General features: G+C 42.0%; 4 protein-coding genes across 10 annotated transcripts in view; all 4 read left to right on the forward strand.

Moving 5' to 3' along the window:
• Positions 1-13940: 13940 nt before the first annotated feature.
• sumo2a (small ubiquitin like modifier 2a) lies at positions 13941-17054 on the forward strand. The gene is made up of 4 exons (XM_060918059.1): positions 13941-14019; positions 14918-15049; positions 16103-16174; positions 16325-17054. The coding sequence occupies exons 1-4, from the start codon at positions 13999-14001 to the stop codon at positions 16385-16387; spliced, it is 288 nt and encodes a 95-aa protein (XP_060774042.1). The 5' UTR covers positions 13941-13998; the 3' UTR covers positions 16388-17054.
• A 3446-nt stretch (positions 17055-20500) lies between these two features.
• jpt1a (Jupiter microtubule associated homolog 1a) lies at positions 20501-28500 on the forward strand. 4 transcript variants are annotated; one of them, XR_009654478.1, is made up of 6 exons: positions 20501-20783; positions 23533-23675; positions 24999-25111; positions 25227-25251; positions 27994-28208; positions 28375-28500. XR_009654478.1 is itself a non-coding variant. In XM_060918568.1 (6 exons), exons 2-6 carry the CDS (start codon positions 20728-20730, stop codon positions 28128-28130), a joined length of 474 nt encoding a protein of 157 aa, XP_060774551.1. In that variant the 5' UTR covers positions 20501-20617; positions 20694-20727; the 3' UTR covers positions 28131-28500. The 4 variants fall into 4 exon arrangements, 2 of the variants coding, with proteins under 2 accessions (XP_060774551.1, XP_060774550.1); XR_009654477.1 differs by having other exon boundaries at positions 28378-28500; XM_060918568.1 differs by having other exon boundaries at positions 20501-20617; positions 20694-20783; positions 27994-28500.
• Positions 28501-31211: 2711 nt separating this feature from the next.
• zgc:174863 (uncharacterized protein LOC100136852 homolog) lies at positions 31212-57905 on the forward strand. 3 transcript variants are annotated; one of them, XM_060918569.1, is made up of 8 exons: positions 31212-31304; positions 36468-36588; positions 38004-38312; positions 38435-38740; positions 38903-39025; positions 47904-47936; positions 48359-48400; positions 50167-57905. In XM_060918569.1, the coding sequence occupies exons 2-8, from the start codon at positions 36486-36488 to the stop codon at positions 50223-50225; spliced, it is 975 nt and encodes a 324-aa protein (XP_060774552.1). In that variant the 5' UTR covers positions 31212-31304; positions 36468-36485; the 3' UTR covers positions 50226-57905. The 3 variants fall into 3 exon arrangements, with proteins under 3 accessions (XP_060774552.1, XP_060774553.1, XP_060774554.1); XM_060918570.1 differs by having other exon boundaries at positions 36509-36588; XM_060918571.1 differs by lacking the exon at positions 47904-47936.
• A 2522-nt stretch (positions 57906-60427) lies between these two features.
• The window catches only part of LOC132884701 (uncharacterized), a 15353-nt gene continuing 4530 nt past the window's right edge, over positions 60428-71250 (forward strand). For both annotated transcript variants that reach the window (XM_060918572.1, XM_060918573.1), the window contains exons 1-4: positions 60428-60696; positions 70146-70251; positions 70796-70913; positions 71030-71232. In XM_060918572.1, the coding sequence (XP_060774555.1) occupies positions 70146-70251; positions 70796-70913; positions 71030-71232 (427 nt within the window). In that variant the 5' untranslated portion in view covers positions 60428-60696. The remainder of the gene's footprint in view (positions 60697-70145; positions 70252-70795; positions 70914-71029; positions 71233-71250) is intronic.

Genomic DNA, 71250 nt, shown 5'->3' on the forward strand with positions numbered 1-71250 from the left:
TGGTTTCCAGCAGAAAATGACGGTTTGTAGCGATTTCCATCGCGTGCACAACATTCCAGACGAGAAAAAAAAAAAAAAACATTCCGGACGAGATAGCGAGACCAGCGGGGTCTCCGTGGATTGTTATCGGAAGCAAAAGCGAGGCTGTAGAGCCGGCCTGTTGACCTAAGCTCAGAAAACAGCCACTCAAATCTCCACTGCTAAGCCTCTACCTCTCCAACGCCAGATCCATGTAAACAAGACGGACGATTTGGAATTACAGCTGGAATTACCTTATTCTATTCTATAATCGGCTGGTCAGTGCTATACTCAATACTTAAGTGACTTACCCATCCAATGAGGATTCTTGTTTACAAGATGCCACATCTGAGTCGCTGACAAATCCTGAATTTCTGTAAAGATAACTGTCCAGAGATTTATAAGCACGCAGTGCTTCACCACTGAACAGCGAGGGAAAGTTAATGAGGTAATTATACACGTCTGGGTATTCTCCTGGCAGTTCAAAATCCGGTCGTGAAAACTCCGTCCGGAAAGCCATGAGGGTCACTAATCTGTAGATCGTTTATTTTAGACATATATCTAGTTATCTGTTCATTAGAAAAATGAGCCGTGTAGTCCGTCGGTTGAAATTGATCCATTCTGTACACGAGTGCAGCAGTATTCAGCGGTGTTTTTGACCGACAAGATGGCGGTTGTGTACTTTCCGGTCACGTGACTGCAAGATCTCTATAGTAGCACAGATCGCAATTATATTCGCCAATCGGCATTCAGGAGGCGGGATTTTCAGAAACGTAGTAATCGTATTGGGGTTTTTTTTAAGGATGTGATGACTAAGTTCGAGGATTTATAGTTGTTTTGGTATAGTAATAACTAAATATTTATTTAAAGCTTTATTTAATTTTTAATATTTGTATAAAGCTACTAAGTGGTGTTATTTCTTTTGTTGTCTCTCAAGCAGTTTTTTGTATGTAATTCCAGACACTGTGTGTGTGTGAGAGAGAGAGAAATTTATTAACAGTTAATCACAGTCAGCTGATGTGATCAGGTGATGTGTTCTGTAAAACATGTTCCTGTTTTTCTTGAACTTTATCTCAAACATAGTTACTGTGAAATGAAAGTAACCGTATCAGTACATGTCCATGAAGTTATTAAAATATGATATGGGGCATATTTTTTATAGAAATATATATATATACACTATTTTTAATAGAAATGTGTATAAATTTTATTTTATATATATATATACACACATACACACACACTATTTTTAATAGAAATGTGTATAAATTTTATTTTATATATATATATATATATATATATATATATATATATATACACACACTATTTTTAATAGAAATGTGTATAAATTTTATTTTATATATATATATATATATACACATACACACACACTATTTTTAATAGAAATGTGTATAAATTTTATTTTATATATATATATATATATATATATATATATATATATACATATACACACACTATTTTTAATAGAAATGTGTATAAATTTTATTTTATATATATATATATACACTATTTTTAATAGAAATGTGTATAAATTTTATATACACACACACACACACACACTATTTTTAATAGAAATGTGTATAAATTTTATTATATATATATATATATATATATATATATACACACACTATTTTTAATAGAAATGTGTATAAATTTTATATATATATATATATATATATATATATATATATATATATACACACACTAATATATTTATACATATGTATAAATGTGTGTATATATTATATATTTTAATAGATATACTGTGTGTATATATGTGTGTATAAATTTTATTTTTTATATAAATGTGTATAAATGATATATTTTACACACACGTGTGTAATATTATATAATTAATTTCTATAAAAAATGTATAGAAATATAATTTTTATAGAAATACATTTCTATAAATATATTTCTATAAAAACATTTTATAGGGAAAATATATATATTTCTCTAAAAAATTAATTATATATACACACACACACACACACACACACACAGTGCCTTGCAAAAGTATTCATACCCCTTGAACTTTTTCACATTTTTCCACCTTACAACCACGAACTTAAAAGTTTTTATTGAGATTTTATGTGATAGACCAACACAGAGTAGCACATAATTGTGAAGTGAAACGAAAATGATAAATGGTCTTCAAAATTTTAAACAAATAAAAATCTGAAAAATGTGGTGTGCATTAGTATTCAGCCCCCCTGCGTCAACACTTTGTAGAGTCACCTTTTGCTGCAATTACAGCTGCAAGTCTTTTGTGGTATGTCTCTACCAGCTTTGCACGTCTAGACACTGAAATTTTTGCCCATTCTTCTTTGCAAAATAGCTCAAGCTCAGCCAGATCGGATGGAGAGCGTCCATGAACAGCAATTTTCAAGTCTTGCCACAGATGCTCAATGGGATTTAGGTCTGGACTTTGACTGGGCCATTCTAACACATGAATATTCTTTGATCTAAACCATTCCATTGTAGCTCTGGCTGTATGTTTAGGGTCATTGTCTTGCTGGAAGGTGAATCTCCTTCCCAGTCTCAAGTCTTTTGCAGCCTCCAACAGGTTTTCTTCCAGGATTGCCCTGTATTTAGCTCCATCCATCTTCCCATCAACTCTGACCAGCTTCCCTGTCCCTGCTGAAGAAAAGCATCCCCATAGCATGATGCTGCCACCACCATGTTTCACAGTGGGGATGGTGTGTGCAGGGTGATGAGCAGTGTTAGTTTTCCGCCACACATAGCGCTTTGCATTTAGGCCAAAAAGTTCAACTTTGGTCTCATCTGACCAAAGCACCTTCTTCCACATGTTTGCTGTGTCCCCTACATGGCTTCTTATGCCTGTCTTTCAACAATGGCTTTCTTCTTGCCACTCTTCCAAAAAGGCCAGATTTGTGGAGTGTACGACTTATAGTTGTCCTGTGCACAGATTCTCCCACCTGAGCTGTGGATTTCTGCAGCTCCTCCAGAGTGATCATGGGCCTCTTGGCTGCTTCTCTGACCAGTGCTCTCCTTGCTCGCTCTGTCAGTTTAGGTGGACGGCCATGTCTCGGTAGGTTTGCAGTTGTGCCGTACTTTTTCCATTTTTGAATGATGGATTGAACAGAGCTTCTTGAGATGTTCAGAGCTTGGGATATTTTTTTATAACCTAACCCTGCTTTAAACTTCTCCAGAACTTTATCCCTGACCAGTCTGGTGAGTTCTTTGGTCTTCATGATGCTGTTTGTTCTTCAGTGTTCTCTAACAAACCACTGAGGCCTTCACAGAACAAGTGTATTTATGCTGAGAGTAAATTACACACAGTAGGACTCTATTAACTAATTAGACGACTTCTGAAGGCAATTGATTGCACTGGATTCATTGGAGGTATCAGAGTACAGGGGGCTGAATACTAATGCACACCACATTTTTCAGATTTTTATTTGTTTAAAATTTTGAAGACCATTTATCATTTTCGTTTCACTTCACAATTCTGTGCTACTCTGTGTTGGTCTATCACATAAAATCTCAATAAAAACTTAAGTTCGTGGTTGTAAGGTGGAAAAATGTGAAAAAGTTCAAGGGGTATGAATACTTTTGCAAGGCACTGTGTGTTTTTTATTTATATATATATATATATATATATATATATATATATATATAATCTCCCAAGTATGTCTGTAAATGTACAGGTTCATTATTAATGAATCAGTGCTATTATGAATATAATAGCACTGATTCATTAATAATGAACCTGTACATTTACAGACATACTTGGGATTTAGATGTAAATTTAATGTCACATCCCACACAAATATATATAAAAATGTTTGTGGACGACACCACAGTCATTGTACTGATCACTGGTGGAGAAGAGACAGCATATGAGAGAGGTGGCAGGACTGGTGGCCTGGTGCCAGGAAAATAATCTCTGTATTTAAGGAGAGAAGACGAAGGTATTGATCCTAGGAGGAGGAGGAGAGAGCAGCATGCCCCAAAATACATTGAGGAGACCGAGGTGGAGAGGGTAAGAACTTTGAAGTTCCTCGGCACTCACTTCAGTGAGGACCTCACCTGGTCTCACAACACTCAGCAGCTTCTGAAGAAGTCACAGTAGAGACTGTATTTCTTGAGAAGGCTGAGGAAGTTTGGCGTGCCAACCAAAATCCTCAGCAACTTCTACAGATGCACAGTCGAGAGAGTCCTCACCAGCTCCATCACAGTGTGGTATGGAAACTGCACTGCGCAGGACAGGAAGGCTCTCCAGCGGGTGATAAAGACTGCCCAGGCCATCTCTGTGTTAGGACTAGGACTGTTTTGGCCTCTAGAGGCCGCTGTTATTTCCTTTTCATGTCGTGTTTATTTTGGCCTCTAGAGGCCGCCACTGTTCCTGTGTTTTGTGTTTGTGTTAATTGCCTAATTATCTTCACCTGTGTCCTTAATTAGTTTGTCTATTTATACCCCTGAGTTCAGTCCTCTTGTCACGGAGTCTTTGTGCTGTTATGTTTATCTCCAGTTTCCTTTGTACTGTGTTTTTTGATCTTCTTAGCTTTTGTATTTTTGCACTTTGCTTTTCTTTTGGATTATACTCTTTGGTTTTTTTTTGTCTTTTGTTTTGCCCTGTATATAGTGTATATAGTTTAAATAAACCTTTTGATTCTTTTTCTACTTCCGCCTCACGCCTCTGCATTTGAGTCATCCCCCTGGTGGCCTAGTGGGGGTTTGCTGGATTATCACACCAACGAACCAGGTTCGAATCCCAGCAAAACCCTAACAGAAAGACTCCGTCATGACCGACTCAGCAGAGGCTGCTTCAACTGTCTACCCGGCCAACCTTCAGGGAATTATGGCAGCTTTGACACGCTTCGGAGCGACCATGGACGCTCATGGACGTACGCTTACCAGCCAACGTGAGGCCCTCGCTCGCCACGAGGAACTGCTTCAGCAAATTGGGAAAACCCTGGCACAGCTGACATCTCTGCCTGCATCTCCTGCTCCTGATCCTGCTCCTGATCCAGCTCCCACTCCTGCTCCAGTGCCTCCTGCAATGCTGCCTTCTTCACCTCGCGAACCCAGCCTTCCTGCACCACAGAGGTATGACGGCAAGCACAGTGAGTGCCGAGAGTTCCTTACCCAGTGTCAACTCACCTTTGAGCTTCAGCCTACCACCTACACTACGGATCGCCGCAAGATTGCCTTTGTGATCACCTTATTAGCTGGTAAGGCGCGAGCCTGGGCTACTGCTATCTGGCAAAGACAGGGACCTGAGTGCTTTGATTTCCAGCTGTTTTCTGAAGAGATGCTTCGGGTCTTCGATCAGGCAGACATCAGTACTGACGCAGCCCGAAAGCTCATGTCCATCCGGCAAGGAGGAAGCGTCGCAGATTACGCCATCTCGTTCCGAACACTCGCAGCAGTAAGTGGATGGAACGAGACTGCCCTGGTGTCAGCCTTCCACCATGGTCTGTCTGACCCCATCAAGGACGGTCTGGCCTCTATTGGATGCCCAAGTGACCTCGAAACCCTCATCTCACATGCTATTCGTCTGGACAACAGGATGAGAGAACGCCACCAAGCCTTGAGCCCCCCCAGCCTCCCTACCTCTACCTGGAGACCGTCTACCTCCTTCAGTGACTGTCCAGAACCCATGCAAGTGGGTCGTACTCGCCTCTCCGCATCTGAGAGGGAGCGCAGAAGGAGGGACAAGTGCTGCATCTACTGTGGCAAGCCTGGTCACTTCCGAGCATCATGTCCCGAACTCTTGGGAAAAGGACCGCCCCGTCCAGCCGAGGGAGGGTTGTGACGGGGCCTACCCTCTCTCCCGGACTCCCTGGCCAAGGAATCTACATCCCGGTCTCCATCTCCTGGGGTGAGTCTGTCCACTCTTGTCAAGCTTTGATAGACTCAGGGGCGGCTGGGAACTTTATGGATATTCACTTCGCCCAAAGCATCAATATTCCGACTGCACCTCTTGAAGTCCCACTGTCTGTGTCTGCCCTCGATGGCCAAGCGTTAGGTGATGGAAGAGTCACCCAAGTTACTTCTCCTGTTTTCCTCCAGTCTCAAGGTCACAAGGAAGAAATATCCCTGCACCTGATTCCTTCACCTGAGTTCCCAGTTATTCTAGGCCTTCCTTGGCTTACTCGCCACAACCCTCGCATAGACTGGGTAACAAGCCAGGTTGTGGAATGGGGCCCTGCATGCCATGCCTCTTGTCTGCTCTCTAGCTCTCCTGTGTCTCCTGCCGAGCCCCCTGATCTCACCGAGTTATCTCAAGTTCCCACAGAGTACTGGGATCTCAAGGAGGTATTCAGCAAGAGCAGGGCCGCCGTTCTTCCTCCGCACCGGGCCTACGACTGTGCCATCGACTTGCTCCCTGGGACTACCCCTCCTCGTGGCAGACTGTTTTCACTCTCTCAGCCAGAACGCAAGGCCATGGAGGAATACCTCAAAGATGCCCTGGTCTCTGGGTTTATTCGACCCTCCACTTCACCTGCTGGAGCCGGCTTCTTCTTTGTCGGCAAGAAGGATGGGGGGCTCCGACCATGTATTGATTACAGGGGCCTGAATAAGATCACTGTGCGCAACCGATATCCCCTTCCGCTGATGTCCACAGCTTTCGACCTGCTCCAAGGCGCCACCGTCTTCACCAAGTTGGACCTACGGAACGCATACCACCTCATCCGTATCCGACAGGGAGACGAGTGGAAGACTGCCTTTAACACCCCGTCTGGGCACTACGAATACCAGGTGATGCCCTTCGGACTCACCAACGCACCAGCTGTTTTTCAGGCCCTAATCAACGACGTCTTAAGGGACATGATTAACCTATACGTTTTTGTCTACCTCGACGACATCCTTATCTTTTCCAAGACCGTGCAGGAGCACCGCCACCATGTCCGCCAGGTTCTCCAGAGGCTGCTACAGAACAATCTGTTCGCCAAGGCCCAGAAATGCGAATTTCATGTTCCCGAGGTCTCCTTTCTGGGATTTATTGTACGGACAGGCCAACTCCAAATGGACCCTGCCAAGACCCTGGCCGTCCGGGATTGGCCTACTCCCAAGTCCGTTAAGGAGGTTCAGCGGTTCTTAGGATTCGCTAACTTCTACCGCAAGTTCATCAGGAACTTCAGTTCTGTGGCAGCACCCATGTCTGACCTCACCAAAGGGACAGGTGGATCTTATGGCTGGTCTCCTCAGGCAGAAAAGGCGTTCAAAGACCTCAAGGACCGCTTCTGCACGGCACCCATTCTGGTTCTCCCGGACACCTCCCAACCATTCATCGTGGAGGTGGACGCCTCGGACAGTGGTGTCGGCGCGGTGCTCTCTCAACGTTCGGAAGGAAAGCTGCACCCCTGCGCTTACTTCTCCCACCGCCTGAGTCCTGCTGAGTTCCGGTACGATGTGGGGGATCGAGAACTGCTAGCGGTCAAACTGGCCCTTGAGGAGTGGAGGCACTGGCTGGAGGGAGCACAACATCCATTCCTGGTTTGGACTGACCACAAGAACCTGGAGTACCTCCAGCAAGCCAAGAGACTGAACCCTCGACAGGCTAGGTGGGCCCTGTTTTTCAGTCGGTTTGACTTCACCCTCTCATACCGCCCCGGCTCCAAGAACACCAAACCTGACGCACTGTCCAGACTGTTCTCTGCCACTAACAGGGAGAATGAAGTCGGGCCTATTATCCCTGTGTCCCGGATTGTGGCCCCTGTCCGCTGGGGTATTGAGGAGGCTGTCCGACGAGCCCAACGCCAGGACCCCGGTCCTGGGACGGGGCCACCAGGCCTCTTGTACGTCCCACATCAAGCCCGGGCCAAGGTTCTCCAGTGGGGTCACTCTTCCCCTCTCACCGCCCACCCGGGAGCTCGGAGGACCCTGGACTTCCTGAAAAGACGCTTCTGGTGGCCTAACATGGAGAAGGAAGTAAGGTCATTTGTCCTGTCCTGTGAGGTTTGCACCAGAACCAAGAACCCACGACAGCGTCCCCAGGGTCTCCTGCATCCTCTGACCATTCCCCGGCGTCCCTGGTCCCACGTGGCAGTCGACTTTATCACGGGTCTCCCTGAGTCACAAGGTAACACGGTCATTTTGGTCTTAGTTGACAGATTCTCCAAGGCCTGCCGCTTCATACCACTGTGCAAACTCCCCTCTGCTCTTGAAACTGCGAAACTTTTGTTTAATCATGTCTTCCGAGTCTTTGGTCTTCCACAGGACATCGTCTCAGACCGAGGGCCCCAGTTCTCCTCCCGAGTGTGGCACGGGTTCTGCAAGGTCATCGGAGCCACTGCCAGCCTCTCCTCTGGGTTTCACCCACAGTCCAATGGTCAGACGGAGAGGCTCAACCAGGACCTGGAAACCACCCTGCGAGGCCTGGCTATGGATAACCCGACATCGTGGAGCACCTGGCTGCCATGGGCGGAGTACGCCCACAACACCCTGCAGTCATCGGCCACCAAGCTGTCGCCATTCCAGTGCCAATTCGGGTTCCAGCCACCTCTGTTCCCGGACCAGGAGGAGGACGCGGGGGTGCCCTCGGTCAACCAATATGTGAGACGGTGTCGCAAGACCTGGAGCAAGGTCAGGAAGACCCTCATACAGACCTCCAGAACCAACCAGACTCAGGCCAACCGCCATAGAAGACCTGCACACGCTTTCCGCCCTGGGCAGCGTGTTTGGCTGTCCACTAAGGACCTTCCACTGCGGGTGGAGAACCGCAAGCTTGCTCCTCGCTACATTGGCCCCTTCAAGGTGGTGCGCAGGGTGAACCCTGTCTCCTACCGGCTCCAGTTGCCCCGGACTCTGAGGATCAACCCCACTTTCCATGTTTCCCTGTTACGGCCCGTACTGACATCTACGTATGCCCCTGCCCCTAGGAACCCCCCACCCCCCCGCATCTTCCAGGGGCAGACTGTGTTCACTGTGAATCGCCTGCTTGACTCCCGCCGGGTCCGCGGCGGGTTGCAATATCTGGTGGACTGGGAGGGCTATGGTCCTGAGGAGCGCTGCTGGGTTCCTGCTCGGGATGTCCTTGATAAAGAACTATGTCGGGACTTCCATTCGGCCCATCCGGATCGCCCTGGGAACGTCAGGAGACGCTCCTAGAGGGGGGGGTCCTGTTAGGACTAGGACTGTTTTGGCCTCTAGAGGCCGCTGTTATTTCCTTTTCATGTCGTGTTTATTTTGGCCTCTAGAGGCCGCCACTGTTCCTGTGTTTTGTGTTTGTGTTAATTGCCTAATTATCTTCACCTGTGTCCTTAATTAGTTTGTCTATTTATACCCCTGAGTTCAGTCCTCTTGTCACGGAGTCTTTGTGCTGTTATGTTTATCTCCAGTTTCCTTTGTACTGTGTTTTTTGATCTTCTTAGCTTTTGTATTTTTGCACTTTGCTTTTCTTTTGGATTATACTCTTTGGTTTTTTTTTGTCTTTTGTTTTGCCCTGTATATAGTGTATATAGTTTAAATAAACCTTTTGATTCTTTTTCTACTTCCGCCTCACGCCTCTGCATTTGAGTCATCCCCCTGGTGGCCTAGTGGGGGTTTGCTGGATTATCACACCAACGAACCAGGTTCGAATCCCAGCAAAACCCTAACACTCTGGAACAGCCTTCCCATCACTACAGGGCATTTACAACGCCAGGGTCATCAGGAGGGCCCATAACATTATTAAGGACAACACCCACCCACAACACAGTCTCTTTACACGCCTGTCATCAGGGAGACGCTACCGGAGTGTCAAATCAAGGACTATAAGACTCACAAACAGTTTCTATCCACAGGCTATCAGGCTCCTGAACAATACAACACACTAAATCCTGCACTCCCCATTATCCAGCATCCCCACTGCAGCTACCTGTTTACACAAAGCACAGAGTCACTTTACAGATTAACTCAGGGTTTTCTGGCACTTCTTTTACTTATTTAGTTTTACTACATTTAATACTTTTATTACTTTTATTCCCTTTTTGTGCATCTTTTTGTCATGTGTTTGTTGAGTGTATGTATTATTGTTGTGTGTAAGGGGAGCAGCAAAGTAAGAATTCCATTGCACTGTCTGAACCTCTGTGTTTTTACTATGCATATGACAAACTTCTTGAATCTTGAATATAAGGACATTTTAAAAGTTGCGTAGCTCCAGAAACCAAGCAGGAAGTGAAATAGAATAAAAATGCTCAATAAAATATTGATAGACGCACAGGGTAAATACATCAATAGTATCAGTGTGTAGTGACGTGTGCAGTATGATGTAATAATGCCGGTAAGAACAGGATTTATGTAGAAAATACAACCCCGATTCCAGAAAAGTTGGGACAAAGTACAAATTGTAAATAAAAACAGAATGCAATAATTTACAAATCTCAAACTGATATTGTATTCACAATAGAACATAGACAACATATCAAATGTCGAAAGTGAGACATTTTGAAATTTCATGACAGCAACACATCTCAAAAAAGTTGGGACAGGGGCAATAAGAGGCTGGAAAAGTTAAAGGTACAAAAAAGGAACAGCTGGAGGACCAAATTGCAACTCATTAGGTCAATTGGCAATAGGTCATTAACATGACTGGGTATAAAAAGAGCATCTTGGAGTGGCAGCGGCTCTCAGAAGTAAAGATGGGAAGAGGATCACCAATCCCCCTAATTCTGCACCGACAAATAGTGGAGCAATATCAGAAAGGAGTTCAACAGTGTAAAATTGCAAAGAGTTTGAACATATCATCATCTACAGTGCATAATATCATCAAAAGATTCAGAGAATCTGGAAGAATCTCTGTGCGTAAGGGTCAAGGCCGGAAAACCATACTGGGTGCCCGTGATCTTCGGGCCCTTAGACGGCACTGCATCACATACAGGCATGCTTCTGTATTGGAAATCACAAAATGGGCTCAGGAATATTTCCAGAGAACATTATCTGTGAACACAATTCACCGTGCCATCCACCGTTGCCAGCTAAAACTCTATAGTTCAAAGAAGAAGCCGTATCTAAACATGATCCAGAAGCGCAGATGTCTTCTCTGGGCCAAGGCTCATTTAAAATGGACTGTGGCAAAGTGGAAAACTGTTCTGTGGTCAGACGAATCAAAATTTGAAGTTCTTTATGGAAATCAGGGACGCCGTGTCATTCGGACTAAAGAGGAGAAGGACGACCCAAGTTGTTATCAGCGCTCAGTTCAGAAGCCTGCATCTCTGATGGTATGGGGTTGCATTAGTGCGTGTGGCATGGGCAGCTTACACATCTGGAAAGACACCATCAATGCTGAAAGGTATATCCAGGTTCTAGAGCAACATATGCTCCCATCCAGACGACGTCTCTTTCAGGGAAGACCTTGCATTTTCCAACATGACAATGCCAAACCACATACTGCATCAATTACAGCATCATGGCTGCGTAGAAGAAGGGTCCGGGTACTGAACTGGCCAGCCTGCAGTCCAGATCTTTCACCCATAGAAAACATTTGGCGGATCATAAAACGGAAGATATGACAAAAAAGACCTAAGACAGTTGAGCAACTAGAATCCTACATTAGACAAGAATGGGTTAACATTCCTATCCCTAAACTTGAGCAACTTGTCTCCTCAGTCCCCAGACGTTTACAGACTGTTGTAAAGAGAAAAGGGGATGTCTCACAGTGGGAAACATGGCCTTGTCCCAACTTTTTTGAGATGTGTTGTTGTCATGAAATTTAAAATCACCTAATTTTTCTCTTTAAATGATACATTTTCTCAGTTTAAACATTTGATATGTCATCTATGTTCTATTCTGAATAAAATATGGAATTTTGAAACTTCCACATCATTGCATTCCATTTTTATTTACACTTTGTACTTTGTCCCAACTTTTTTGGAATCGGGGTTGTAATTGTGATCAGGTGATGTACGTAATCAGTGTGACCGGTCTAGGTGAGACGTGACCTTGTGAATAAGTGTTATGTTTCTGTTCTTCTTCTTACACTTGCTTTCTGAGAAGAAGGAGGTAACATTCCATAAATACTAAAAATAGTTTAATAGCTCTATAAACAATCACTGTATGCAGGTCCGTCCCAACCTGATGAACAGGTTCACTGTGATGATGGAAAAACCCAGAGAGAGAGAGAGAGAGAATAAAAGTATAAATAAATTATTTACAATTCTTCAATAACACCTCGACTGGTTTTCACCCTGTAATGGGACCAGGCATAATGGTTTCCATCATGTTACAAGTAAATTCCACTCGAACCCAGTATCTCCTTTTTAATGGGTCAATTATTATTGTGAATATAAATATAGATGAGCTGAGATGAACACACACAGTCTGATCAAACATGCTGCACAAAATTCATTCTGTTCAACCCCCTTAAAGCTCATCAGACTCTTCAGGATTATAAACGACACTTACACATTGTTCCAATCAGATAAAATTCATTATTGGTCAGCATCAAAGTGTGGCAGGGTCGGTGAAGTTCCTCCTAGCTCTTCTTACACTCTGGAATTGCCCCTGTTCTTCCTGGTAGATTTGCTCCAGGTTCTTCAGGTTGGTTGGATGTTTGTCGACTTCAGTTTTCTAAAATGATCACAGATTCTCAATGGGACTCAGATCTTTAGCACTGCTCTAAGCGCTGCCTTTACAAGCGTGACCTTTACGGGCTTGTAAATGCCTTGTAAAGGCCGCATTTGTAAAAGTCGTGTTTATAAAGGTCATGTTTGTAAAGGTTGTGTTTGTGTGGTGTGATGCAGCTTCCACCTCCTCTCTACTGACCCAACAGTGCTTTCTGTCCAACCTCTTGTATAATTTTACACCCTGTTCCTTAGTTGTGAACTTACATTTACTTCTTTAGAATGCTCCTTATTCTTCATTTTCACTCCTTTCCTTCAGACTGAGCGTCTCTTCACTGATGGTCTCACTGGGGTGCGTTTTGTTCAGGAAATGGGAGCTTCTTTAATGTTTTACAGGTGAAAGACAGTATCCTTCATCTGGATCATCCAGAACTTGGGATAAAAATACTGACAGGAAGAAGAGTGTGTATTTATCTTTTGTTTTATACAGGATACACACACGTCCAGTTGTTATACACGTTGTTCATCAAACACAAACTCAAAGTTGACAGAGTTTTAAGACGATTCTTCGTCACACTGTATTGGATCCTGTGTTGGGAATCTCTAACAGAGCGCGTGTTTCCATATCAGATGATACGGTGAAGATCCTCTAACGATAGACCTGTGATTAAACACCAGCACTACTGAAACTTCATGACCGTCAGATCTGGTGCCAAAATGTGACATGACAGAGGTTTTACAATAAATGTACAATTTTAATTTCTGTAAAATCTTTCATCTTCACTATGAACTTTGTGTGAAGACTGTAGAGCTCGTACTTGTTTAAAAGAAAAAAAAAACTAAAAAAAACCTGTTATTGAATTAATTTCACAATAATTTAACCGTATTTATGATAAAATGCATTAATTAAATGATACATGATCATTGATAAATTATAAATGACAAATGTTTAAGAACTAATTATAAATATTTACACTATTTAAAAAGTCATTATTAGTGCATTTTAAATCTGAATTTAAAAACAGCACAATCAGCTCTTCCGAGGTTCTACTGTGGTTTTTATGTCTGTCAAATAACTAACTCGCTAACTAGATAAATAAATGTACAAACAAACAAAAATATTTGTGATCAAAAATAAATAATACTTTATATTAATAAATTGCACCGTGACGCGTCCTGAACATGACGTCATCTCCTGCGACTTTCCGCGCTCGGTTCTGAGAGGGATTATATTTTTCCCTACCCGTTTTTCACCAAGTCCCGCCTTCTCTGCGTTTCAATTAGTCAAGCGCACGCTTTATTTTTGGGCTCTGAATGTATAGCCAATCAGAGTCCAGGGGGCGGGAAACTCTCGGCCAATCGCAGTGCCGGAATGGCGCGATTTATTAGAATATGGGCGGAAAAAGAAGCGAACTGTGAGAAAGAGAGACGCAAAGACACAACAGCAATGGCGGACGAGAAGCCCAAGGTGAGGAGATTGAGTAAAAAAGAAGAAATAAGAAGAAAAACATGACATCGCGTGTGTGAATTTATTTCTGATTATTATTATGTAGTCAGGCCTTTGGAACATGTCTCTCATTTAGCCGCATTGTAAACAAAATCACAAATAAATAATAATAACTTTACAATTGCTAAGTGGCTAACAGGCCGGCTAGCATCCATGCTAACTACAGTACAAATCAGGTTTATTTTAGCAAACTTTAAAACATATCAGGGTTAAAGTTTAATTTATTTTTATGAACTAGTTTAAATCAGAATTCATACGTGTTTTAATATTTTAGCGAACTCTTATGGCTGTAAGAAAGCAGCTATAGAGGCTAATGCTGCTACAGCTAAGTGCTTTCATAGATTAGCATTTAGTTTATAGATTTATTGCGGAATTATTTGTGTTTTGCGCACGTTTATGTATTAAATGAGTGATTTTTAATCTTTGAGATTATGCACAACATTTTATTAAAAAATTTGCAATACAGTGTTTTGCAGAATCTTGTGATATGCAAATGAGCTCAAGAATAAACTTAATTATTCCTTTATTTAAATATTACTAGACTAATGGTGTGGTTTTTTTTTAAACTTATATATATATATATATATATATATATATATATATATATTGTAAATGTTTTGCGTTATATTGTTTGTGTATTTGATATACTGAGTCATAGAGTCATCAGTTATTTAAAATAAATTAAATATCTTCTCTGATTTGAACAAATGTTAAATGAGAAAATGACTTCTGTAGAGGATTGACTTTGGACTTGTATTTAGAGCTTTAAATCAAGTTGTTGTGCTTAGTTTGTAGTAAAATTTATATAAAGCTATTCTGGATTGAAATTAAAGTTCTCTCGGCCCGTACCCCTGTTTAGGAAGGTGTGAAGACTGAAAATAACGAACACATCAACCTGAAGGTTGCGGGACAGGACGGCTCGGTGGTGCAGTTCAAAATCAAGAGGCACACGCCGCTCAGCAAACTGATGAAGGCCTACTGTGAACGACAGGTGAAGAAAACCCCACTCCTCACCAGTGTCTGTGTGGTCCATTTCCTTTAAACAGGATAGATATCAGTAGGACACGCCCTAATTATAATAACGCACACAAGTGCAGTCACCTGATTAACTGTCATCAGCTGAAACATCTAAAGCATGTCGAGTTTTATTGCACATGGCCAACTACCTAATTAATGTAGCTCCCGGGATGTGATGTCAAGTCGTTGATAGCCAGGTAGCTGAAGTAAACATACTCGTTAGCTTGGATTTATTCAGATGAAAGAGAGTTATCTTTGTCAGTATGGACAGCAGAGAAACCGGAAACCAGCGTGAAGCTCCATGCTTAAGAGAATTTGGTAAATCATCGACCTGATGTTTGATGACTTTTTGCGACCGCAGGGAACCTGATCATCAGTGCAAGGCAACATATCTCAAACACTTGACCACCAGACAACGAAATTTGTATCTTTTATTTACATAAAATAGATGGGTTTTTATCCAGTGCCTATTTTTAATTTTCTTTTTACAAAATAACGTGAGCTTATTTATTAACACGTTTTACACTCGTCGAGACTCCACTTTTGCCTAAATGTACATTAGCTTTGAGTGTCTGTACGACTCTCGGTAATCAGCTTGCGTGGCCTGAATCCCGTTTCTGTGGACAGTGTTGGAATATCACTAATCCACTTCCCTAAAATACAATTAAATATTTAATGTGCGTTCATTATTGTAACAAAGGAAAGCAGGGTCTACCCTCTTCCACATACCTGAGCTCTCAGACAGCCATGATTGGCTGGGTGTTTCAGTGATTGACAGGAGAGTGTGTTATGCCCCTCCCACCCTGAATGCTATGCCCCTCCCATGGCCAGTTTTGCTCTCTGAACTGGAATTTGCAATATGTCTGGGTAAGCATTGTGTCTTTTTAAGAAGCAAGGAAGGGAAACGAGGAATCCAGGAAGGATTGTGGGTGGAGCTTACTGTACTAAACACTGCTGATTGGTCAGCTGCCAGTTTCGCAGAACCGTCACTGCTCTCCTGGTGATGTACAGTCTTTGTTTTGTGCAGGGACTCGCGATGAGGCAGATCCGCTTCCGGTTTGATGGACAACCCATTAACGAGACGGACACACCTGCTCAGGTACGAATGAGAACGATTCACGACGTTAAAACATAACTGTAAACAGGTGAAAAGCGTGACGTTGTGGTTCTGAAAGTGCTGTTGTGGGGGGAAGGGGCGGAGCCTTAAAGTGCCTCATACTGAACTGTACTTTGTGCTTGCCTTTTGCAGTTGGAAATGGAGGATGAGGACACAATTGATGTGTTTCAGCAGCAGACGGGAGGCAAGATGTAAAGCAGTATTGAGTTCCCTCCATCCTTCCCTCTATCAGTCGTTTGTGCTTACGTTTAAACCGTCACAGCAAAACCACGGACTGAAACACGGCTGCTCAGATCCTCACGGACAGTGTTTTACTTTCTCTCTCTCTCTCTCTCTCTCTCTCTCTCTCTCTCCTTAAAGCTGTTATATGGAAACCCCCCTCCCCCTTTTTTTCCTGTTCTGACCCATGTGGACCTGTGACCAAGAAACCCTAAAACCATGTTGATCAGGGTGTTGTATGTTGGCTTTTTTTTTTGTTGTTTGTTTTTTCTCCATTATAACTGAACGTCACCGTTAAAGATTTTAGTTTTTGTTTTATTTACTTTACAGCTTTTATATCTTTTATAAATGTAGTAGTTCTCTTTTTGTACCCTCGGTTTTATTCAGCCACATGTACAATGTGCAGTGTTATAAGAGAGTGAGGGTTTTTGTGTCCAAATAAAACAGTTGTATAAAATTGACCGTGGCCTGAGGTGTGAGTCCTGCACATTAGTGTGTGTGTGTACATGTGCTGATTAATTGTCCATAATGAAATATAATGTGTAATATTGTGATTTACATCACAGTGCTGTTGAATCCTGGATTCTGATTGGTCAAATGTCTCCCAGTTACAAAACGAGCAAATAAATGATCTCTTTAAAAAGTTTGTGACATAGCTTTTTCAATATTGAATCTTAAAATACTTCAAAAATCTAACTTTTTAAGAGTTATGTGATGAAATGTGACCATGATTATGTCGAAAACTTAGCTTGTCCTGTAAAGTCTATATTTTGTACCCTGTATAGTGCATTTCTTAAACTTTACAGCCCTAAAATCCTCTGAATTGACAAAAGTGTCCACTGTGTGGTGTACAGCCTATTAGGGATCTAGTGGATATCATGTAGGGTACTTAATGTTTGGAAGTTATTATAGGGAATAAAGAGCTGTACTGGTCATAAGGGTGCACTACATAGGGTTCATAATGTCTCATACATCTTATGTAGTGCTCTTACAGAAGGGTGTAAGAGGGAGCTAAATTGTCAACTGGATGTATATTGCACTATGTAGTGTGAGAAGATAGGATGTAGGGATTTAGCGGAGCTGACTTGGTTATATAGTGCACTACACATGATGCATCATACATGCTGTAGTGCACTTGCATAAGGATGTAGAGCTCTTGGCGCTACAACCCCAATTCCAAAAAAGTTGGGACAAAGTACAAATTGTAAATAAAAACGGAATGCAATGATGTGGAAGTTTCAAAATTCCATATTTTATTCAGAATAGAACATAGATGACATATCAAATGTTTAAACTGAGAAAATGTATCATTTAAAGAGAAAAATTAGGTGATTTTAAATTTCATGACAACACCACATCTCAAAAAAGTTGGGACAAGGCTATGTTTCCCACTGTGTGACATCCCCTTTTCTCTTTACAACAGTCTGTAAACGTCTGGGGACTGAGGAGACAAGTTGCTCAAGTTTAGGGATAGGAATGTTAACCCATTCTTGTCTAATGTAGGATTCTAGTTGCTCAACTGTCTTAGGTCTTTTTTTGTCGTATCTTCCGTTTTATGATGCGCCAAATGTTTTCTATGGGTGAAAGATCTGGACTGCAGGCTGGCCAGTTCAGTACCCGGACCCTTCTTCTACGCAGCCATGATGCTGTAATTGATGCAGTATGTGGTTTGGCATTGTCATGTTGGAAAATGCAAGGTCTTCCCTGAAAGAGACGTCGTCTGGATGGGAGCATATGTTGCTCTAGAACCTGGATATACCTTTCAGCATTGATGGTGTCTTTCCAGATGTGTAAGCTGCCCATGCCACACGCACTAATGCAACCCCATACCATCAGAGATGCAGGCTTCTGAACTGAGCGCTGATAACAACTCGGGTCGTCCTTCTCCTCTTTAGTCCGAATGACAGGGCGTCCCTGATTTCCATAAAGAACTTCAAATTTTGATTCGTCTGACCACAGAACAGTTTTCCACTTTGCCACAGTCCATTTTAAATGAGCCTTGGCCCAGAGAAGACGTCTGCGCTTCTGGATCATGTTTAGATACGGCTTCTTCTTTGAACTATAGAGTTTTAGCTGGCAACGGCGGATGGCACGGTGAATTGTGTTCACAGATAATGTTCTCTGGAAATATTCCTGAGCCCATTTTGTGATTTCCAATACAGAAGCATGCCTGTATGTGATGCAGTGCCGTCTAAGGGCCCGAAGATCACGGGCACCCGGTATGGTTTTCCGGCCTTGACCCTTACGCACAGAGATTCTTCCAGATTCTCTGAATCTTTTGATGATATTATGCACTGTAGATGATGATATGTTCAAACTCTTTGCAATTTTACACTGTCGAACTCCTTTCTGATATTGCTCCACTATTTGTCGGCGCAGAATTTGGGGGATTGGTGATCCTCTTCCCATCTTTACTTCTGAGAGCCGCTGCCACTCCAAGATGCTCTTTTTATACCCAGTCATGTTAATGACCTATTGCCAATTGACCTAATGAGTTGCAATTTGGTCCTCCAGCTGTTCCTTTTTTGTACCTTTAACTTTTCCAGCCTCTTATTGTCCCTGTCCCAACTTTTTTGGAATCGGGGTTGTATATGAGCTATAGGTAGTCTTTACAGACCACTCTAAATAGTGTGTCAAAATAGGAAGTAGGGATCTAGTGGATATACAGTAGGCTACATAAAGGTGCAGAAGTTATGAGTTGGTCCTAACAGTGCACTGGAGAGCTTGGACTGTATGCCGGGCTCTCAGTGCAAAACTCTACACTAGTGTATCGACCAAATCAACAACTGGATGTCACAAAATTTTCTTCAGCTGAACACAGATAAAACAGAAGTAATTCTATTTGGGAAAAAAGATGAAAGACTCAGGATTACCACTATTCTTTACACAAAGGGGATTAAAACAAAAGATATGGTTAAAAATCTTGGTGTTTTCATTGACAGCGAGCTAAACTTTGACAGTCACATGAAAGCAATCACTAAAACAGCATTTTATCACCTAAAAAACATTTCCAAACTAAGAGGACTTGTGTCAAAAAATGATTTGGAAAAACTTATCCATGCCTTCATCTCTAGTAGGGTTGATTACTGCAATGGCCTTTTCACAGGCCTGCCAAAAAAACTGTCAAACGACTTCAGCTGGTTCAAAATGCAGCAGCGAGGGTTCTCACACGAGCAAAAAGAACAGAGCACATTACTCCAATTCTAAGGTCCCTTCACTGGCTTCCAGTAAGCTACAGAATTGACTTTAAAGCATTGCTGCTGGTGTACAAATCTCTAAATGGTCCAGGGCCCAATTACCTCTCTGATATGTTGCAGCGGCCTAACCCAATCAGATCTACCAGATCAAAACAGAAAAATTTACTATTAAAACCAGTTGTTAAAACAAAGTGTGGTGAAGCAGCTTTTAGCTCCTATGCAGTGCAGCTATGGAACCAACTGCCAGAGGACATTAAAAATGCTCCTGCTGTTGGCAGCTTCAAATCTAGACTAAAGACCAAGCTGTTCTCAGATGCTTTCTGCTAACTGATAAATATCATCATCTTTACATTTTAAACTTTACTTAACTTTTATTCTGCTGTTTTTTACTGAACTTTTACTTCATTTTATTATTTTATTTCTACTATTGTTTAATTCTTATTTTTTTCTCTCTTCTTCCCCCTTTATTTTATGTAATTTTATTTTCTATTGTTTACTGTTTTGCCTTTTCCTCTGTAAAGCACATTGAACTGCCACTGGGTATGAAATGGAAATAAACTTGCCCAGTGAACAGCACTGACTGGTGTTCTAACCTGTTCAGGGTTTCTGAGGGCCGCAGGATGGGATGCTCAGTGCACTATGTAGTGTGCAGAAGCCAGTCTGTTTGCCCTAACTAGTGCACTTGTGTAGAGCCTCAGCCCAGCCATGTCTATCTGTCTGTCTGTCTGTCTGCCCCCCCCCCGGTTCCTCCTCACACCACAGCGGCTTCCTTCTTCCTCTTCCACCAGCAGTCATGACGCGGGCCGAAGCGCGTTTCAGCCAATCAGAGCGAGGCTGTGAAGTGTCTCGACCAATGAGAGGTCAGGAAACGGCTGATAAGGCGTGTCCGCAGTGAGAATGGAGAGGTTGTGGACCTCATCCTCCTGCAGTGGCTTATTGTCAGCGGCTCCTGTCGGGCTTTAATCGATAATTAAAAAAAAAACAAAAAAATGAGACTGTGAGGTTGTTGGTGAGTTGTTAGTGAGGCAGCTGGATAGTTGTGTGGGTTTCTGAGTTTGTAATCAGGGTGTGATTTTGTGTCAAAGCCTCAAAGCAGGAATTTAGAGAAGAAAAGAAAAGATGACGACCACCACCACGTTTCAGGGCATGGACCCGGACGCCAAGAGCAGCTCCAGGTACAGGGAAAGGCTGATGATGATTATGCAGAGTAATGCGTGAGTAAATGGGATTGGTTTGATGAGCACAGAGGTCCAGAGTGAATGTAATCCTGTGTGAATGTGTGCAGTGTTTGCAGGTGCAGCTCATGGAGTGTTTAGATCCCACAGAGCTGCAGTGAGCTCTATTGTTCCTCAGCCAGAGCCGGTGTTCTCGATAAACCCAGTGCATTCCAAAACCAGCTCTGAAATCCAGATTTTATTGCCTGGATGGATTGCTGGTGGTGTTAATTGAGCTCCTCTATTGTTTCCTGAGATGCTGCTGCATTGCTCTCTCCATCCATCCATCCATCCATCTATCTATCCATCCATCCATCATGTTCCTAATCCTTTTTTTAACCTTCATAAGTGCATCCATCTCTTGCTTTTTAAATTCACTCATTTTTCTTTCGGTTTAGCTGAAGGCTGGTAAACAGCAGCGTTGCACAGGATGTGGGTTGTGTTTGGTTCTGTCCTGACTGGGTGGGGTTCTGCCTTTGTCTACATCATGATCTTCTGCAAACCTGAATTTGGTTGTAATGTGCCGCAGTGTTTGCTGACAGACAGCGGTGTGTGAATTTTCCAGCTTTGTAGTGGTTGATTCTGTGACAGGTGATCAGACATCAAACCTGCTGGATCTGCATTAACCTCTGTTCTCTCGCTCGCTTTCTCGTGCACGCATGTGCTCTATTCAGTGATGTGGGTTTTTTTTTTTTAAAGCTATATTCAGACAGGATTAGGTTTCCATGTAGAGGAATGGTATTGTGAGCATCCCTGGCGTATCTCTGGGATTTTAGTCCCGTCTGTATCTGTAATTTTGTATTTATTTGAGCTGTCAGGACACGGTGTTTGGAAAGGTGAAAGATCAGATTAGGAAAAGATTGGAAAGATCTGGATTATCTCTTCTAAAGAGATCTTCTACTTTTTCTTCAGTATAAAGATGCTTCAGGAAGAGCTCGCTCACTCTCTTCTCTTGTATCCTAAACCAAAAGTTTAAATGCAGACAAGGTGTAAAAGGGCGTGTCAGAGAAGTGATGCTGCTTAAGCTTTTAGGATGTTCTTGAGTTCCTTGTGCAAGTACACACTCCAGGCATGTTAGTCATGTAATCTGCTAATGATTGTGCATGGCCACGCCCCCTACAGGAAGCACTTGTAGCTGTATAATAAAGATCGGTACAATCAGTGAGAGAAAATGAGGTGTGTGGTATAGCATGAAATGAGACATGCCCAAGAAATGGGATTTGACTTATTCTGGGTGAATTGGTCAGAAAATGAATCCCATCCAATAATCCAGAAAATGGTGCACACGAGCGTTTCATTTCACATGGGATCATAAAGAGCTATCCATCCTGGGATCAGGACACGACCTGCTGCTGCTTTTGAAGTGATTGATTCGCTTCTTTTGTCATTTAGTTTTTATTTCACTTTGAAACGCCCAAAGGTCATTTCAGTCTCACACGAACGACCTGCTTGTGCACTCGTAGTGTTTATTCTGTGGTAACGCAGCTGTCAGCCATAGAACAAGCTCAACAATTCAATCATAAAGGTTTTGAACTCTGGCTCATGTTATGGAGTTTATACTCTATATAATTTATTACTGAGGACTCTTGTGTGTGTCGTGAGTATAGTCAGTGCTGATGGAACCCTGACACTGTGGAGTATTTTGACTGATTTAGATCTGGTCCATTCTGGTCTTTTGTGAAACAACTTGGTTATGCAGAAGTTAAATAAAATGAAATCAGTGTGCTTTTTTTTTTAAATAACTGCAGCACTATATTAAAATGCATCTTTGACTGTTCTTAAAGCATCATGCTGTGTTTGATCCATGAGCAGGAAGCTGAGGATGATCTGGCAGTGAGTCATGGTGATAATCCAAGGCTACAAATACCGAATTATGTCATGAGTTCTAATAGTCGTGCTGCATTTTTATCTATAGAAAGTGTTTCATGTCTCCTAAAGTAAACTTAACCCTGAAGAAGGAACAGTGATGGTGTGGAAGTGATGGATGTTTTTTGCACAGCTGCATTTAGCCAAACCCACACAAGGTGACCCCAAAGGAAGAACCCCAGTGTTGGTGTTTACTGCAGTCGTCTCACTGTGTGATTAGGATCTCATGAGCTTCTGACTTGTATGTTCCTCAGTGCTTCATCCTTAAAGGATGAGTCAAGCTTCATGGTTCGAACACTCTTCCAGTTCCACTGGCTTGTTTCTGCTTCCAGATGCTTCCAGAAACCTCAGCACGTTCATTGTTGACGTTTGATACCCATGGGCTCATTAGCTCCTCGGTTCCTGTGTGAAACTGGGTTCTAAGGAAAAGAAGGATCTTTGCAAACTCTCTCGTTCTCATTAACCCTCTGAGATTCTTATTCACATCAAAGTCTAAAGTTCAGATGCTCTTCAGAAATTTGCAATCAGTTCTCTGGTTGTGCCTCTGCAGGGCTATTAAAGGTTCTAGATGTTGTAGAACCCACCAACAGTGTTTTCCAAGTAGAATCCTTTTTTAATAGGAAGCTTACCTGGTGAAGGGTGTAGTACCAACTCTGAATTCTTGCTCAGGAGTTTCTTCTTAATACTTTACTAGGACCTTGGTAACTTGTTCAAGGGTTCTGTTCACTGGATAATTAAGGTTCTACTTGAAGCCCATTTTCATCCAGAAGCAGTTTGTTGTAGGGGTTCCCCCCCAAAGGAACAGCTGTAGAACCTGTTAATGAATCGCTGCTGTGTGTTCCAGGGTTCTCCGTCCACCAGGTGGAGGTTCCAACATCTGCTTTGGCACTGAAGAGGAGAAATCAGTCACTCGCAAAAACAAAATGGCTTCCAGCATTTTTGCAGAACCTGAGGATCCACATGCTCATCGAAGGAACAATCCACCAGGTGAGTTCAGGAGGGTTAGTTTATACAGGAATGTGGAGGTTCTCCAGGTGTTCCTCAAAGTTTTCCACTTTCCCCAGTACCAGAAGTTTGGAGAATGTTCTAAAAGCCTTGGATGTTGCAGGTGTTTGGGAACGCAGGGTGGTGGATAAATGAGGCTTATTATCTGCACAGAGGAGAACCTCTGGTCCTTCTGGTGTTCGAGTGCAAACTGGAAGAAGCTGATGTAATGTGGACTGCAAACATCAACCAATCAGGACTGCTGTATAAATGTGGGGCGGGGCTTTTTAGTGTTTGAATTATTAGATTCTTTTGGAGTGGTTTTTGTCCTGATGGGTTCTCTGGGTGATTGATGGTTTTTCTCTTCCTGAAGGTGCTCTTTGAGGAACCCGTGTAGTGGTATAGGGATTGTCAGTGTTTACTGAGAACTGAAGATGGGACCCGACTTCCTTGGTGCATATTTTAAGTTCAATCTCACTTCCTGTTCTCAAAAATAGTTCTGCTTAAACTATAAACATAATTAACGAAGAACTGGTGAAAGTTTTGTTCTGGGTTCCTTGTTTGAGTTCCCCCTTCACTTCCTCTTGTTTGAGCATCCTGTCTCTCTGCCCCATGTGTGAGGTGAGCGGTGTGTTCTGAGCTGAAATCCGGAGAGTGTTGGGGACAAGCGGGCGGGGCGGGGTGGGGCAGGGTTCCTGCACACAGGGTGCTCAGGGGCAGAAATGCAGACAGACGGCTTCTGATTTGTTTTAATTGCTCTGATGCTCTTCAGAGACACTGCAGATGTTCAGTGTGTGTGTGTGTGTTCCTCCTGATCTCGCTGCGTTCTATTCAAACGAGCAGTGATGAATAATGTAAAGCCCTGAAAGTGTTGTGCAAAAACATGATCTGCTGTTCCCACTGTACGATTTGTTGGAATACTGGTACCAACAGAACCTTCCCTGATTAATGGGTTTGTCCTTGGTGCCTGTATTGAGTGTCTTTTACCTGCTCAGGTGTGTGTGGGGCGTTGCACCTCTAACATGGTGTTTCATGTCTGATTCTGTGCTGTGAGCAGCAGTTTAACACTTTCGTACTGTTTAGTTCTCGGTCCTGAATGAGTCACCAGTTTACTGCGGAACCATTGCTGGTTCTGAGAGCGACTCGCTCCAACAGAACCACCCAAAGGGAGCGCTTTAATCCCTCCTTCATGCAACTGGATTTTACCTCCTTTTTAAATTCTTCCTTCTTTCTGTCTCACCGACACGTCCTGGTGTCTGTGTTTGTTCGGGTCACTCATTACCTTAAACACACCTCTGTTCTGTTCTGATGGGTTCTGTCCTGTAGGTGGGAAGCCCACAGGGGTGTTATGTGGAGAACCTTCAGCACCGCTCAGGAGGTGTGTCCAACAACCTGTCAATCAAACCAGTGATGCACAAGAGGAGCCTTCATCAGTGGTGGTGAGACACACACACACACACACACCCGTGTCCCCCCCCCCCCCCCCAAGCACCATGGTGAGTTCCCGCAGCTGTGATATTTTTCTTCATCACCTTCCTCTTATTTTCTTCACAGAATGGAGACGATGGAAAGAACACCGGTGAGTGAAGAGCAGAACTTCCCTTCATCTGTTCATCTTATTCATTTCTAATCTCTTCTAATCCCCCTTTCTTTTCCTTCATTTTTTTAATCCTCCCTCCATCTATCCCTCTCACTTTCTTCTTTTGTCTTCATCACTTCCTCCTTGGGTGGTTTTTGGGCTGATGGTTTTCCTTCCATCTTTCCCGTTTTTTTATTTTGTCCTTTGCTTCCTCACTAACTTTTTTTTTTTTTTTTTTTTCGTCAGTTTTAGTCCCTCAAGTTCCATCTTTTTTCATTCCTTTGTTGCTTTTCTTCTTCCGTCCTCTTTTGTCCCTCACTTTTTTTTTTTTTTTTTTAAATCCCTGACTTTCCTTTCTCCCCCTTTTATTTCAGCTTTTTTGTTTTTCACTTTTTCCTGTTTTTGGTCCTTGTATTCATCAGGTTTAATCTTTCTTGTTTTTCATCTTTTTTTTTTTGTCTAGTTTTGTTCCCTTCCTTCATCCCTTTATTCTTCTTGCTTGCTCTTTCTCCTTCATCCTTGTCTGTTGCTTGTCTTTAATCCCTTTATTTTCTTCCTTCTCTTTGCATTTCATCTGTCCATCCTCAGTCTTCACCTTTCCCTGTCTCTGGTGTCCCCCCTCTCCCTGTCTGTGTGATGGGTTTCTGTCCTGCAGTGGTGCAGGAGCTGAGCTGCAGGTGGCGCTGGTCAGGATTCCTTCATCTCTAAGTCACAGCTGTGTTCTTCAGGGACAAAATGATAACCACATGTGGGCTCGAATCCAGCTGTGTATGTTTTTCGATGCAGCTGAATTCTGGGGGATTTTTTGTTTTCAGTTATTGTTTCTGTAGAGTTTAACAGATGAAGCTGGAGTTTTTTCAGCTGAACATCCCCTTGCTGTTTAATGCCACATGTGGATCAGTGCAGATATGGTTTGTGTGTGACCTTTAGGTGTGTGTGTGTTTAGTGTGGGATGTCAAACTGAACTCTTGGCTTCAGTGACGTTACTGTTCTAAGTGTACGTTTCCCCCGTCATGCTGTATTGTTATAGAAATGCATCACAGCCATGTGTGGGGCGGGGTTCATTTTCTTAAACAAAACTCAGCCTTCTGACTTTGCAGGAATGTAAATGACCAGTGACTAGTTTCAGATTCTGACTACACACACACGCAGTGTGTCTCTTGTGTTAGAGTTGAAGAGAACATTCCTTATGAAGTTTCTGTAGCTGGAGTTTCAGATTTTAATCCAAATCCCTGCTCCCGTTATAAACACTGCTGCACTGAAGCATCTTTAGATTAATAAACATCACTTGGTTTGTCTGTTTTAAGGTACACAATATTAATCTAGTAATACTGATTTAAGACAGGCAAGAGAGTGAGACATGAGGTGGGTGAGACAATACCACATTCCCCCACACTCACTGAAACCGGTGTTTTCTGTAAGTGTGTGTGTGTGGGGGCACGGAAATAAAGTGGAAACATTAACCTTCTGTGTTATTGACCTCATAACACTTATAGAAATCTTGTCACAGCTCCAGTCGGAATCTGAACAGTCAGATTTACCGATCAGCTACTAGCAAAGAAAATCTCAGCAGATTTGACTGAAATAGAACGATGCTGAAATGCTGTTCGTACTGAAGATGAAATTACTGGGCTGATGAGTTATTCCATGAAATCGAGTTGTACACGAGCTGATGGGTGACGAGTCGCGTAGCACAGGGTTGTCTATAATCCATGTATGATATTGAGTGGAAGAACTGTTTTATTCTATCCACATTCACTGGATTTGGAGAAACTGAACATTATTTTTGGCAAATTTGATAAGAACTTTACACAATGTCTGACAATCAGTTCTGCTTAGAATGTAAAACTGGTGAAATGACAGGAGCAATATGTGAAAAATGCGATAATTCTCGATAAATTAACGTTCTTAACATCAAATACTTTCCATATCTTTTTCTTTTTGGGGTTTTGTTTGGTCCTTGGTTGGTTCAGTAACACGCTCCGCCATTTTGTTTTTCTCTACTCATGGTATAGAGCTGATGGCCTAGTAGTAGAGTAACCAATCAGTGTGTATGATTGCTCATCCAGTGAACGGCGCTGTTGATGAAGCTGTCGTGTTGCTAACTGGCTAAAGTCTCAGGGTTTTACTTGTCATTTCAACCCTACAGTCAGTCCAGTACACAGTTAAAATGAAACTGTTTCTCCAGGAGCATGAGGCTACATCGAACATCACAGGACTAAAAATCTACACACGACATGGTGCGAGAGTGCAACACTGCAGACGATGATGATGGACAATAGACGACAGAGTGCAGAGTTGTGTGTATTGAGGTAGTATATGAAAGGAAATAAATGTAAGCTTTCTGAGACATTGTAAGGCAATCGTGCTCAGCTTGGGCTTTTCACAACAGACTCCCTACCTTGAGTTGTAGGTCATTGTGTCCAGTCTCATTTGTTCTGCATGTCTTGTAGAGGTTCATGTTCTGTATCGGTCTGTTAAATATAGACCGGTGGGAATGCATGTTACTTCTGTTGTGGAATGAAGACTTGTGTTGCATGTTTTTACTTCAGACAGTAACGGGCTTCGTCTGTGAAAGTGGCTTAAGAGTGAGAAATAGGAGATTGGGAGACATGGAAAGACTGTCGGAGTGTGAGACAGAGGATACAGGAGGGGTGGGGTGGGGGGGTTTGAATTCCTCTCCTGATGCTTCACTGACTCAGTTGGCTGCATGTTTTGAGTGGCTGATCATTTCCTCTGCAGAGCCTGTGGAGGCGGTTGAGGCAGCGGAGGAAGTGGAGGCGTCTCCGATGGAGAAATCTGCACCGAGCGCCTCGTCTGAGAAACCATCAGGACGCAGAAACCCTCCTGGAGGAAAATCCTCCCTCATCCTGGGCTGAAACACCCACACTGCCGTTCCCCCACCACATCACATCCAGAGCCATGTTTACAAACATCTGGTCTGCGTTGACCCAGCTGTGTGTGTGCTTTGTAAATCCAGACCTCAGTCCTGTTTGCTCCGTGTCTTTTCTCTCGTTGTTCCACAAATGGATGAATTGCCTTTGTTCCACTTCCTGTCGTCCTTCCTGAGTGTGTTCAGGATCATGTTCAATCCGACGCACTTCTTGTCTTGTTTAATTTCAGCAGGGTTCCCCCCAAATCTGGTGTGAAGCTGAAGGCTCCTGTCTCATCCGTCTCATTCCTGGGTTTATATGGATTTAATGTTTGTGCATTTCTACGTATAATAAAATATTGCTATGAAACTAATAACTTTGTGGTTTAACTTCTTTCATGTCTGTTAAGTGACTTAAAAAAAAAAAAATCAACCAGAATCTTTAGTTTAACTGTCTAGAGATGTAGTTAATGACAATTATTGGCACCTTTTAAACTGGTTTTGGTCCATTTGCTTTTCCTGCATCACATGACTGGAATGAACTTAAATATGTGGAAAACCAGACTTGTATTATTTTCAAGTATATAAAATAAGGAAATGTTGGAAAATCAGAAGTTAGCCATGTTTAGTGTGTAGTTTACAAACTTGTCATGCATGTGACAAGATCAGGCTTTCACTGATTTCTCTGAACTTTTTCTGTAGCAGAATGATTACAACATCCAGCTTTAATGGGGGGGAACAACTTGGTGCATGAATTTTTTTTTTTTTTTTTTGGGGGGGGGGTTGAAATCAAAATTATACATGCAGCCACCTGACTTACAGTCCATGGTGATGTAAAAGTCACTTGATTAGCCTGTGTTCCAGGAGTTTCCAGTTCATGGCAGGGCTGTGCCTTGGTGGTTCCTGACCATCTGAACCAATTTCCTCTCTGCTGAGGAGAGCAGTTTGGGTCTTCTTCCAGTGGCTTCACCTCCCAATAACCTGAACATACTCTACATGCAGTTGTTTGAACTGATTAAGTTGGAGTCTGCAGTTATTTAGAAATAACTACAAGAGACATTCCTGAGTGTAAATCTATGATCCTCTTTCTCAGATCTGCACTGAGCTCCTGGGACTCTCCCATTGTACTGTTGGTCAAACCAATGAGTGTCAATCAAACCCTTTTTTATGTTGTGAACAGAGAAGTTCCCAGCTGCAGTCAGTCATCATGAACAGGAAGTTAAGAGGCCTTGGACTTGGAGATTTAAGACATTGTGTGTATTTTTAACTGTGTTGATTTCAGAAAACCCGAAATAAATTAAAATTTGTGCGCCAAATTCTTTTTTTTTTCCTGTTAAAGCTGGATGTTGTAACCATTCTGCCCCAGAAGAAGAGTTCAGAGAAATCACAAAGTCCAACATTATCACATTCATTTCCCTGTATGAAAATGTCTGACTTCAGATGTGTGTGTGTGAGTGAGAGAGAGGAAGGTTTTATATTGGACATATCAGTTAACCCAGTTGATCAGCATTTCATCTCGTGAAGCACAGACTGAAGTAAAGAATTCCCCAAAACCAACAGAAACTGAAAGAAGGTGCATTACAGTGCTGAAAGAATGTCACAAGTGAGGAATGTAAGACTTTGACGACGTCGTCACTGGGTCTCTTGGCCCTTCAAGGGAAAGAAAATGCAATTTATTTTCATATTCTTTGACATATTTAATGTTGGCACTCCTGTGACTTAATATCTTCAGTCTTAAGCAAAAGCCCCAGCTTTCCTGTTCCAGAATGTTCTGTAGTCTGGTTGACGTGCAGTATGGTGTGTATGAGATGAACATGTCTCTGTTCTCCTGAAGTGAAAGTAAAATAGAAGAGAGAGAACACACTCCCTGGGAGACTGAAGATCAGATGATCATGACTTGCTATATGGAGAGAGTGAGGATGATGATGATGATGATGTAGATTAAATCTACAGAGTGATGATGAATAAAGAGTTAGAGCAGGATGATTAAACAATACACTTGGAATCCATCTCAGTGATCTTTTGTGTGTTCCACCAGGATGGTTTACCTGCATTCTTTTTTGTTTTTCTCCGCATGGCGCAAGGTTTCTCTCTCTCTCTCTCTCTCTACTGTATATAAGATTAATGTTCATTATTCAGATTGTTTCAGTGAAATCTCTGTCATCCATCTACACTTCATCTCATCTCATTATCTGTAGCCGCTTTATCCTGTTCTACAGGGTCGCAGGCAAGCTGGAGCCTATCCCAGCTGACTACGGGCGAAAGGCGGGGTTCACCCTGGACAAGTCGCCAGGTCATCACAGGGCTGACACATAGACACAGACAACCATTCACACTCACATTCACACCTACGCTCAATTTAGAGTCACCAGTTAACCTAACCTGCATGTCTTTGGACTGTGGGGGAAACCGGAGCACCCGGAGGAAACCCACGTGGACACGGGGAGAACATGCAAACTCCACACAGAAAGGCCCTCGCCGGCCCTGGGGCTCGAACCCAGAACCTTCTTGCTGTGAGGCGACAGCGCTAACCACTACACCACTGTGCTGCCCACACTTCATAATAATAATAATAATAATAATAAATGAGAGGGTGGCACGGTGGTGTAGTGGTTAGCGCTGTCGCCTCACAGCAGGAAGGTCCGGGTTCGAGCCCCATGGCCGGCGAGGGCCTTTCTGTGTGGAGTTTGCATGTTCTCCCCGTGTCCGCGTGGGTTTCCTCCGGGTGCTCCGGTTTCCCCCACAGTCCAAAGACATGCAGGTTAGGTTAACTGGTGACTCTAAATTGAGCGTAGGTGTGAATGTGAGTGTGAATGGTTGTCTGTGTCTATGTGTCAGCCCTGTGATGACCTGGCGACTTGTCCAGGGTGTACCCCGCCTTTCGCCCGTAGTCAGCTGGGATAGGATCCAGCTCGCCTGCGACCCTGTAGAAGGATAAAGCGGCTACAGATAATGAGATGAGATGAGATGAGATGAGATGAGATAAATGAGAGTGATCAGACTGTGTGTGTGGAGGGGAAAGAGAGAAAGTTGGTTTCTACCAATCTGGCAACCGCCTATTTATAAAACATCATACTGAAACCGAAAGTTCAGTTTAGTCTCACACAGACTCACCCTCTCTCACTCACTCTCACACCCCGACAGAGACGGGAGAGAGACTGGAGCTCTCTGCATTTAATCAGTAAGTCTTTCTTTCTTTCTCTCTCTCACACACACACACACACACACTTATTTGACTCGGCTGAGTTCCTGTTGTGGGTTCAGTCTCACCATAATGCGACTCACTGCTCTTCAGTTACCCTAATCGGTGACGTCACCCCATGTGTGCTTCATTAAGCTGTAAGTGAAGGATTTGATGTCGCTGTGCAGGAAGTGCGCGCGCTCTGCTGCTGTCTTTACAAACAAACAGCTGGAATGGAATCGAACCCGAGCAGTGGGGCTGTTCACACTTCAGGACAAATACTGCGTTACAGCCTTCTCTTCACAAACTGACTGTGTGTGTGTGTGTGTTTGTACGTGTTTGTATGTGTGTGTTTGTACGTGTGTTTGTGTGTGTGTGTGTATGGGTGGAGCTGGAAAAACTGGATCTTTGTTCCCCCTGTGATTATAATCTGAAGGGAAATAAAAGCTCAGGGTTGTGACATTATTTGTCTCTTGGTTTAGTTTTGGATTTATTTTTTTTAATTAGCATAAATTGTAAAACTCAGCAAGTCAGTAAATTCACAGCAGGCAGTGAAAGCACTAAAATAATTAAGATAAGAAATGACCTGAGGAAAGATCAGGCGCAAGAAGGAAAGTCAGATCTCAAGATGAAACAACACTATTCCATATTTCCATTGCACAGAATTAAGCCTTGAGTGTCAGCTGATGTTGTTCTTCATCACTTACACTGTAAATAATATAAAGTATAAATATAATAAAATCAATCCTAACAAAGGGCGGCACGGTGGTGTAGTGGTTAGCGCTGTCGCCTCACAGCAAGAAGGTCCTGGGTTCGAGCCCCGTGGCCGGCGAGGGCCTTTCTGTGTGGAGTTTGCATGTTCTCCCCATGTCCGCGTGGGTTTCCTCCGGGTGCTCCGGTTTCCCCCACAGTCCAAAGACATGCAGGTTAGGTTGACTGGTGACTCTAAAGTGAGTGTGAATGGTTGTCTGTGTCTATGGTGGGGTTTACATTAGAGCGGATCATCAGATTAACGTTTTTAAAATGATTAGTGTGCACACAGCAACACCAATACACGGATACGCTCGGCTCCGCAGGCATCCTGCGCTCCAAATCACTCCGCCCTGAACAGCGAGTGCCCTCTGGAGGGTGCGCACTCCGGCCCTGCGCAGCTCACAGAGCGCGCGAGTGAAGTGAACAAGCTGTGATTCGGGACTGAGCCGCTGTGTGTGTGATCCCAGCGCAGATCACTTACCACTCGCAAGTGGAAGGATGGCAAGCCTAAAGACAATCATAACTACACAATGGGCAGTATTTGCATCAGCATTTGCAGTATTTTCATACTTTTATACTCTTTAATGAAAGGTGATACAAGGCGGAAGTCCACGCCGTTTTTCAGCAGTCGCGTCACATGACCAACGCCAGCGAATCAGGAAGGTGGATGTCACAGTGACGTTGTCCAATGAGACGCCAGCTAGAGCTCAGCACAGCGTATCTGCGTATTCTCAATGTTTACACAGCACCGGACCAGACACGATCTGGATTGAATACGTGGACGCTGGCGGATTCCCGTTTCCCAGCGTTTCCAAGCGGTTTAATGTAAACGGACAGTGCATCCGCGAAGAAAACGAGACAGATACAGTCTAATGTAAACTTGGCCTATGTGTCAGCCCTGTGATGACCTGGCAACTTGTCCAGGGTGAACCCCGCCTTTCGCCCGTAGTCAGCTGGGATAGGATCCAGCTCACCCGTGACCCTGTAGAACAGGATAAAGAGGCTACAGATAATGATTAATGAATCCTATCAAAAGAAGAAGAAAAAACAAGTCTGTTTATATGTAAACATTCCAAAGAAAATCAATTTCTTCACAATTCCAGTCTGTTATTTGTTACAGGATTCAATATCTGATGTTTTCTCTGAAATCAGATCCTCCTTGTTTTGTTTGGATCAGAGCGAACCCTGATCCTGGTATCTGATCAGTGCTATCTCAAGTATCAAACCTTGTAGCTGAGTCCAAACACCAACATTAATCATCTATTTTATAACAAATTCCTCTAACTGGGAGCTTCACCCCATGCTGAGTTTCTCATAGATGGAGTGAGGAAGAAAAAAATGGAAATAATAGGTTAGTGCTTAGTGCAGCTCAGAGTCTTTAGATCACTGTGTATGTGTGTGTACTGTTTGGCTCTTGAGCAAGGCCCTTAACCCATAATTCCATCCATCTGTTTAGTCTGTAAAGTGTTTATCCATCAGGGTGATGGAGGAAACGAGCCAATCCAGAAACCAACAAATGTTCACAATTAACCCATTATTCCTCCTCTGAGCTGTGAGCTGGAGAACATGGATAACGATCAGGAGTGATAGTCACTCCACAAAGAAACACATTCAAATACGTGTTTGACTCCAGGAAACGTGTGCTACCGTATTTGTTTAAGGCAGTGTCGAGAGAGAGAGAGAGAGAGAGAGAGAGAGAAGGGCAGAGTGCTCACTGTGGGTTAAAAATGTCTCAGGTTTTTCCGGGACTGAGACTGTTTTCATTCCAGTTAGAGTAGCTCAGTGAAGTTGGCACCCTGTATGATGACATCCATCCATTATCTGTAGCCGCTTATCCTGTTCTACAGGGTCGCAGGCGAGCTGGATCCTATCCCAGCTGACTACGGGTGAAAGGCGGGGTTCACCCTGGACAAGTCGCCAGGTCATCACAGGGCTGACACATAGACACAGACAACCATTCACACTCACATTCACACCTACGCTCAATTTGCGAAGCCCCCTCCCCCTTCGCAGACGCTCTGCGCACACCTCCCTAAAATTGTGACCACCGCAGACAGCTTCGCAGACAGCTTCGCAGACAAGAGTGCTCTGATTGGTCCACTCCACATCCGCTGTACACGCACTTCCGCTTCCCTACTTTCCCGGTTTGTTTTGTTTTCATGACCGCCATTTTTAAAAACACGAGCGAAGATGGAGCAGCACGAAGAGCGGTTGATCGAGGAAGTGAGGAAGTACGTACATCTATACGACTCCAGTTCTAGTCATTATAAGTAACCGGAGGATAAACACTCCACTAACCACACCCACCAACTACTCCTAGCGATTTCGCGACTTTGCGCCCCCTTGCGTTGTGGCGGTGAATAACATTGTGCACGCCTATTACTCCCCGCTTAACGATAAATTACAACTGTCTGCAAAAAGCTATCTGCGAAAGCTTTGTCGCAAGAGCATGCAGAGGCCCTTAGAGTCACCAGTTAACCTAACCTGCATGTCTTTGGACTGTGGGGGAAACCGGAGCACCCAGAGGAAACCCACACGGACAGAACATGCAAACTCCGCACAGAAAGGCCCTCGCCGGCCACGGGGCTCAAACCCGGACCTTCTTGCTGTGAGGCGACAGCACTAACCACTACACCACTGTGCCGCCCATATGGTGCCAATGTCAATAAAAGTATTTTGATTTGTTTGTGCAGTGTTTGTATATGCAAAATAAAAAATTGTGCTCAGACTTTGTGTTTTAAAGAAATTACCTGTTAATATTTTCACGATGTGACGTCACTCTGCACCACATTAACGCCCACATGACTCCAAACACGTCTGATTGGTTTGTCCATCATTTGTGCTCACAAAATAAACACATATTTAACCCTAAACTTAATGTTTCATTTCTCCAAAATGTTTTGAGCACAAATTTTTATTTTACCTGCAAAATGATGAACAAACAAATCAGATTAATTACTCTGGACTCATTTGGAGGTTAATGATGTGCTGAGTGATGTCATACATCGAGGACATAATCGCTGAAAGAGGAATGAAGCAGAGATGTTTATTTTACATGCACAAACAAATCACAATCCGTTTATTCACGTGCTCATCCTCATGTGTCCGGAATAATATGGATCAGATCCCACAGCCAGGACACCAGTATTGCACAGGATGATTCCATTTCAAACCCTTATGCTTATAAACGCTTCCTGTCTCACACATTCCTGTCTGATTCAAGTCTTTTCATCTGTTAATCTGTTAATCTACCTCACTGCGTCACCTGCCGTCCTGTGGTCATGTCGAGGTCCGATAAAAGACAAACAAGGAGGAAACAAAACATCATGAGAGTGAAAGACTGAGAATTTCATTGTGCAAGAGGACATGTCCCTTACTGTGCACATGACAATAGACACTTTGAAACGTTGAACTTTGAAACTTGAAAGACTGAGAGAAAGAAAGAAAGAAAGAAAGAAAGAAAGAAAGAAAGAAAGAAAGAATAAAAATAAGAAGGTAAAATAGACAATACGGCATGAAAAAAGATAGGAAGAAAAAAGAAATAAATTTATGTATAAAGAAAAGGAAATGCTTCGGATTAAAAAAATAAAGAGAAGTGAGAGAGAAACAGGAAGGAAGAAACTGCAAAGCTGCTGATTGGTCGGCTGCTGTAACGCCCCTTCTGACATCATCACTGGCGGGCAGTTTGAATTTAAATTCTCCAGCAGTCAATCAGTGTGTAATTGATGACAAAACTGCTCTCAAAGATAACTGAGTGATAAATTACAGGAAAAGCTGTGGAGAAAAAGAAAGAAAGAGAAAAAAGAAGTGCATTTCCTCCCTCCATGAACTTCACTGTAATTTAATACACAGTAAAAATGGTGTGTGTTTAAAGTTTCCAGATAAACGGGAAGTTTCAGACTTCCTCCTTTATCTTCTGTGTGTGTGTGTGTGTGTGTGTGTGTGTGTGTGTGTGTGTGTGTAAAAAAATCTCTTGGATTAAACATCGCTGGAACCTTTTCTTAGTGGATGTGTCTATCTGTCTGTCTGTCCATCATCAGGCTGTGAGACAGATGAGATACTGGAGTCATTGTGAAATTTACTGAGATACAATAACAGAACGGTGACTCTTTATCTCAGGCTTATTTGCAGTTGTGGACACAGTGTGTCCTTTATCAGCGTCCAGAACCGAAGAAAGAACCAGAAAGACAAACGCTGACCTTCCTCACGCTCAAGGATTAAAAGAGAGAAGAATTGAGAGACTCAAATCAAATACAAATAAATAATAAATAAATAAATAAGTATTGCAAAATCTATAGGACAGACGGGGTCAAACCCAGCACACGTGTGTCACAACCAGATGATCTTCCTTCTCTGTTTCTGAGATCATGGAAATAAAATGTTCTCCTTCCTCTTTTTCTTCCTTTTCAGTCTGATGCTAACAGTGTGATGTTGACTCCTCTTTCGTGCAGGAACAGAGGCATGGCTTCAGCGACGCTGCAGGTCTTTGCACTGATCTTGTCGTTTGTACATGTTGGAAAGTCAGAAGAAAGTAAGTTGAATTTTATTCTGATTTGTTGTGCAACCAGGAAATCTTCACGAAAGTGCTGAGCAATTTAATTCACGATAATGAAAATTAATACAAGTGGCCCTGAGTAAGGGGTTAGGCATTAGGGATTAGTGTCCTTCCTTCAATGTTTAACAGGAAACAAAACACAGAGAAAATAACAGCTAAATCTGGAAGTTTATGGAAAGTCATTGCCTAGTGGTTAGAGAAGCAGCTTTGGGACTAAAAGGTTGCCAGTTCAATTCCCTGAATGAGCAGGGATGGCTGAAGTACCCTTGAGAAAGGCACTTACTCTAACCCCCAGCTGCTCTGGGTTGTCTGTTTCTCTGGATTAGAGTGTCTGCTAAATGCTGTTAATGTTAATAATGCTACACACTTTAGCTCTGTTCAGACTGCGAGTGATTAGTCTGCAGGAGCTCCATAGCTCAGGTGTGAGAAGGTGTTCACAGCCTGGGCTTTAAAGCAGTGTAGCAAGAAGAAATTACTAATTTAAAATCCCATGTTGGAGACTCAGAAAACATGTGAAAATTAGTTTTGTGATCAGATGAGATGAAAATGCAGCATTTTTGCCAGATGCTGCTCATTAAATACCATCCTCGCTGTGAAGCATGGTGGTGGTAGCATCATGTTGAAAGTTTTATATATATATATATATATATATGGGCGGCACGGTGGTGTAGTGGTTAGCGCTGTTGCCTCACAGCAAGAAGGTCCGGGTTCGAGCCCCGTGGCCGGCGAGGGCCTTTCTGTGCGGAGTTTGCATGTTCTCCCCGTGTCCGCGTGGGTTTCCTCTGGGTGCTCCGGTTTCCCCCACAGTCCAAAGACATGCAGGTTAGGTTAACTGGTGACTCTAAATTGAGCGTAGGTGTGAATGTGAATGTGAATGGTTGTCTGTGTCTATGTGTCAGCCCTGTGATGACCTGGCGACTTGTCCAGGGTGAACCCCGCCTTTCACCCGTAGTCAGCTGGGATAGGATCCAGCTCGCCTGCGACCCTGTAGAACAGGATAAAGCGGCTACAGATAATGAGATGAGCTGTACCGTAGCTTCTATCTCCCAATCAGAGAAAGACTGAGCTCAGACCTGCACAGGTCTCTAGTTCTGATTTTGTGTCAGTTAAGTATTCGGAATATTTGTGCTTTTTTGTAATTGTTATTGTATATTGAGCATCAATCTGTAATTCAGTATTTAGCTGCAAGAGGTTTGAATAAACTGATCTATCTATCTATCTATCTATCTATCTATCTATCTATCTATCTATCTATCTATCTATCTATCTATCTATCTATCGAATGCTCTATCTATCGAATGCCCTCCTTTTGCATTATTTGATGGTACATTTCTGGTATATTTATTGTTGTTTTATTTTTAATCATATTTGTTCTTTCTTTTTTCCAACAGGTCTGTTTAATCTGAAATGCCAGTCTGCAGTTGGAGTCATCGGTGAGACCACTCGCATCCCCTGCAGTTTCGAGTCCAAAACTGAGGTTGTCACTAACACAGTGGTTTTAACCAGGATTGGAGAGAAAAATAGCTGTTTCACGTTTGAACCATTTAAAAACAGAGTGACAGGAGACTCTCGATTTAAAGTTGAAAATGAGCCATCGTTACTGCTTCATAACACCAGCATCTCAGATGAAGGTGAATATCAGTATTACATCAGGACCAACCTGCACAGCAATAAAGTAATCTTCACAATTAATGTCACAGGTAAGAGAAAAATGTCCTCTTGTTCACATTGTTTCACTACTACAGAGTCAAAACTGCACCATTATTTCTGTGACCCTGAGATCTTTTAATGAGAACTTTCTTTTTTTTTCTTTTTTTTAAAGCCAAATACAGCGACCCGGTCATAACCTCCATGCCGAAAGAGATAGTGAACGATGGACCTACTGAGCTGTCCTGTAACGCTACCGGTGGATATCCAGCAGGAACCATCCACTGGTTTGATCAAAGCAACACAAACTGGACAAAAAGCGCCACACTGCAAAGCATGCAAGGAAGCAACGGTCTCTTCACTCTGTCCAGCAAATTGAGCTTTAAGAGGTTCGATGCAATCTGGGCGCCTTTCAGGTGCGTCGTCCTCAACAGCAAATATAAAGAAGAAGGAGGGAGCATGTCAACTGGACAGATAAAGGGTAAGTATCGTCTCGTATGTCAGAAACAATACTATTTACGCTCACAGCTCATCAGCAAAATTAAAAAAAGTCTGAATTTGTTTCATACTGTGATTTTTGTTTATCAGTGAAGAGAAATGTAACAACAGCAAATCTCTCTCTCTCTCTCTCTCTCTCTCTCAGACCCGGAGTCTCCCTCAGCCGTCAGCGGCACAGTGAAGAACAGCATTGCTGGTGTGATAGTTATCGGGTCTCTCATTGTCGGACTCCTGATTGCTCTCTTGTTCAAGCGAAGACGCAGTCGGCGTGAGTAATAAAGTTTACACAAACAAGTGTCATAAAATACAAAGAAATACAAACAACATAATATTTACATACAAATAACAATAGAGCAAAATTATTAAATGGCCATGAATGATAAATATATTATATATATACTGGTAATTAAACAAAAAAATTGAAGTCTAACGATAGCCTAGTTTACTGATTAAACATATAATAAATAAAATATTCATATATAATCTGTTATAATGTATAGAATATATGATTAATTATATAATGTGGCATATAACACTAACGTGGGGCGGCACGGTGGTGTAGTGGTTAGCGCTGTCGCCTCACAGCAAGAAGGTCCGGGTTCGAGCCCCGTGGCCGGCGAGGGCCTTTCTGTGTGGAGTTTGCATGTTCTCCCCGTGTCCGCGTGGGTTTCCTCCGGGTGCTCCGGTTTCCCCCACAGTCCAAAGACATGCAGGTTAGGTTAACTGGTGACTCTAAATTGAGCGTAGGTGTGAATGTGAGTGTGAATGGTTGTCTGTGTCTATGTGTCAGCCCTGTGATGACCTGGCGACTTGTCCAGGGTGAACCCCGCCTTTCGCCCGTAGTCAGCTGGGATAGGCTCCAGCTCGCCTGCGACCCTGTAGAACAGGATAAAGCGGCTAGAGATAATGAGATGAGATGAGATAACACTAACGTCGCTGTCAGTTCAAAACCTGCTATGTGACAATTTAGGTCAAATTGGGTTCTCTTTTGCAATTTACGCTAATATAATGCTGCAATTAGCTATTTTGATGGATATTTAACTGACCAAGCTAATAATAGAACAAGTAAACTTTTACTGGCTTCTCAGCTTGTTATTTCAGAGTTTTATTCAGTTTTTTACGTCTCCTGTAAAAAAGGAAAAATGTCACATAGCAGGTTTTGACCTGACAGCGACGGTATGTTGTCAGTAGTGTGCAAGTAAACAGTTAATAAGCTTTCATGGTGTGTAATTAGGGAACGCTTCTGCTTCTTTTTCATCATCGTCTTCGGTCCGTTTAGATCATAAGTCGATGAATTAGGGAACTAGTAACTGAAAAAAAGGAAATGTGAAAATGCCAGAGCAGAAAGTTCTGCATTTTATTTGTGTTAAAGTTGAACTTGTGTGAATACCTGTCAGAGCCACGTCATCCAGAGTAAAGCTAAAACTTTTTCAAAAATAAAACAAGCACTAACACCCCTAACATTTGGAGTCACACTCTTTACAGCCCTGACGATCTTATTTTGATTCATTTAGATCCACTCAAACATGAGGAGAATCGCTGCTCAGGTAACCGGAACAGTGACTTGTCAGTCCCATCAGTGCTTCAACCAACATTAATCTTCATAATGGCATCATTCACAGCTCCATACACGTTCAACTCTGTTCAAATACCAGTCACCTCCTCTTCTGAGTGACCAGTGATCGCTGTCTCACAGATAATTCACAGTTATTCCACAAAATCGAGTTGTACATGAGCCGATAGCCGACGAGGCGCGTCTATAAGTCGTCTATAAGCCATGAACGACGAGATTGAGTGGAATAACTGTTTTATTCTATCCACATTCACTGGATTTTGAGAAACAGAGCATTTTTATTTTTTGCAAATTTGATAAATAAAAACTTTATACAAAACGTCCAACAAAATCATTTCCACTTAGAATGCAAACAGACCGGTGAAATGACAGGAGCGATTTGTGAAATGCAATAATTCTTGAAAAATGGGGGGAAAAAAGATATGTTCTTATCATCAAATACTTTTATTCCATATTTTGTTTCTTTTTGGGGTTTTTTTTGAGTCGAGTTTATTTCATCCTCGGTTGGTTCAGCAACACGCTCTGCCATTTTGTTTTTCTCTACTCACAGTATATGAGCTGATAGCCTAGTAGTAGAGTAGCCAATCAGAGCACGCAATTGCTCATATTCAGTGAGTGTGGATAGAATAAAAACCGATATACATTCTGCTGATTTACTGTCATGCCCCGTTTATTATTATTATTATTATTATTATGTTTTCATCACACAGCTATTTCTAGCTGGGGGTCTTAAAAAGTTTTAGCGCTGAGGGCAGGTTACGTCTCGTATCCTTAGGCCTCGAGCACTTTCCTGAGAAGGCGTGCAGTTCCTAACAGAGCTGCCTTCTGTAGGAGCTTGATTCTTGTTGTAACGTTTATTGACTTGAGGTGGACAGCAAGGTTGGATGTGACTGTGCCAAGCGCACCAATCACCACAGGAATCACTTTTGCTTTGATATTCCAGAGTCGTGTTACTTCTCTCCGCAAGTCCTGGTAATTCTCCTCTCGAGGTTTCTTCCTCATGTCGTCTGAGGGAGTTTTTCCTTGCCACCGTCGCCACAGGCTTCATCATTGGGGATAGATTAGGGATAAAATTAGCTCATGTTTTAAGTCGTTCAAATTCTGTAAAGCCGCTTTGCGACAATGTTTATTGTTAAAAGCGCGATACAAATAAACTTGATTTGATTTGATTTCTCGACTTTCTCTTTCTCGGCGATGCCTGCGTCTACTGGGACGGCAATATCGATTATCTTACAGTCTTTATTCTTTTTGTCAACCAGCACCACATTGGGTCTCCTAGCTTGGATAGGCACAGAAGTCTGTATGTTACAGTCCCAGAGTAATTTTACTTCATCGTTCTCCTCTACCTGTCTAGGCTTGTGCTCATACCATTTCTCAGATACCTCAAAGCCATGGGACCGGGCGATATCCCAATGGATGATTCTGGCTACGCTATTATGCCGATGTTTGTATTCGGTCTGAGGCAGCTTGCTGCATTCGCTGATTAGATGCCCTATCGTCTCATCTTTTTCCCCGCACATTCTGCAGAGTGGGGACAGGTTTTGTTTTTCTATCTTTGCTTTTATCGCATTGGTTCTTAATGCTTGATCTTGCGCAGCTGTGATCATCCCCTCAGTCTCCTTCTTGAGGTCTCCTTTCCTAAGCCAGGTCCAGGAGGCATCATCCATTATTTCCTCCGTTTGGCGCAGAAACTGCCCATGCAAGGGCTTGCTCTTCCAACTTTTCATTCGTTCTGAGCTTTTGTTCTCTTTTAGTTGTTTCAGAGTCTGAGCCTTCTCTTTGATGGGGCGTCCTTTGTTTACAACTGCAACCAACAGCGGACGCGTACTGGATTGAACATAGTTTGCGAGACCTGTTTCTTCAAACCGGACACAGTCCTCAACACTTTTGAGTCCACGCCCCCCTTTCTCTCTAGGAAGGTACAAGCGATCCACATCTGCACGAGGATGCACCATCCCATACATTGTCATCTGCTTTCGAGTCTTCCTATCCATGCTTTCTAGTTCTGCTTTCGTCCAGTTTATAACACCGGCTCCATATCGCAAAACCAACACAGCCCACGTGTTGATTGCCATGATCGCATTCTTCCCATTAAGTTTGGACTTGAGAACTTTCTTTACTCTGCGTCCGTACTCACTTTTCAGCCTGGCTTTCGTTTCTGAATGGAATATCTCACTGTACTCAAGAATTCCCAAGTACTTGTAGCCATCTTCTTCGACTGACTTCATTCTACGCCCATCCGGTGAGTCAACTCCCTCATATTTCACCACTTTCCCTCTCTTCATGACAATCACGCCGCACTTCTTCAACCCAAACTCCTTGCAAATGTCATCGCTGAAAATTCGTACAGTATTTATCAGGAAGTCTATCTCACTTTTGTCCTTTCCATACAATTTCAGGTTGTCCATGTATAGGAGATGGTTTATGGTCTCTCTCTGCTTTCCGATTTGATATTTGCCTTTGGCTTCTCGTAGTATTACCGATAGCGGTATGAGGCATATGACAAACAGCAGGGGAGATAGACTGTCACCCTGAAAGATACCACATTGGATGTTAATATCTCCAAGCCTTTGCCCATTTGACATTAGAGTCGTCTGCCAGTTGGCCATGCTCGCATGTACTAGTCGCTGAATGTTAGGAGCTACTCCTGTCATTTGCAACGTTTCTCGAATCCACGAATGTGGTACCAAGTCATAGGCTTTCTTATAATCTATCCATGCCATTGCTAGGTTTATTTTTCTCCTCTTGCAGTTCCGCATTATCATTTTGTCTTTGAGAAGATGGTCCTTTGTACCTCGTGAGCCCTTACACTGTAAAATATAATAAGTTGACTTTACTTAAAAAAAATATGCAAAGTCGTTGCCTCAAAAAAAGTCATTTATGTTGATTTGGATAAATTAGATTGGGTTAACTTATTTTTTGTGAGTTTGCAGTACTCAAATTAACTTAGATTAGTTTGATTACATTAACTTATTTATTGTGAGTTTGCAGTACTCATCTTATATAATTTTGATTACATTAACTTATTTATTTTAAGTTTACAGTACTCAAATCAATGGCTTTCAGATATCTTTTTTCATAAATTTAACTTAATATTCATGAATTGTGAAAGCTTAATTCTCTAGTTTTACTCATCCTTCATATTGAGGCCAATTTAACTGTAATTTTCTTGACCAAAGAGTTTTGCGAAAGACAATAGGACACATGCTAATTTAATAAAAAAAACAAACAAACACACAATACAAGGTAATGAGCCCCCAAACAAAATGAATGGTGAACACATTGGATTTACTTTGCAATTAACATTTATTTTAAATGCTAAACAACGCATCATTTAAGGCTCTGGAAACATGTTCCACTTTTGTTAATCCTGGTGCATGTGCTGAAAAGACCGTGCGTAGATGGGGCAGGTCTGCACATGTCTAAACACAACGCCCAAAGGACTCTGGGACAATAAATTATATTTTCTAATTTAACTGAAGTGGAGTACACTAAGTTAAGCGTGTTCTCCAACTTGAAATTAGCAGTTATTTATTTAATATTAGTGTTGACAACAGGTTGATGATTTCTAAGTTTGATTCACTAATCATTTCTAATTAATTTGAATATTTGCATTTACAGTGTACGGCATCCCTTCTGTTCTTCAGGGAGGAGATCTTCTGCCTCGAGATGGTCATAGATTTTCTCAGAAAGCATACCACTTAGCAACTTCCACATGAGAGGGAGACACGTTATTGGTCGATAATTCTCGACGGCGTTACCGAGTAGGGGATCCTTCATGCATAGTATTGTTCTTCCTTTATTCATCCACTGCGGAATCCGGCCCAACTCTAAGATCTCATTCAGTTGCACCGCAAAGCAGCTGTGAAGCGTAGTGAAATACTTCAGCCAGTAGCCCTGTACACCATCTAGTCCAGGCCCTTTCCAGTTATTATTCCAGTTATTATTATTATTATTATTATTATTATTGCACCTAGTGGTCAAACATGGCAACTGCAACAAGTCCTAATAGAAGCCCATTGGGGCAGGAATCACACCGCTGGGGGGCGGAGCAGAGGGCAGGAGAGTCAGTGACAGGTTTGGCATAAAGGTGTGTGTATGACATACAGAACCATCGCTATTGTAAAATATATTGTAGAGATTGAGAATGACTATGGAGTGGATAATGTCTGTACGTTAGAAATGCGTGTGCACCACAGTGGCCTCATTTCACAATGCAAAGGCTGAGATAAAGCAAAAAAAAACATCTTCCTGAAACCTGGCAACCCGGATTAATGATCAGATCAGAGTAATGACCTGCAACGTGGTTGAACACAGGAATGTTCAGGAGCTGCTGGACTCTACACTAGGTAACTGCATGGTGTCGACTCCCAAATGACTGTTAAGGGTTTTACTCTAAAATTCTGTTGGATATTAACCTGCAGCATGAGCCACGTGTGATAGACTGTCCACATTCCAGTGTCTCTTGAGCCTGTGTCCTTATAAACACTGAAATCCGCGTTACAAAAAGAGAAAGCATAATAGAGAGGTAAACACAGGAGCGTATGAAGGCTGAATAATGTGCAGATGTGCAGATGTTTGAACAGTGTGAATGAATGAATAAAGATCTACAATCCAAACAAACAGAAACTCTAAATACGATCCAAGAGGAACAAAGTCATGAAATGGCGTCCAAAAAGAACAAAGGATTCGTAACATGGTTATAATCTCTAAAGGAAATCTAACCCTACAGCCCTGGCAGGCAGAGATCAGGCTGGTTTAGACATGCTCACTTAAAAAAAAAAAAACCCTCTGGATCACATACTCAGCTGTTTGGTCGAGAATGAAAGCTGGGATTTGTTTTTGTGAAGTTGTGGCCTGGCATTAAATAATGGGATTGCACGTGTTCCTATGAGGTTCCTTTGTCGAGTTCCACAGTGGTGAAAAACAAATTGTTGTCCACACAGAAAATACGATAAACCACAAGAGGGCATGTGTTAAAGTGATTTTATTACCAATAAGGCTGTTCTTAGGTATAGTGTAAAGTGGTGTAAATCCCCCTTTAACCGTTTAAGATCACATTTCTTCCTCCATGGAACAAAATCATCTGTGAACACTGATCTCTGTTTGCTAAGCGACATAACGTACGAGGTTTAGAGTATCGATGGACAGAACAATGGCTGCAGTTAAACACTTTTATGGTGCATTTATACATTATTGAGATGTGCTCACTGGTGTGTGTGTGTGTGTGTGTGTGTGTGTGTGTGTGTGTGTATCAAGGATTTTACAATAAAGAATAAATATAAGAATTCAAGCATACATAAGTGTGTACAGTTCAAAAATATATAATAATCATAATATCACTAGCAGAGGAGTCAATCGCTACGGTTTAGCCATAGCATTTGTACAATTTTTCACAATTCATCAGGCAATAGTCTGATATTTAATGATACCACTGATGCTCTCTCTCTCTCTCTCTCTCTCTCTCCATTTAACGTCAGTTTGCGCTGCTGGAGAATGTGATTAACGTTGCATGATATGAACGTAGTTTCCTCCTCCACTGATATCTGCTATATAGAAGATATTACATGGTGGTGTGAAGATATGAAATTTGTCTTTGAGTGGTGAACATATAGCACAAGTGAGTGAAGTGAATGAGTGATATATTTTTCAACAGGAGAAGATAAACTTCATATCTATCCATCACTGTGTAATGTTCTTTATATTATATGGACACATCCACAAAAAAATACAAGTTAATCAAAAGAATTTTAATTTTGAACCTAGTCAGTGGGAAAAGTTCAATGTCATCGGAGTGAAATATCGGCTTTTATTCTCTCCACATTCACTAGATATGTGCAATCGCACGCTCTGATTGGCTACTCTACTACTAGGATATCAGCTCATATACCGTGAGTAGAGAAAAACAAAATGGCGGCGCATGTTGCTGAACCAACCAAAGACGAAATAAAAACTCTACTTGAAAACAAAACCCGAAAAAATACAAAAAAAAAGCAACAAAATATGGAATGAAAGTATTTGACGGTAAGAACATATCTTTTATTATATTTCATGAATTATTATTATCGCATTTTCCACAAATTGCTCCTGTCATTTCGCCGGTTTGTTTACATTCTAAGTGAAAATGATTTTGTCGGATGTTTTGGATAAAGTTTTTATTTTTCAAATTTGCCAAAAATAAAAATAAAAATGTTCTGTTTTTCCAAATCCAGTGAATGTGGACAGAATAAAACAGTTATTCCACTCAATCTTGTTGTACATGGATTACAGACAACTCGGTGCTACGCGACTCGTCAACTATCAGCTCATGTACGACTCGATTTCATGGAATAACTGTTAAATCTGTCACTCAGATCCGCTATGTATTTCGTATGAAAAATGTGAGTTTTTCAATACGAGAAGATAAACTTCATATCTTCAATCCAACGTGTGATTTTCTTTTTATTATATCGACACATTCACAAACAAAAAGTCCCCAAATTTCTCAAAACAATTCATCGATTTCCTCTCGAGTGACAGATAGAGATTTATGTCCCGGTTTTGGTTCTCCATGTCCCGGATGGAAAATACCAGTGATATATGTCTTTTTGGGCCTTTATTGGATAGGACAGTGTAGAGATAGGGAGGGATCAGGAAATGACCTCAGGTCAGAATTGAACCCAGGTCCCCGGATTTATGGCATGGCACCTTATCCACCTGAGCCACAACACCCAATATGGTATAATCCAATATGATACTATGGCATGATTTCGTTGCCTGCATTCGATATGCTTGTGACTGACCTGCTTGCCTATTAAAATATTTACACAGTTTAAAAATGTGAATTAGGGTGGCATGGTGGTGTAGTGGTTAGTGCTGTCGCCTCACAGCAAGAAGGTCCTGGGTTCGAGCCCCGGGGCCGGCGAGGGCCTTTCTGTGCAGAGTTTGCATGTTCTCCCCGTGTGGGTGTGCTCCGGTTTCCCCCAAAGACATGCAGGTTAGGTTAACTGGTGACTCTAAATTGACCGTAGGTGTGAATGGTTGTCTGTGTCTATGTGTCAGCCCTGTGATGACCTGGCAACTTGTCCAGGGTGTACCCCGCCTTTCGCCCGTAGTCAGCTGGGATAGGATCCAGCTCGCCTGCGACCCTGTAGAAGGATAAAGCGGCTACAGATGATGAGAAAAATGTGAATTATTTTTGCACATAAGTTCTTTGTCTTTTTTTTTGGAAAGCGATCAATTTATAATCAGTTAAAATAAATTTATGATTGTTATATTGATTCATTTTAATCTTTGCCTTTTAAATTTGATTTGAAGTTGATTAATTTAAGGAAACACCCCTCGTCCTTCATTAACTGTTGATCATAATCACCTCACTGATGTTCATGGAACCAAAGGGAGCTTTAGAACAAAAATACAACAGCAGTGACGAATCCCATCTGCAGTTTGGAAAACATCACTGTCATGCTGATGATAACATTCATTCCACTGGAAACACTAAACGAGTCGAGACTTGATCTTGAGTGTGCGATTATCTGTTCAAGTTCACCATGAGAAACGTCTAATAATTCGACATGATTGTGTTTTTTCTCAGAGATAAGAAGGCCATCGGCTTTCCCCATTCTGGGTACGTTCACTCATCAGATTTGGTGTGTTTATGGTGAAGATGTGATCTGGTGCTGGGTTTATTCGGTGACTTTACAGTTCCCAGGGAACGGACACTAATATTCCTGTGGGAAAATTTTGCTCTTTTTCTTTCCTCTCTCTTCTGCTGCTTAGCCCTGAATAACTCAGTACTCTGTTTGGCAAATAGCTCATGAGAAAATACCAACATTTCACACACAAAAAACCCTCCATGTCTTTCCTTTTTCTCTCTTTCTTTCACTTTCTCTCTTTTTCAAGCTTTACAATCCTGGACTTTCTATTCATCAGATTGGGAAATTTTCTTCAGTCATGGACTAATCCCGAACAGACGTTATGGCATCCTATTACAGATTGCACATTGACAAAGGAATGGTGTCATATCCTTTTTTTCTTTCTTTTTTTCAGGCCCCATTCCCACACAACCCGCTTTTGATGAAGAGGAACAAGGTATTGTTCATGATCCTAATGTTAGAATAATATTAGAAAGCACATTACACACACACACACACACACACAGAGTTTAAACTAGGAGGCGATCATGTTTAACCATATTACATTGCTTCCTCATCACGGGTTAATAATACACAGCATGACCCGCACGGGCTGCCACGTGTTCTGTAATGGGAGCTTGTGGGTTGCCATGTTTGCTAAAATGCCAGTTTGTGTGTTAACATCTTTATTAAATCCCTGTGGGGCCCCATCAACATAATTTCATCTGTCATGACACAAAACCAGTCACCTCGTCAGTACGGAACATAATCTGTAGCTTCCTTTTTTCTTTAAAAATTTGCATTAAAGAATTTGAATTAAACTATAAAGGGATTTGGTGCGAATAAAACAAGCACAAGTCCATGCTAATGAAGTAAATATATAACAGCTGGATATAAATATGAGCAGTAATGCTGTAACAGACAATGAATTAGCATGTTTAAAGCACTAAATAGCCAAATTGTGTTATTAGCTGTGTACAGCAACATAGCTACACGCTGGCATGCTAAAATCTGGTCACTAAGTTTCTGCTAACTTAAAAAAAAAAAAAAACACTTGTAGTAATAATAATGTACGCTATTAACTTATATTAATACAAGCTGATTAGCATGCTAACTAGCAAGCTAGCAGACCAGAAAATTCAGTCTGGACTGTTCCAGGTTTACCTCATGAGCTTGTGTTATCTTATTCTGCTAGTCTGTGTTCAGATCTGAAATGTTAGCAAAGCTGATGCTGCTGTGTCCAAAACAAACAAACAAGTTAAATAAAAAGATAGTATTTTGGTCTAGTGATATAATGCTACTTAGCATTTTAATGTATTTTGATATAATGCTAATTACTTATTTGGTGTGGGTTCTATTATGCTAGTTAGCGTTTAGTATAATGCTATATAAGGCTTTAGCCTGTTTACGGTCATACTGTGTACCAGTCGGCCTGTTTAATATCATACCAGCTAGTGTTTAGTGTGTTTACTGTAATATTAGCCTCAGGAATGACTGATTAGATACGAAGCGGGATTTCCTGAGCTTTGCTCTGGTTTATTTAAAGAAAGAGAGAGTCCTCTCTGTGCTTAATAATCAGAAGGAAGCTGATTTTAAATAAATTGATGTCAAGTAAGAATAGATGTTTAAAATATCTGTGGCGACCCGTGACCCCTGAGGTTGACTGTTCAGCTTCATGGATTTGATCTGATAATTCTCCTGTGGCTGCGTTTTTATGTTATTTTTATATCCAGATAACATCTCTCATCTGCGTCCTGTTTTGCAGGAAGTCTAAAAAAAAAATTAACATAAAACAGTGTACTGTATTATATGTATTAATATTCGAGTGTAAATGTCACATAATGGTGTTTTTTTTAAATAACGTTGTACTAAATGTTGATATTGAGGTGGAGATGAAATATTAACTAGAAAATATATCATTTCATCATCCACTACAGTAATAATAATAATAATAATAATAATAATAATAAATGGCAACTACTTACACTATACTGTAGTAATATTACACATTTATACACATAAATCATTTATAATGTGTGTAATAATACTAACAACACCTATACAATATTATTTCTAAAGCACTCTTATTACTTTGTGTTAATTATATTATATATGATATTATATTTGCTGTATGTTGTATTATTGTATGATTATTCTGTAGAATATTATTGCACTATAAAAATGGTTTTGTAAAGTTTTATCTTCTTGTTATTTGTTTTTCAGACCTGAGTGAACCTGTTTATAAGAAACCAGTCGATTCTGAAGAGATGATCACAGTGTAATGTCAGATTCTTAATCACACTAAACATCTAACCATATGATGGTGACTTCCAATTCAGGAAAGCAGAGCATAATCATCACGACAGTTTCACTTTCTACAAAAGTAGTTTATTAGTCACAGTTCCAAACTCTAATGTTCCATCCTGATCCTGAGCACTAAGTGTTTCTGTTGATTTTTTATTATTTTTCTCGACGTGTTCACTGTTGTTTTTATTGAGTGCTGTCTAAAATGCACTTCAGCTAACATGTCGAAACAGGAGACACCTGAGAACTACGCTTCTCTGCTGAGTTTGCGAATGTGAATACAATTTAAAAATTCTTGAAGACGTTTCACCTCTCATCCGAAAGGCTTCTTCAGTTCTGTCTGACTAGTGTGGAGTTCCAGATGTTTTTCCTCTACTGGAGCAAAAGCAACCCTAAGGAGAGTCGTTGAGGTCACATGGGTTGTTGACCCTCTCAGGCTACGTCCACACGACAACGGCAACGAGATTTTTTTTTTTAAATATCGCGTCCACATGGGCAACGGATCAGTAAAATATCAGGTACATATGGCAACGCAACGCTTGCTGAAAACGATGCAATACACATGCCACACCTCTACGTGCGCTGTAAGACGGTCCCATCGGAGACACCAGAACAATAGAAGTAGACGCATGCGCATAACTGCGCATGCGCACAGTGACTATCCCTGTCACTGTCACACGCACACACTTTCTCACTCCCTATAACCAACAAAGTTAAAGAAAATAATATCCTTTAAGTTGCTACATAGATTTTATCCAACAAATTTTTATTTACAGAAATTCAAAAAAGATATTAATATAAATTGTTCTTTTTGTGGGGCTGAAAGAGAAACTATCACTCATTTATTTTGGCTTTGCCCTTATTCAAAACTTTTGTGGAGTAAGCTTGCTCGTGTCATCATAGACTCCATTCATTCAGACTTTGCATTAAAGTGGGAAAATGTCTTGTTTGGTTTTCATGAAAAGGAGTATGTGGGCTCTCAATATTATTTGATTAATCTTTTGTTATTTTTATGCAAATACTACATTCATAAATTTAAATTTCAAAACAAAAAACCTAACTTAATTGAATTTGGTATAGATGTGAAACATTATAGATCTGCAATTTCTACCAGCACTAATGAAAAGGCTGTTAGAACGGAAACTATTTTTGTATTGTATGTCTTTTTATGATTACTCTTTTATCTGTATAGGCTTTTTTTTAATATATCCCCTGGCGTAATTATAACAATACTGTTTTATTTTCTTGTACCCTTTGTATAATGTGTGTTTGATTCAATTTAAAAAAAAAACAACCTCTCACTCCCTATCCTATGGTCCCTTTAAATCACGTGCTCGTTTTTTGAATGGAGACGCGGAAAGAGGGATGAACGGGGGTAGATGGAAGCCGCCAACATTCTGATATCCTCCAGAATTCTTTAATGATCCGGAATAAATTGAATGCTACACGTTGATGGATTACTTTGTGAAGAGGTGAGATCGCTCCTTTTTTTTTTCCCTATTTTTGCTGGCGGGATTGACTCTGCCCTAAGGGCTATTCTCTCTCTCTCTCTCTCTCTCTCTCTTTCTCTCTCTCTCACTTTGCACCATTACACAATAAATATTCACAGTGAAAATATTTTGTAAGCGCGTTTCATGAACCAAGTTATAGGATTTGTTGACAACTCGCATCGAGTTCGTTACACTTCTACCCGGCGTGAAGCACATGTGGTTGTGACGTCATCGTAAACAAATCCGTTCTACTCATCCAGACGACTTCGCAATGGCGCCGTTGCCAGATTTTTCCACTCTGGAACCCGTTCTCAAAAGATTTCGTTTTGGGGCACCCAAAACGCCGGTGCCGTGTGGACGCCAGGCCGAAACAATAAACAATTTTATCAGACGCCAGGCCGAAACGATAAACAATTTTATCAGATTCACCTGAATCCGTTGCTGTGTGGACAGGGCCTCAGTCACCCTGTAGGTGTTGGGGTCACTGGGGTCCGGGTGTGAACGGTGTTAGCAGCCTAGAGGGTCATTAGGGTGATCCGTGGGTTGTTGTCTCTCTCTCTGCCATCATGCGAGTCATTGAAGTCAGCTGAGTCTTGGTCTGGATGTGTATTCAGTTTTCTGGGACGTGTGCCAAGGACTGCATTGTAGGTGGCTGATAAGTTTTGTCTCAGACCACCTCCTCTGTTCAGTGATGGTCATTCCAGGTTGATGAAGACGGCTTCTTTTACTCCTCTTTCAAACCACTCGTCTTCTCTGGCTAGAATGCCTACATTGCAGTCCTGAAACGAGTGTCCTTTGTTATTGAGATGAAGACAGACTGCAGAGTCCTGGCCTGAGGAACTGGCTCTCCTGTGTTGACGGTAGACCTCGATGCTAAGGTTTCTGTCTTGTTTGATGTGCACGCTGCAGTCCAAAATACCTGGAACTCCCCACTAGTCAGACAGAGCTTAAAGGTCCCATGGCATGAAATTTTCACTTTCTGAGGTTTTTTAATGTTAAAATGAGTTCCTCTGACCTTCTTAAGTCACCCCAGTGGCTAGAAATGTCATAATGTGTAAACCAAACTATGCCCAGCCTTTGTCAACATTTGAGAATGGCGCGTCAAAATGGCGCGTTGATAGGCTCTTCCCTTTACTACATCAGCAAGGGAGATGATCCCCACGCCCCCCCTCTGGATTCCCACCCACTGTATGGATTGCCCGCCCAGCTCAAAAGTTGCCACCATAGATACGTCACTTCAATTTTGTAGTGAGGAGACCATAGAGGACACAACAACATGGCACCACCTAAGCGAGCGAAACATGGAAATTGCGCTGTACATGGATGTGACAACACAGAAAGGAGTCTGTTTTTACTGCCGACGGGAGAGCCCCTGAAGACGCAGTGGCTTAATTTTATTTACTCCAATAATACGCCGTCGAGTCTACCTAAGACGGTGTATGTTTGTTGGAAGCATTTTCCTGAGGAATGTTTCCACAACTTGGGACAGTACAGGGCAGGTTTTGCACATCAACTGTCACTGAAGCCTGGGTCCGTACCAAGCATCCCTGCCGCATCAGCCACAAACACCGAACAAGTAAGTGTAGAACTGTTAAGTCGTTTTGCCATGTTTTAAAATCGGTGCGTTAGCCTTGCAATGGCTACATGGGCTGTGCAGCTAACCGCTTCCTGCAGTTAGCCAGGTACTCTGCGCTACAAAACCAAAAAGCATGCAGCATGCTCTGTTAAACTGAGTTTAGTCTGGAAATTGACTGTAACTTATGAGCTTATGTTTGACTATTGCTCCGCAATGCATGTCTTCTGTTGGATAAGCGATATGTTGCTGTAGTTGCTGCTTCTATCCTCTTTGGTTATGGAGTGCGTGTTCAAGCCTAGGGTATTATACGTTCATAAACTACCACTCCGAACACTCTCACTCTCTGTTCTCTGTGTCACGTTGAGTTTACGAAAGGAGTCCGAGGGAGAACAGGGTTTTGTCTTAGCAGCGTGGCTACAGGCGCTGATAGCAGCGAGTATGTGTGTGCACGCAAACACTATACTACTATACTATACTACTAGTGTTGTACACGCATTTTCCCACTCCCTTATTTAGACTTGTGAAGTCGGACTCCAGGTCAAAAGTGAAAGCTTGGACTGTTGCTTGACCTGCCATTGCTACTGTTCACACACAGGTAGCATGCCCGCAGCTTGGTCAAGCCCCTCCCCCTCCCCCCATGGCCCGCCCCCACCCTCTACCCTTCCCCGCCTCCATGCTTCTCATTAGCAAAACGACGCACTGGGAAAAGGGCTGAAATGGGGCTTTCTCCCAGGAGGCTATATCTACGTGCCGAGGGTTCATTTCGAGAAAGGCTGCGGATATAACATCCGGAAACCTCCACGAGCCCGTTTAAAGCATCAACAAACCACCATGCCATGGGTCCTTTAAGAAACCTTTCAGATGAGAAGTGAAACGTCTTCAAGAATTTCAAGCAAGTCCAGTTGTCTTCTTTAGCACCTACGGTTCACGAGAACCTGGATGACTAAGAACCTTCACAGATAAATTTAAAAATACAGTCGCAACATGACACACGGCTGCAATATGAGTGATAACAAGAACTAACTTGTTCTGACAAACTTCACAACATTAAATTTAACTATTAACAGATAAAATGTACAACACATCATTCTTTAAAATAGAATAGAATAGGATTGAATAGAATGCCGTTATTGTCACTGCACAAATGTACAACGAAATTTAATTCATCATAGGAGAGCTAATGATTTAGTTCATAAATATAATTATTTAATAAATAATTATAAAATACTCCACCATTTGATTATTTTCCTTTTCACTGTGCCAAAACCCCAAGAATCCAGAGAGATCTTTTTAAATTATAACAATAATCTGGATCATATCTGGAGATTATTTTGACAATGCCGAGATCAGAGAGACCCAACATGGATTTCGTCCTGTCTGGGTCATAGTTTGAATTATCCGAGCAAAACCATCTGTGGATTCTGGGGTATTTTGTGCAGTGGCACATCCCGGCATGTTTGTTTGTTTGTTTGTTTAATTAATTAATTACATTGTGATAAAGACTAGAAAAACACTTTAAACATGATGGTTTTGCAGACTCTCTCTACTCAGTGTAATCATTATACAAGATTTAGGGTGAGACAGACTTCCATTACTTGTTAGCTACTATATATATATATATATATATATATATATATATATATATATATATATATATATATATATATATATATACATATATAATCACTGCCTAAAAGCGGAGCTCCTGATGAGTTTATCAGTAAAATATTTACAAGGGCACAAAATCAACTTGAATAAAATAATATTATAGTATATGAACCATCAAATTGTGTCGAATAAATCATTTTATTTTTTCGCGGTCCGGTTTCCATCAAATCCTGTGCTCTGATTGGCTGGCGAGCAGGTCCGTATCCTACGATACGGACCCCAGTTACGGACCCCAGATACGGACCTCTGGCGACTCGCTCATTCACAACAACAAACATAGTAGCAATTTTTGTCAACATTTATCTTTTTTTAAAATAAGATTTATTTATAAGATTATCAAAAATCTTGTAAATTTTTGCCAGCATTTCTCTGGAGAATAGCATTAATTTTACAGCATGGATAGCGATAACGACAGTGTTCACAGCGAAAGCGAGTTTTACTCCCCTGAGGAAGAAGAAATAAAATAAAACATTTCAGGAGAAAGCTAAAACCTCTAACTGTTGCTAATGCCGAGCAAAAACATGGCTGAATCCTGAATGACTCAATTTTGTATAAATAGGGGATGACATAGGCGGCAAAATGTAGTTTTTTTTCCTGCCATGGAAGTGCACTTGTATACTGAGGAGGAAGCCATTTGCATTACAGCTGTGAATGAGGATTCAAAATGGCGGCTCGGCTCAGTTTTCCCTTTTGGGCGCTCTCGTTTTCTGTTAGAATTTGGTAAAGAAAAAAATAAATATATTATTTACCAGCTTAAGGTCGGTCCGTATGGTGAAATACCGTGACCTCGGCCCAGAGGGCCTCGCTCAGTACTTTCAAGACCTCGGTCACGGTATTCACGGTATTTCACGATACGGACCTCCCAGCTGGTAAATAACATATATGCATTGTCTTGTGACAGTGAGACCAATAATGAGAGATGCATCACAGTTGCTATACATATTTATTCCTTTCTTTGACGCTACATGCCATGAGCCAGAAACAACACCCCCACATTTATTATGGTGTGACTCTGCTGGGCGCCTGGTGGACTGCAGTGAACCAGCACTTTCACTTTACACCACTACAGTAGCGTTATGATGGAATATCATCGCACATAAGAACTAATTGATATCAATATCGATCTGCAGCAGGTTTAGAATATCTACAACTAAGGAAAGATGATCAGAATCACTGTTGAACTCGACAATAATTATGTTTACATGAATGTGTAGAGTCAGAAATCATTCAGGTAAAAAAAATCAAACAATGTGAAGACACGGTGCCTTGTGAATAAAGATACACGTCATTGTCCTGTGGTTAAGTGTTTATGAGATACGTTGCCTTGCACTTAGGGTTGGGTTCCCTGTGGTGGGACATGGACATCATTTGTATGGTTGCAAAAGCCATCAAAAATCAGGTTGATGCTTTACCATATTCTCTTAAGTATGGAGCTCCGCTGTTAGCTGTGCAGAACTAAATCATCAGAGAATCAACAAGTCTTAGGGTTAATTTAGATGAACAGATTTATTTTCCACCGTGTTCTTTAAAATCGTCTGTCCCCGACTCCCAGGCTCAGGATCAGTGAAGTGGGACACAATACTTTATTTATTTTTATATTTGCCTGTCAAGGTTTATCTTAGCCCTAATCACACTCACTCACACACACCAACTCAGTATTCAGTCAGCCTTCATAACCATAAAATGCTCCACAAGTGAAGGCCAAAGTTTAATCCCAAACCCAAAACTCAGTGAAAGATTAGATAGAACTTTATTGATCTAATCTAATCTAATCTTTCATTGAGTTTTGGATTAAACTTTGGCCTTCACTTGTGGAGCATTTCATGGTTATGAAGGCTGACTGAATAGTGAGTTGGTGTGTGTGTGAGTGAGTATGATTAGGGCTAAGATAAACCGAAGGCCAAAGTTTAATCCCAAACCCAAAACTCAGTGAAAGACAAAGACATCGAGAAAATACAGAACCAACAGGAACAGTGAATCAGAACGTGACAACTTTCATGAGAGTTGTAACGTTAATAAAGTGCTTCAGGCAGGTCAGTCATGTAGTTCCGCTACCTGACCTCGAACTCCAGTGACTGAGCCCCCTGCTGGACATGTAGGGTATTACAGTGAGCTGAGGGAACGTTCTGCAGTGATGAGGCCTCCACAGGGCACTTCCTACTTCCTCTGGCAGCTACATGTGGTGCTTTTCTAGAAGAAGAAACCTTTATTCATCACATGCACACTTCAGCCGGAGGAAACCCACGCAGACACAGTGAGAACATGCAAACTCCACCCAGAAAGGCCCTCGCCGGCTGCTGGGTTTGAACCTGGAACCTTCTTGCTGTGAGGCGACCATGCTAATCACTTTTCCAAAGTGAAGTAATGACAAAAATCCTTCACTGAATGAAGAGCGTTTTGAGCCGTACACGATAAAATCTGTAACTTTAAGGGATGATCACTTCAAAATGGACCTCAGACTCGGTTTGAACTGAATGTGTTTTGTTACATGTGCAAAATATTAAAACATCACCATGAGGGAAAACATCTGTGTTTCAACAGGAACCTTTGGGAATATTCCAGATAAACTTATTTCTCACTTAATTAAAGTAACTTAACTCCTGCAGTAAAAACATCAGAGAAATACAATTCCTTCATTAAAACCGCTCCAGAAATGGGCTCAGAGACCATTTTAATGCTGAAAAACCTTCTTTGTAAATAAATACACTGGTTTGAAAAAATATACGCAGCATACTCTTGTCTGAGTGACTTTCAAATCTTATTGCACTTTAATAAAATTTAGAGCTCGTTCTGTAGCAAAAAGTAACGCCACTAAACATCTGCTCGATGTTTTACTCTTTTTACAGACTGTTTGTGTGAGTGTTGGTTTTGTGTTGTGCGTTGATTGTTAACGAAATATATAAATAAAGATGTGAGAAAGAGAACTGAGTCAGTGGTCTATAAAATGTCAAAATGGATCACACAACCACGTTTCGCCGTAACCATAGAAACACTGAGTATTTGAACAGTGTTCATTTGTTTCAAGACAAGAGACAGAAAACTAAAACCCCAGAATATTAATGCAGACAAACACACACAAGTTCACAGCGATACGATGAAACACACAGGTTTTGTTCAATTATTTGCCTGCTATACATTTATAGAGTCAGAAAACAGTCAGTGGATAATAAACAAATAATAAACAAATAATAAACAAACTCATAAATTCTTAGCAGTTTTAAAGTTTCTGATCATCTGTGTTTCTTCTCAACAGCACACTGGTTTCCACATTTCCTCAATCTGACCATTAAAGAGAAGAGAAACGCTCACACACTTATTCACCAGCTCACACACTGCACTGATGAGCACTGTGTTTATCCACTGATCAGAATTTTACTGCTCACTACCTGCCTTTCAAACATCTACAGCTGCTTTATGGCTGGAAACTTTTATTTTGGCATTGGCTCAGAAGAGGCTTCCTTTGCATCATTGCCTGGTTTGAATGTTTTGGTCAGAGAGGCGGAGCTTCAGATTTAAATCTACTTTGTTTTGCAGAATCAAAACTAAAATCACAGAAGTTTTTTGTTTTCAGAGCCACTGCAGCTCAGTGCAAGGTGAGATACGAGTTCTTTATTCATTCTGTACAGGTTCCATGTGAATCACACACTTTTGTAGGAGCACAGAGAAGCAGGGAGGGAGGGAGGGCCTCAGGTGATGGTTCTCAAGTGTTGGTTCTCAGGCGATGGTCCTTAGGTGTTGGTTCTCAAGTGTTGGTTCTCAGGTGATGGTCTTTAGGTGAGGGTCCTCAGGTGACGGCCCTTCGGTGAGGGGCCTCAAGTGATGGTCCACAGGTGTTGGTTCTCGGGTGTTGTGAATCCAGGTTTCCAGTGCTGTGAATCAGAATCATCTGTGGCGAGTATTTATTGGCGAGTCCGTTCTCTCTCACATATGAGGAATTTGCTTTGGTGGTTGGTGCTTGAACCACCAAAGATAAAATAATTTGAAAATAGACAAAAGTAGCAATATACAAATAGGATAAAAATAAGTAGGAATCTACAATATACAAGTTTGAAAAGTGGACATATTTAAGGGGTAGGTACATGAGTTGTTTTTGAAGTCCAAGCTGTACAGTCTGACCCGGAATGTGCAAAAACAGGTCACAGGATGAAGATGAAGAAGAAGAGTCATGACATGAATGTGTGAGAAGAAGAGAATATGTGCAATGGGTTAAATAAAGAAATAAATAACCAAGCTGTACAGCGTGAGCCTGAATGTGTAATAAAAGTTCACAGAATGAAGATGTATGACATGAGCATGAAATGTGTAAAATCACAGTTCAGAGAGGAAATGATTGGACCTGACTGAGTCCAGCTGCAGTGGGGAAAAAGCTGGTCTTATGGCGTGCGGTTTTGGTTCTGATGGACCACAGCCTCCTACCAGAGGGGAGTGATTCAAACGGTTTGTGTCCGGGGTGAGAGGGGTCGGCCGCAGTCCTTCCTGCTCTCCTCAGGGTCCTGAACTCCTACAGCTCCTGAAGAGATGGAGTGTGGGGAGTAAGGTGAGTTCCTGACTATGCAACAATACAGATGTGCATGTTGTTTAGGAGCACAAATATGCAAATGCAGCTGTTTTGTATGTTTTTATTGGTGATTGGTGTCTGTGAGTTGGAATGTGTGTGTGTGTGAGAGTGAAAGAGAGAGAGAGAGATCCACCTGTTTCCAGTCTGTGAGTTAATTGTTGTGTATCTCTCCCAGATTGAGGCCCAGAACCTGTCTGACTGTCATGAGCAGGGATTAACCCGGGTTGAGACTCGGTTTGAATTGAGAAAAGAAGATCAGGAACTCAAGCACATTCATTCTTGTGCAGGACTTTTCAATTTAATATTCTGAGGTTTAAAGTTTAACAGAATTCTATTAAACATTAGGAATAGCCAAACAAACTGTGCAGTGAAAACTCTGAGTTGTTGCATGCTCAAGATATGAAAGTTTTATTTAGATGCAGAAAGAATACAGGTTCAGTGTGAATAAAGGGGAAATATAATGCCATATACACTCTTCAATCTTCAGCTGATATTCAGGCAATGTGAAAATCCTCAGGATGACACAGGTGGTGTAGGAATTCTTATTCACCACCAGATGTCGCAGTGGAGCAACGTGACAAATGCTTCGAAGCCTTTAGTGTGGAGAATAATCACTGTGTCAGAAGCCTCGTTCAGCATCCTGAGGAACCCTGAGGAACCTGAGGAACCCTGAGGGGACATGTGGCACCTTAAATGGGCAGTGACATCATAATTGCCGGACTGTAATTGATGACGAGTGACAGACGGACGGTCTGAAGCCGAGGATCCGGAGCAGGTGTGGAGTAGAAGGGGGCGTGTCAGACGAAAACCACGTGACTGATGACAGCCGACGCCTCGGTTTGTTTGGGTGACGTCAGCGTTTCATCCTGAGAAAAGGAACCGCCTCGATCCAAACACAGAGAACACAATCTGTTCCAAAACACGCTTCAGTAAAGGTTCCTCCATGCAGCAGCGCTCACAGTCCAACACACACCTCTTTATGTTTATCTGCACCTTTTTACTGTGCACACACACTTATACTGAGCGTATGTAACGGGTTTATTTATTTTTCCACTGGCCCTTGTGTGTGGTGGTGGAATTCTGCGCTGGTCCTTTAAGAGCGCGGATGGTTATGGGATCGAGGCGCTGCCTCTCAGTTCGGGTTGGAAACGTAAGCGGTAGGTCCTGACTTTGGCGCTCTGAAGACATAATTATGTCTTTTGTTGTTTTGTTTGCATATTCATTCCTTATTTCAAGCTACATGAACTTGCGTGATCATAGCCTTGTGTGTTGGGGTGCATGTGTTCAGTGATTATACGGCTCTGGCTGATGAAGATTGTGTAAATGAATGATAACACTCGTGTCTTTATGCTGCTGTTTTTAGCCAATGCCACTGGATGTTTGCAGCCCGTCCTCAGCAGTGTATTTGTCTCATTTCTTTAGAATAAAAAGATTGGTGAACAACACAACGCAACATCTGTTACACACACAGTGGTGCCTGAAAGTTTGTGAACAGTGGCGGTTCTAGACCAGAATTACTCGGGGGGCCGAGGTGGGGCCAGTGTTTTTTCAGGGGGGCACATATGGGCAAAACATGGCAATATTTAAGTGTTCAAAATGTTTTGTTTAGTTTATTTAAAACCAAAACAAAATACATTGAGCATAAATACAATGAGATAAAACATTCTGTCTCAATAGCCTAACACTAGAAGTCCCAGACAGGGGCCATTTGGCCTTTTTACCTAGAAAACCCACAAGAGGGCCAATTGGCCCCAAGTCCTCCCTGTAGTCATTCATTTTGTTATGGAAATGTGGCTGTTAGTTACCTTACAGCTTAGAAATGAAATCTTACAATGCCTGTTGAATCTCTGCATCTTCGTTCCTTGGAGAGGAGCTTCTTTCACCACAAAATTCTTGAGGGAACTGAAGCGATAGTCCATGTGCACTGAGGTATTTATCCATCAAACAATTGTCTGGTTGCAGTCACATGAGTCGTTATGGTCACATGGGACATTCACATGTTCACATTTTAGAATAGAATGTGTTTTTATTCCTCATTCTCACATTCACACAGAAGTAGCCAACATGACTTCACCACTGAAGTGTGTGAAATGTGACCTCCTCACCCCACACACTGCCACTAACAGCCTCATTACCATAACAAAATGAGTGATTAGTGTATTGGGGAAAAGCGGACGGGCCAAATGGCCCCATGTGGGTCTTCTAGGTAGACAGAAAAATGCTGGGACTGCTAGTGCTAAACATAAAATAAATTGTGCTCAATAAATCTTAAAACCATGTTTCTCTTTTTTGTAAAATAAGATTTCTATTTTTGCACACAATGAGCCTTTTCTTCAGACGTGGCTGCACTGGAGTGTCGTCCAAGCACTTGCTGATATCTGGAGAAAGATGAATACAGTAAATATGGGAGTGCGACTGAGAACAACATTTACTTATCATTATTCATTTATTAATTTATTATTATCTATTATTTGTATTTTATATTTATTAATTATTATTCAGACTTTACACTTTCAGGGTAGGCTATATGAATTGTAGGCCGACACTGCTCACACACATACATTTGTTCAACATCACAAACCTGATGGTGCTGTACTTGATATGCATGGTGAATCTGGTTGTCCCAATGACTCGTTGGGTTGTCCCTCATTCTGTCCCTCAATCTGATCCTGAATGTCTTCATCCTCACTCTCAGATTGCCTTTCAGATGCCTCACTTTCCACCTCTCCAACCACCACCTCTGGCTCTCTCTCCACCTCTGGCTCTCTCTCCTCTTTCATAATCTTCGTCTTCCTTACTCTCTCTATGTTGCTTTTTGCCAACAGGGGCAAAAAAGGACATAATGTCCTTCTTGCTCCTTTCCATGATGATAGCCTACAGTAGGTCTATACTAAAAAGTAAACGGAGAGGAATGTAGCCTCTACATATCAAAAGGCCATTAAAGTTTTACAAGAAGGTTAAACACTGTTGGTTATTTTACCCATTTCCCAAAAATATTAAGTTAGGCTACTTATTGCTGTGCAACGCACTTTTAAGAAAAGTGCAATAAAACGGATTTATTATTGTAGTGAACAACAACAGTAAAACACAGATATGTGCAAACACTGACGTTACGAAATTGATTAATTTTCCTTATCTTCGCCTCTTTGCAGTAGCCTAGTCCTTGCAGGGCTGCAGCTGTTATCTCTCACGTCCAAAGTTTACAATTCGCGCTGCTGCAGGTCTTTCTGCTGCAGGTAACAGTGTGCGTGTAGAACACTCCGTCATGTCAGTTCCGATCTTTGAGCCAGCGCACGTCAAAATTAATAAATCTTGTTACCTGTTCAGCACAGGGGCCACAACAGGGGCCTGGAGCAATTTTACAGGGGCACTGCCCCCCCCCCCGGCCCCCATTTAAAACCGCCTATGTTTGTGAACCCTTTAGAATTTTCTATATTGCTGCATAAATATGACCTAAAACATCATCAGATTTTCACACAAGTCCTAAAAGTAGATAAAGAGAACCCAGTTAAACAAATGAGAGACAAATATTAATTTTATTAAAGATAATAATGTTTTTGGTTTTTTTTGCTTATTATAGTCCCAGCAGGGGCGGCACATTGGTGTAGTGGTTAGCGCTGTCACCTCACAGCAAGAAGGTCCAGGTTCGAGCCCCGTGGCCTGCGAGGGCCTTTCTGTGTGGAGTTTGCATGTTCTCCCCGTGTCCGCGTGGGTTTCCTCCGGGTGCTCCGGTTTCCCCCACAGTCCAAAGACATGCAGGTTAGGTTAACTGGTGACTCTAAATTGAGCATAGGTGTGAATGTGAGTGTGAATGGTTGTCTGTGTGTATGTGTCAGCCCTGTGATGACCTGGCGACTTGTCCAGGGTGAACCCCGCCTTTCGCCCGTAGTCAGCTGGGATAGGCTCCAGCTCGCCTGCGACCCTGTAGAACAGGATAAAGCGGCTACAGATAACGAGATGAGATGATGGTCCCAGCATTTGAAAAAAACAAATCCACTGAGGTGGAATGGGTGTGGTAGGAAGAGCCAGATATTTGTTGCCCAGAGTGTGAAGGTGGGGATAAACAGCATGTATATTTATGTGGGACTGCGGAGGCTGAAATGTTCCCCCACCTGAGATCAGAGTTTCTTGTGTGTATTTTCCATTTATTAATACTCAGCAGACACTGTGATGTGTTCCCATGGTGTCTCCAGGCAGCAAACAGTTTTGCATATAGGAAAGACTTTTATTCTATGGGAAGAGTGGTGGAGTCCGTAAGGTGCCATAATTTACATTCTAACAACAGCGTCATCATTGTTTTCATTAGTAGTGTTTCACAAACAACAATACACAAGATTGAAAAAAAAAATTACAGACATATATAGGTTTGAGCTGTAGGTATTAACCGGATACCTGCTATGGGACGGGACCTTGTTTTTGAGACCTGCATGACGTGTCAGCGACGCAACAAAGCTTCATTTCCAAAGGTCACGTGACAGCCACGTTTCAAATGAGACTCTGGAGCAGCGCTTCAAATCACCAGTGTTTTAGTAAACTCGAGACGTGTGTGGAGTCCGGGGGCCGAGAGGCCCGTTCTTACCTTTACCGCTTTCATATCACAGAGCAGGGCTGGATAGACACCGCAAAAAATGATATCTTGGCAAGTGAAAATATTTTGAAAATAGTTGAAACGATCGAGCATTTCCTATTCTAAGAATACAAGACACCAATTCTGAGATTATTAAACCAAGTTCTAGATTACAACCAACTTATTCTAAGATGTCTTATCAAGTTAAAATATCTGTCCATGCAGCAAGATCATTTCATGAGTATTAAGTAATTTGCTCCTCAAATTCAGTTTTTTTTTTTTTTTTTTGCAGCGTGGGGTCTCTGACCAGTGTTCTATTCTTCTTTTCTCAATTCAAACCGAGTCTCAACCCGGGTTAATCCCTGCTCATGACAGTCAGACAGGTTCTGGGCCTCAATCTGGGAGAGATACACAACAATTAACTCACAGACTGGAAACAGGTGGATCCTCCTCTCTTTCACACACATTATATACTTTATTTGATTCCACAATTACAAGTTAATATCAATAGGAACCAAATATAGTGAATAATCCAAACACTATCAGGACCAAAAACATCCTGTTATGGCAATGCAGTCTCAGGGATACAGGAAGCATCTTCTCTTCCAGATGAACATGCTCCCTATAATTGTTGATATGGAGCAGTATTTAGCTAGCTGTCTGGCACTTCTTTTACTTAATCCACTGATGTTAAGTCCACTGACCACCAGCCTACGTACATGGCCTAGACTCCCAAAGACAAGCACAATGAGCAAGCATTTGTAACCATAGCTCTCAATAACAGATACTAGAGGCTGGTATTTTAGTTTTTTTGTACAGTAGGATTCCTCCATGAACAGGTCAAAAGCACAGGCTACTTCAAAGAGTCTGACTGTTTTAGTGTCATGTGACAAGCAAATTATATCCGGTGTGTTTGCTATTCCTAAGAAAGGGTTTGTGGATGAGTTAAACCAATGTGGCTTTACAGAAGTGTTTGTAGATCTGTTCCTGCGGAGTACGGGGAATCTGGGCAGCAATGAGGTCCACCGGTCTGTCATGTCTGGCAGTATACAGTCCTTTATATAATGGACAACTGTTCATAATGTGAGCTACTGACTCCAGATGTTGTGGATGATCGTGTAATATACAGAAAGGGGAATGGATAAAAGGGAACCACAGAAAGAGATTATATTTGGTGGGGAGAACCTGTAAGCGAGCCTTCACACAGAAGGTGATGATCTCGTCGCTGATAGAGTTATTGTTGTATATGGCATGTGATACAGAGTGGTCTGCACAGGTGAGTTTAGCCAGCTTTCCCTGGAGCTTCAGGCTGGACCAATACTCCATGTTGCGCTCCCTTTGAATGGACAAAAGGGTTTGTCTTGATGTTTTAGGCAGCAGGAGATAGGTAATGTTGTTATAATGCAACCTGGCTTGAATCATGATTGATGGGTCATCCACCAGTGCATCGGTGACCTCTACAGGTTGAAGGTGGAAGGTCCATTTTAATTCAGTGCCTGTTCTCCAGCACAAGTCATTTAAGTCAGGCCAGTCTGATGACACGCCAAATCCCTGTGCCCTGGTATCCAGCTTACCACTGCTCTTTCTTCTAAAGCCCAGGAAGTTGTTCTCCCCACTGCCTGCATGAGTTACTTTCCGTTTTTTGAAATCCAGCAGTAGTGATGTTCTTGCTAATTGTCTCACACTGGTATCATCACAGTTCAACATGTTAATGAGGTGTGACTGCCTTGTAGCTGTGTATTCCCACATGCAGTTTGGAACGCCAAGCCCCCCATCCTGTTTTTTCTGAAAAATGAAGCATCTTGTAGTGTGTGTTGAGAGACAGCCATTTCCTCACCACTTGCGCGCACACACACACACACACCAATCACACTCCACAGTAGAAAAGGACGCTCAGTAATCCCACCCAACCTTGTGAAGTATCCACTCTGTTTGTGTTATCATTATTAAGCCTTATATTTAGTCCGAGTCTCTGGTTTTGTTCCACTCCCTGGTTTCCTCCTTTAGCTCTTGGTCTAGCCCACTTTATGCTGTTTGCACATCACCTGACCACTGCCTGCTCTCTGACCTTGTTCTTGTCTCAGGTTTTGAATCTGCTGTTTCACAGTCAGGGGAAGTTTTCACGTCCACAATAGTCCAAAAATCAAACCTCAGATTTTTGTGTCTCTCTGCTGCCAAAACTGATCTTTTGAGATGGAAATGAACTGCACAGGAGTTTCAGAGCTACAGGTCGTATACTGGGTGTGTTGACGCGCAGTGTATTTCTTTTTTAAAGATATTTTTTGGGCTTTTTTCACCTTTATTGGATAGGACAGTGTAGAGACAGGAAATGAGTGGGAGAGAGAGACGGGGAGGGATCGGGAAATGACCTCGGGTCGGAATCGAACCCGGGTCCCTGGATTTATGGTATGGCGCCTTATCCACCTGAGCCACGACGCCCCCAATGCAGTGTATTTCTAAAACTGACGCCTTTCTTATAGTCCACAAGAGTGAGAGATGCAAAGTGAACAACTAGTGAAATGGGTGTGACAGATGTTAAGGACAAATTTTCACATCCTTTGCAGCAATGTGTGTACACGGTGGTGACTGTAATAACAACGGAAGTGGTGACGATCAGTGTTGTAGTCGAGTCACTAAACCTCAAGTCTGAGTCCAGTGTTGAGTCCCCAGTGTTCAAGTCTGAGTCCAGTGTTGAGTCCCCAGTGTTCAAGTCTGAGTCCAGTGTTGAGTCCCCAGTGTTCAAGTCTGAGTCCAGTGTTGAGTCCCCAGTGTTCAAGTCTGAGTCCAGTGTTGAGTCCCCAGTGTTCAAGTCTGAGTCCAGTGTTGAGTCCCCAGTGTTCAAGTCTGAGTCCAGTGTTGAGTCCCCAGTGTTCAAGTCTGAGTCCAGTGTTGAGTCCCCAGTGTTCAAGTCTGAGTCCAGTGTTGAGTCCCCAGTGTTCAAGTCTGAGTCCAGTGTTGAGTCCCCAGTGTTCAAGTCTGAGTCCAGTGTTGAGTCCCCAGTGTTCAAGTCTGAGTCCAGTGTTGAGTCCCCAGTGTTCAAGTCTGAGTCCAGTGTTGAGTCCCCAGTGTTCAAGTCTGAGTCCAGTGTTGAGTCCCCAGTGTTCAAGTCTGAGTCCAGTGTTGAGTCCCCAGTGTTCAAGTCTGAGTCCAGTGTTGAGTCCCCAGTGTTCAAGTCTGAGTCCAGTGTTGAGTCCCCAGTGTTCAAGTCTGAGTCCAGTGTTGAGTCCCCAGTGTTCAAGTCTGAGTCCAGTGTTGAGTCCCCAGTGTTCAAGTCTGAGTCCAGTCCAAGTCACTAAAGAAAATTTCGAGTCGAGTCGAGAACAAGACTCCACCCGCACCATGTGACGGTGTCTGTTGCTGCCTTTATGTGAAAGCGTCTCTGCTGCTGTGTTGGACTGACGTTCCTGCTCCATTGCCCCATTTTAGTAAACAGGTTACAGATAAAAAGCTTGTTCATCGCTCAGCAAGCCCCGCTCACTATCAACAGGGCAATGAACACAGCGTGTCACTTCCTTCTCTGGGTGGAGTCTCGCCAAATGACGATTGATGTTTGAAGTATTTTTCTAAATTTTACATAAAGAATAGATTTTGATTTAGTTTAGTCAGTGTAAAGAGGTCGGGTTGGTTTCCTGCACCAGAACTTGGAAAATGTGGCAAATAATATCTTAAAACTTGGTACAGGGATTCTTTATTTTTTGAATAAGCCATAATCATCAAAATTATAACAAAAAAAGGTTTGAAATATTTCACTTTAAGTGTAATGAATGTAGAGTATATGAAAGTTTACCTTTTTGAATTGAATGATGAAAAAAAAACTTTTTCATGATATTCTAATTGTTTGACATGCACTAGTAATCCAGAACAGTTTCACGCTCCTCCACTCCACCTTGTTGTTTTATTTTTGTTTGCTCATGAAAGGAACAGCATCTGTAGCACGAGACTGACTCTGGATCAGTACAGTGTTGAGGAATTTAATAAACACAGGTGTGATATTACAACCCTGATTCCAAAAAAGTTGGGACAAAGTACAAATTGTAAATAAAAACGGAATGCAATGATGTGGAAGTTTCAAAATTCCATATTTTATTCAGAATAGAACATAATGACATATCAAATGTTTAAACTGAGAAAATGTATCATTTAAAGAGAAAAATTAGGTGATTTTAAATTTCATGACAACAACACATCTCAAAAAAGTTGGGACAAGGCCATGTTTCCCACTGTGAGACATCCCCTTTTCTCTTTACAACAGTCTGTAAACGTCTGGGGACTGAGGAGACAAGTTGCTCAAGTTTAGGGAGAGGAATGTTAACCCATTCTTGTCTAATGTAGGATTCTAGTTGCTCAGCTGTTTTAGGTCTTTTTTGTCGTATCTTCCGTTTTATGATGCGCCAAATGTTTTCTATGGGTGAAAGATCTGGACTGCAGGCTGGCCAGTTCAGTACCCGGACCCTTCTTCTACGCAGCCATGATGCTGTAATTGATGCAGTATGTGGTTTGGCATTGTCATGTTGGAAAATGCGAGGTCTTCCCTGAAAGAGACGTCGTCTGGATGGGAGCATATGTTGCTCTAGAACCTGGATATACCTTTCAGCATTGATGGTGTCTTTCCAGATGTGTAAGCTGCCCATGCCACACGCACTAATGCAACCCCATACCATCAGAGATGCAGGCTTCTGAACTGAGCGCCGATAACAACTTGGGTCGTCCTTCTCCTCTTTAGTCCGAATTACACGGCGTCCCTGATTTCCATAAAGAACTTCAAATTTTGATTCGTCTGACCACAGAACAGTTTTCCACTTTGCCACAGTCCATTTTATTTATTTATTTTTTTTAAAGATATTTTTTTGGGCTTTTTCACCTTTATTGGATAGGACAGTGTAGAGACAGGAAATGAGCGGGAGAGAGAGACGGGGAGGGATCGGGAAATGACCTCGGGTCGGAATCGAACCCGGGTCCCTGGATTTATGGTATGGCGCCTTATCCACCTGAGCCACGACGCCCCCAGCCACAGTCCATTTTAAATGAGCCTTGGCCCAGAGAAGACGTCTGCGCTTCTGGATCGTGTTTAGATACGGCTTCTTCTTTGAACTATAGAGTTTTAGCTGGCAACGGCGGATGGCACGGTGAATTGTGTTCACAGATAATGTTCTCTGGAAATATTCCTGAGCCCATTTTGTGATTTCCAATACAGAAGCATGCCTGTATGTGATGCAGTGCCGTCTAAGGGCCCGAAGATCACGGGCACCCAGTATGGTTTTCTGGCCTTGACCCTTACGCACAGAGATTCTTCCAGATTCTCTGAATCTTTTGATGATATTATGCACTGTAGATGATGATATGTTCAAACTCTTTGCAATTTTACACTGTGGAACTCCTTTCTGATATTGCTCCACTATTTGTCGGCGCAGAATTAGGGGGATTGGTGATCCTCTTCCCATCTTTACTTCTGAGAGCCGCTGCCACTCCAAGATGCTCTTTTTATACCCAGTCATGTTAATGACCTATTGCCAATTGACCTAATGAGTTGCAATTTGGTCCTCCAGCTGTTCCTTTTTTGTACCTTTAACTTTTCCAGCCTCTTATTGCCCCGTCCCAACTTTTTTGAGATGTGTTGCTGTCATGAAATTTCAAATGAGCCAATATTTGGCATGAAATTTCAAAATGTCTCACTTTCGACAGTTGATATGTTGTCTATGTTCTATTGTGAATACAATATCAGTTTTTGAGATTTGTAAATTATTGCATTCTGTTTTTATTTACAATTTGTACTTTGTCCCAACTTTTTTGGAATCGGGGTTGTAAAACTAAGTACACACGCATGAAAAATAAAGGGTGTATTGTTTGTTGCTGAATGTTTTTTCTCTGCAGGTAGGAAACTCAGTTTTTACTGCTGCTCACATCAGAGTCTGAACATCTAAAACACTGAACTACTTTACTGTGAGCTACTGTAGTCTGCCGGGTTATTACAGCAGCATACGCGTGTGTGTGTGTGTGCATGTGTGTGTGGGGGGGTATGCACGTTCCTTTGTAACTCAGATGCCTCTAGAGAGACAGAGCGTCTTTACAGCAGAAGAGATGAAGCATCTTCCACTACACACACTCGTCCTGCTCGCTGTGTTCCTCCACTCCGGCTCATATTCAGGTGTGTGTTCTTCTCTTTATAAGTATTTGATGTCTGTAGAATTGTTTTATACTTTATTTAGGAGTGTGTTTTTATTCTTTATGAGTATTGTATCTCCTCAGGAGTGATGTATGATTTTGGAGTCTTAAGGAGAGGTTTGTGTTCTTTTGATTTTCGTCAGTTTTTACTTCACTGCAGTGCTTCAGTGATTGGACAGAAAACTTTAATCACTCAAATTAAGAAAATCATTTAAAATGAGGATCTGATGATTAAAAAAAATCAAAGATGTCGTCCAGACACCATGGTCATATTTGTGATTTTTTTTTTTTTTTTTTAAGAAAAGAAAGAATCCTAGAATCAAAACATTTTGGTATTTTATGAGCACAAGAAGTAGTTTATGATGTTCCAGATCAGTAATGATTTTTTTTTGCTTATTTAGGAATGTTTTATATATTTAGTCATATTCTACACCTAATATCACGTGTGTGTGTGTGTGTGTGTGTGTGTGTGTGTGCTGTATATTTCCATGTTAGTAGTGTATTTATATATGGTATGTTGTGTGTAGATGGTGCTGGCCGGTGTGTACCGCTGTTTGTGCGTGTTGGAGAAGAAGCCAACATCACGTGCATCATCCAAAACTCAGATCAGGACGGAGTTTATTTATACAGACAGCAGGATGAGAAGTAAGCTGGGTGCTGTGTGGGGTTTTTTCCTTTTATGCAAAAATGTCATAATGGAAAAAATGTGTAAAAAATACTGTTATACTTTCTGTTTTACAATCCTTCAATGTCTCCCGCAGCAAAAAGGAGTCGGTGTTGTACTATTACAAAGAAGGACAATTGACAGTTGAGGATCCCTTCAAAGGCCGAGTGAAGACGAACGAGAACTTCAGCAGGTTCACAGTGTCCATCCTCAACGTGAGCGAGAGCGACGGAGGAGTTTACTGGTGCACATTTAACAAACTTGACAAAAATACTAACAGTGAGCGGACGTGTGTGTTAGGTGTGTATTTTAACTTTA

Source organism: Neoarius graeffei, chromosome 4 (assembly GCF_027579695.1).
Source record: "Neoarius graeffei isolate fNeoGra1 chromosome 4, fNeoGra1.pri, whole genome shotgun sequence".
Classification (NCBI taxonomy): domain Eukaryota; kingdom Metazoa; phylum Chordata; class Actinopteri; order Siluriformes; family Ariidae; genus Neoarius; species Neoarius graeffei.

Excerpts from the sequence above, each read along its gene's own strand:
- sumo2a (XM_060918059.1), top strand. The coding sequence starts at position 13,999 with ATGGCGGACGAGAAGCCCAAG. Across the intron at positions 14,020-14,917 it reads TGGCGGACGAGAAGCCCAAG|GAAGGTGTGAAGACTGAAAA; the intron begins GTGAGGAGATTG and ends ACCCCTGTTTAG. Across the intron at positions 15,050-16,102 it reads AGGCCTACTGTGAACGACAG|GGACTCGCGATGAGGCAGAT; the intron begins GTGAAGAAAACC and ends TGTTTTGTGCAG.
- zgc:174863 (XM_060918569.1), top strand. The coding sequence starts at position 36,486 with ATGTTGACTCCTCTTTCGTGCAGGAACAGAGGCATGGCTTCAGCGACG. Across the intron at positions 36,589-38,003 it reads TGTTGGAAAGTCAGAAGAAA|GTCTGTTTAATCTGAAATGC; the intron begins GTAAGTTGAATT and ends TTTTTCCAACAG. Across the intron at positions 48,401-50,166 it reads TTTTGATGAAGAGGAACAAG|ACCTGAGTGAACCTGTTTAT; the intron begins GTATTGTTCATG and ends TTTGTTTTTCAG.
- jpt1a (XM_060918567.1), top strand. The coding sequence starts at position 20,728 with ATGACGACCACCACCACGTTTCAGGGCATGGACCCGGACGCCAAGAGC. Across the intron at positions 20,784-23,532 it reads GACGCCAAGAGCAGCTCCAG|GGTTCTCCGTCCACCAGGTG; the intron begins GTACAGGGAAAG and ends TGTGTGTTCCAG. Across the intron at positions 25,112-25,226 it reads AGGAGCCTTCATCAGTGGTG|AATGGAGACGATGGAAAGAA; the intron begins GTGAGACACACA and ends TTTTCTTCACAG.